The sequence below is a fragment of the Perca flavescens genome, chromosome 15 (assembly GCF_004354835.1).
Source record: "Perca flavescens isolate YP-PL-M2 chromosome 15, PFLA_1.0, whole genome shotgun sequence".
NCBI lineage: Eukaryota > Metazoa > Chordata > Actinopteri > Perciformes > Percidae > Perca > Perca flavescens.
Window position 1 is genome coordinate 6,188,473 of NC_041345.1, and position 69,717 is coordinate 6,258,189.

General features: G+C 40.8%; 7 protein-coding genes across 12 annotated transcripts in view; 2 read left to right on the top strand and 5 right to left on the bottom strand.

Moving 5' to 3' along the window:
• Window positions 1-8,510: 8,510 nt before the first annotated feature.
• Window positions 8,511-16,636, bottom strand: drg2 (developmentally regulated GTP binding protein 2). 3 transcript variants are annotated; one of them, XM_028600158.1, is made up of 14 exons: window positions 16,549-16,636; window positions 16,134-16,227; window positions 15,118-15,278; window positions 14,799-14,888; window positions 14,659-14,719; window positions 13,407-13,497; window positions 13,048-13,120; window positions 12,655-12,745; window positions 11,226-11,323; window positions 10,885-10,961; window positions 10,678-10,766; window positions 10,518-10,576; window positions 10,319-10,372; window positions 8,511-8,884 (listed from the first exon to the last, which is right to left on the bottom strand). In XM_028600158.1, exons 2-14 carry the CDS (start codon window positions 16,195-16,197, stop codon window positions 8,798-8,800), a joined length of 1,095 nt encoding a protein of 364 aa, XP_028455959.1. In that variant the 5' UTR covers window positions 16,198-16,227; window positions 16,549-16,636; the 3' UTR covers window positions 8,511-8,797. The 3 variants fall into 3 exon arrangements, with proteins under 3 accessions (XP_028455959.1, XP_028455957.1, XP_028455956.1); XM_028600156.1 differs by lacking the exon at window positions 16,549-16,636 and adding an exon at window positions 16,426-16,528 and having other exon boundaries at window positions 16,134-16,224; XM_028600155.1 differs by lacking the exon at window positions 16,549-16,636 and adding an exon at window positions 16,426-16,528.
• gfer (growth factor, augmenter of liver regeneration (ERV1 homolog, S. cerevisiae)) lies at window positions 16,525-18,182 on the top strand. Its single transcript, XM_028600159.1, has 3 exons — window positions 16,525-16,946; window positions 17,417-17,628; window positions 17,797-18,182. Exons 1-3 carry the CDS (start codon window positions 16,734-16,736, stop codon window positions 17,957-17,959), a joined length of 588 nt encoding a protein of 195 aa, XP_028455960.1. The 5' UTR covers window positions 16,525-16,733; the 3' UTR covers window positions 17,960-18,182.
• Window positions 18,183-22,054: 3,872 nt separating this feature from the next.
• On the top strand, window positions 22,055-32,887 carry syngr3a (synaptogyrin 3a). Its single transcript, XM_028598485.1, has 4 exons — window positions 22,055-22,256; window positions 24,841-25,075; window positions 25,583-25,728; window positions 29,293-32,887. Exons 1-4 carry the CDS (start codon window positions 22,155-22,157, stop codon window positions 29,500-29,502), a joined length of 693 nt encoding a protein of 230 aa, XP_028454286.1. The 5' UTR covers window positions 22,055-22,154; the 3' UTR covers window positions 29,503-32,887.
• A 1,407-nt stretch (window positions 32,888-34,294) lies between these two features.
• Window positions 34,295-44,437, bottom strand: znf598 (zinc finger protein 598). Its single transcript, XM_028599126.1, has 12 exons — window positions 43,987-44,437; window positions 42,088-42,200; window positions 41,472-41,601; window positions 40,724-40,935; window positions 40,390-40,607; window positions 40,189-40,282; window positions 38,677-39,116; window positions 38,396-38,474; window positions 37,416-38,299; window positions 36,558-36,723; window positions 36,265-36,412; window positions 34,295-35,977 (listed from the first exon to the last, which is right to left on the bottom strand). The coding sequence occupies exons 1-12, from the start codon at window positions 44,158-44,160 to the stop codon at window positions 35,603-35,605; spliced, it is 3,033 nt and encodes a 1,010-aa protein (XP_028454927.1). The 5' UTR covers window positions 44,161-44,437; the 3' UTR covers window positions 34,295-35,602.
• A 1,793-nt stretch (window positions 44,438-46,230) lies between these two features.
• Window positions 46,231-52,713, bottom strand: slc25a17 (solute carrier family 25 member 17). The gene is made up of 9 exons (XM_028599112.1): window positions 52,442-52,713; window positions 51,948-52,008; window positions 51,805-51,871; window positions 51,212-51,363; window positions 50,693-50,809; window positions 50,376-50,524; window positions 48,981-49,076; window positions 48,669-48,754; window positions 46,231-46,572 (listed from the first exon to the last, which is right to left on the bottom strand). The coding sequence occupies exons 1-9, from the start codon at window positions 52,496-52,498 to the stop codon at window positions 46,419-46,421; spliced, it is 939 nt and encodes a 312-aa protein (XP_028454913.1). The 5' UTR covers window positions 52,499-52,713; the 3' UTR covers window positions 46,231-46,418.
• A 537-nt stretch (window positions 52,714-53,250) lies between these two features.
• Window positions 53,251-60,589, bottom strand: rpusd1 (RNA pseudouridine synthase domain containing 1). Of its 4 annotated transcripts, none has more exons than XM_028599516.1 (6): window positions 60,435-60,589; window positions 56,223-56,446; window positions 56,007-56,130; window positions 55,765-55,867; window positions 55,413-55,514; window positions 53,251-54,906 (listed from the first exon to the last, which is right to left on the bottom strand). In XM_028599516.1, the coding sequence occupies exons 2-6, from the start codon at window positions 56,411-56,413 to the stop codon at window positions 54,494-54,496; spliced, it is 933 nt and encodes a 310-aa protein (XP_028455317.1). In that variant the 5' UTR covers window positions 56,414-56,446; window positions 60,435-60,589; the 3' UTR covers window positions 53,251-54,493. The 4 variants fall into 4 exon arrangements, with proteins under 4 accessions (XP_028455317.1, XP_028455320.1, XP_028455319.1 ...); XM_028599519.1 differs by having other exon boundaries at window positions 56,223-56,420; window positions 60,434-60,589; XM_028599518.1 differs by lacking the exon at window positions 60,435-60,589 and adding an exon at window positions 59,747-60,079.
• A 7,872-nt stretch (window positions 60,590-68,461) lies between these two features.
• Window positions 68,462-69,717, bottom strand: part of arhgdig (Rho GDP dissociation inhibitor (GDI) gamma) — a 24,211-nt gene continuing 22,955 nt past the window's right edge. Inside the window, exons 5-6 of the mRNA XM_028600373.1 lie at window positions 69,001-69,064; window positions 68,462-68,804 (exon numbers count right to left, since the gene is read on the bottom strand). Of these exons, the coding sequence (XP_028456174.1) occupies window positions 68,605-68,804; window positions 69,001-69,064 (264 nt within the window). The 3' untranslated portion in view covers window positions 68,462-68,604. The remainder of the gene's footprint in view (window positions 68,805-69,000; window positions 69,065-69,717) is intronic.

The window sequence follows — 69,717 nt, forward strand, 5'->3', positions numbered from 1 at the left end:
TGGATGGATGCACTGCTAATAGTAGACCTGAAAATGAGATGCTGACTTTGACCCTAATGTATTTGTTACAAGTGAATTGTAATGCCAGTGCTTAGTGGCAGTATCAAACACAGATACAAGAAATAAATCTTTATTAAAACTTTACATGGGCTGTTCCTTCAATTTCTAGATCAATACACTCGCAGACTACTTGTAAAAGGAGGGCAATTTTAGCATTTAGCAGACGCTGCGATGCAGGAATCACAAGTACTACAGGAATTACAAGTACTACACAAACAGAAGTTTAATGTGCGTCTGGAGGGAGCTTTTCAAGGTAAAAAAAAAAAACAGCTTAAAACGCCAAAGAAAGACAATATGGAGTTGCATTATGGGAAATGTAGGGTCCAGCATTTCCGGAGCGTGGCTTACCCTAGGGACTGAAAGTCTTAATATTTCGGCCTCTGAGGCTTTGATTTTGATCATTCTTTTTTAAAATCTGTTTCTTGAGAGTCCACCAACTTTATGGAAGTGCAAAACTAAATCACTGTAATACCTTGTAATACTTCTTATTGCAAGCTGTATTTTGACGTGAAATCTTTGTCAACAGCAGCAACAAGACTTATCATTTCTCTGAGTTTCGTCAGCGCAACTGTGATGTGTAGTTTAGCTATTTAGCAACTTTTCCTTTATGAGCTTTTACAGTTTGAAAGTGTGACCAAAATCATTAACAATTTTAAACCTACAATTTCAAGGCCAATTAATACATGTTTAATACCAAAACACAGTGCCAAAGACTTAACTCTTCCCAGTTTCAGCAGACTTTCATGCAGTGGTAAATACCATTTGCAAATAAAGTAAACAGATTATTCTTTGTTGTTAATTTGTAAAAAAAAAGAGTGATAACACCATTTTATCTGACAACAACATGAACTAACTCCCAGTTCTACTCCTTTTTTATTTCTTCAGAGGGCCGCTGGGCTGCTAGTATAAACCCACCTGAGCTACAACAAGCCCATCAAACAGAGACGGCAAATTCTAAAAATGCAATTTATGAGCTGCCATACCCTCTCATGGCAGTACACGTTATTTTTATAATAGTGTTTGGGTTTGGTTTAGCTTACCTCATCTGTTTGTTTGAGTGACAGTTGAGATTTAGAGCTCTTATATCCACCAAAACGTCTGACGAACTCACTCGCTGTCTACCCTACTGGCTTCTGTCTGCACTGTCTCCTGCTCCTCTTTTGGATCCTCTGTTGATGTTCTATAGCCCTCTGCACACACACACCTTTCCCAAAATAACACAGCCCATCTGGACACACAATGGGCCATCGATGGTAAACATACCCTATATTGCTTCATTGAGGCCTCAGTGATTAGCTGTACCTTTACAGTAAGATGTACAATAGTGAGTACAGAAAGGATTTGGTGCAGGTAAAAGATTACTCTTTACATACAGTGGGGGAAATAAGTATTTGACCCCTTGCTGATTTTGCAGGTTTGCCCACTTACAAAGAATGCAAAAATCTACAATTTTAATCATATGTACATTCTAACAGTGAAAGACAGAATCCCAAAGAAAATTCCAGAAAATCACATCATATGAATTTATTAAAATTGATAACCATCTGATGAGGAAAAACAAGTATTTGACCCCCTGGACAAACAGCAAGTATTCTGGCTCCTACAAGCCAGTTAGTCTTTCTTTAAGACACAGCCCCAATCCGAACCAATTATCTACATCAAATACACCTGCCTCACCTCGTTACCTGTATAAAAGACACCTGTCAACACCCAAACAACCAGCATCCAACATCACCAGCATGGGCAAGACCAAAGAGCTTTCTACGGACATTAGGGACAAGATTGTTGATCTGCACAAGGCTGGGATGGGCTACAAGAGAATCGGAAAGCAACTTGGAGAGAAAAGATCAACTGTCGGTGCAGTTATCAGGAAATGGAAGAAGCACCACACCACCGCCAACCTCCCTCGGTCTGGGCCTCCACACAAGATCTTGCCTCGTGGGGTGTCCCTGATCATGCGAACGGTGAGGAATCATCCCAAAACCACAAGGGGGGAACTGATGAATCAACTGAAGGCAGCTGGGACCACAGTTACAAAAGAAACGGTTGGTAACACACTACGCCGTCATGGATTGAAATCCTGCAGCGCACGCAAGGTCCCCCTGCTCAAGAAGAAACATGTACAGGCCCGCATGAAGTTCGACATTCACCACCTGGACGACTCAGAAGAGGCTTGGAAGAAGGTGATGTGGTGAGATGAGACCAAAATAGAACTTTTTGGCCTCAACTCAACTCGTCGTGTTTGGAGGGCAAAGAACACAGAGTACAACCCAAAGAACACCATCCCCACCGTCAAGCATGGTGGTGGCAACATCATGCTTTGGGGGGTGCTTTTCAGCCAAGGGGACGGGACAACTCCATCGTATTGAGGGGAGGATGGACGGGGCCATGTATCGTGGAATTCTGGACCAACATCTCCTTCCCTCAGTGAGAGAGCTGAAGATGGGTCAAGGATGGGTGTTTCAGCACAACAACGACCCTAAGCACACTGCCAAAGCAACAAAAGAGTGGCTGAAGAAGAAGCACATCAAGGTTCTGGAGTGGCCTAGCCAGTCTCCAGACCTGAATCCGATTGATAATCTTTGGAGGGAGCTTAAAATTCGAGTTGCCAGGCGACAACCTCGGAACCTGAATGATTTGGAGGCTGTCTGCAGGGAGGAGTGGGCCAACATCCCTGCCGAAATGTGCACAAACCTTGTCACCAACTATAAAAACCGTTTGACATCTGTGCTGGCCAATAATGGCTTTTCTACAAAATATTAACATGCTGTTTGTCCAGGGGGTCAAATACTTGTTTTTCCTCATCAGATGGTTATCAATTTTAATAAATTCATATGATGTGATTTTCTGGAATTTTCTTTGGGATTCTGTCTTTCACTGTTAGAATGTACATATGATTAAAATTGTAGATTTTTGCATTCTTTGTAAGTGGGCAAACCTGCAAAATCAGCAAGGGGTCAAATACTTATTTCCCCCACTGTAAATCCATGCATCAGTAGTGCAACAATTAGGTTTCTTAGTAAACATGCTACAACAGTACACATGGTGTCCTCCCGCGCAAGTGCTTAAGTAAACAATTGTGCGAGCCATTGTGCGTTAATGTAAGGATCACACACACACACACACACGCACACGCACACAAACACACACACAGACACACACACACACACACAGACACACACACACACACACACACACGGATTAGTGTTTCTCTGTATAGCTTCTTTATGTACATCAATGAGCTAATTTATCCCCTGGACAAACATCAGTGCACAAGATGTACAGAAAACAACCTGACCATTTGTTAAAGGCCTTAGAAGAGTTTAGCTTAACATAAAGGCAAATGTAGTACACTGCAGTCTGTTAGCTTACCCCTTTTGTAAATACATATGCTCAGTCCACACACGCGAAAACTAGACTATTTATCCATTTGTTCTGCCTATTTGATTATAGACTGTATTGTAAGCTTCATAAAGGTCTGAAGTGAGTCTTTTAAAATACTGAATGAATTCTTAGTTTGGTGTGCAGAGAAGTAAACCTTAATCATGAAGCAGTAAAACTCTACTCTTGTAGGTAGGCCGAATAAAGAAAGGTTCAGCATACGTACAGTAGTGTAAGCTGAAATCTGCTCTTTGTCTTATGAAACATGTTTTTTATGGACAGGGGAACACAACCCAGCAAACCAGTCCCTGTTAAAGCTATAGTGTGTAGTTTCTGCCACCCCCATGAGGAATTCCAAGTAATGACAACAAAACTGTCAGCGCGTCCACATGATGCAAGCCTTCCGTGACCGCAAATCATAGTGTGTCCTTCCTTGGATATTATTTCCATAGAGTAGCACGTAACCAGTAGTGGTCCACACTAAGAATTTGGCCCATAGCTAGGCTTCCTTGTATAATCAGAGGGATACAAAATGTTACTGTCAAATCAATTTAACTCTTACATTTTGGCCAATTTTAGTTTAACAGTATCTCATAAAGTTAATATTCACCCCTGAGTGAGTCTACAATTAGTTGAAGGTCAGACATTTCCCTCTGATAGTTTTTCAGTGTTCAAATAGACCTCTCACTGTGATAACCTGATTGGACTCTATGTGTAATGAGCCAGCTGAAGCAGAAGAGGGCAGAAGAGACAAAGTAATCAGGGTCCTGATACACGTCTCAAATGCTGGTGTGTTTTGTCTACGGTTGGTATCTTTTCTATTCTATCAGCCAGAAAATGTAGAATTATATGTATTAATTTAACAAAAAAGGTGTTTTTGTAATGATCACATAGAATACTGGGATCCAACAGTAAATCTCCTAGACCTGCATAGCAATTTTCCAGGGTAGTTTTCTTTAGACTAAAACAGCATACAGCATTTGATCAGATATTTGTTTTCTAGCTTTGGGATTGCTGCTGAAAATTTTTATATATTTAATATTTAATAAGACATATGTGTCAATATATGGCGGTGCATTCTATGAAAGCACTAAAGACAAACAACGGCAGATTGGGACTGTCTATATCAGGGTTTCTGCACGTTTCACCAAGTCAAATTTAACACTTTTTAAGACCTTTTTAAGACCATTGTGAATGAAATTTAAGACCTTTATCACAACATCAACTAAGCCCTAAATTCAGTTTTTTCAAGCCGCTAAACTTGCACTTCCCCATAGCTGAAGAATAAAATGTCTGTGGTACAATCTGCAAGAGACTTGCACCAATAACACAAAAGCTGATTGGCTGCAATATAAGTAGCATGTTGGTCTCATTTGTAGTCATTATACAGCAAAATTATATTTGGACTAGCGAAAGAAAGAACTACAACACCACAGAATAAAAAAAGGAGAGCATTAGAGGTAGTGTTGCATGGATGTAGGACAATTAATTCCTGTTTAAAATTATTTAAGACCTAGAACACAATACTATATTTCGGTTTGAGTCATTTAACCATGTTGTTCTGCATCCATCAAGTCTTAATTTACCACCTAACAGTCACTATGCTACACCAGGGAAAGCTCACATGACAGTGATAAGACCATTTAAAAAAAATACAAACTAATTTTCATTTATTCAGATAACTATGATAAAACAGAGAAAAATATGAAATCATCACATTTGAGAGGCTAAAACAGTGGGATATTTGTAAAAAATACAAACTAATTTTCATATATTCAGATAACTATGATAAAACAGAGAAAAATATGAAATCATCACATTTGAGAGGCTAAAACAGTGGGATATTTGACTTAAAAATGACTCAGACAAGGCTAGTTGATTATCTGTTGATTGAATTAATCGAATAATCACTGCAGCTCTATGGCAAAAAAAACAAAAAAACATTTGGGTTGGGTTAATTTTACACATGGGAAAACACCCAGGTTACAATGTATCTGTTTAAAAGGAGCTAAATGGTGAGTGGCAAGTCTGCAAAGTACTTTTTCTCTTTAAGACTAAACTCACTTTTAGAAATTCAGCTTACAGCTTTAAATAACATGACAGCATACAAACTCTATGAAAACAAGGCGGGTAAAAACACTCTAATTAAACTCCCGGTTCTTGCTTATGGGCACTGGCAACACATGCGAATGTGTTAGTGTGTCGTATTCACACACACACACACACACACACACACACACACACACACACACACACTCTTAGCCATGCCATATGGAGCCAAGCAGCATCAAGTGTCATGCCTGCTCCACACAATACACACACATTGGTCCAATGGGTGTGTATTGTGTGTATTGTGTACCTTTGTTTTTTTTCTCTTCCTCCTCAGTATTATCCCTCCATCATTCCTCTCCTCTTTAGGTTATTCCAAAGCAGAATCTCTCCATCCACGATTCACTCTGACGAGACATATTTAAGGCATCGTTAAAGGTCAGCGGTGTAAACTCACAGCCACTCTCTCTCTCTCTCTTTCTTTCGTAAAGCCTCCCACTCAGTCCCCTCTCCTAGCCCAAAGAGATGCTTGTGAATATTTAATGGTGCTATTGTGTTTGTGCGTGTGCAAATGAATGAGGAGCATTGGCTGGGAGTCCATACTTTCTGGTCAGCCTGCCTTGGAGCATTGGGAAGCAGGACACAAACAGCTGGGCAGTAGGAATGGAGGCAGTGGGGAGGGGTTGGAGGTGGCTGACCCTCACCTGCTGTACAGCTGAGTAGTGATACAGGTTGCAGGATGCTCATCTGAGGGACTCCAAACCACATGGTCTTACAGTGAGGCCAAGCAGTGCATTTAATGTTTTTTTTTGGGTTACACTTTAAATTAGAGTGACATGACACTGTCATGAACGTGTCATAAACAAGTCATAAAAGTTTATGACACAACGCTTCTTTTAGTAAGTGTCATTTGGTTTTTGTCATAACAAGTTAGGGTTAGGGTTTAGGGCTGGGCGATATGGAAAATCAAATACCTCGATATTGATACCACAACGATATTGTAGTGTTGACTATTGATGCTTTCACAAAATATTAACGCAATGAAATTTTGATAAATAATCATAAGTAATGTGGATATAATGACACATAAAGTGGAAAAAGGCAGTCTGGTATGTTCAGAAAATGACATCACTTTACTGTAATTCAGCCTTTAAAACCAGGAAAAGACAACTTATGCCATATTACGATATATAGTCTCATATCACGATATCGGTATACCGATATATTGCCCAGCTCTATTAGGGCCGTTACAGAGTCAACGCATCGGTACGCATACGCCGCCATTATGCGTCAATGCGTAGCCAAATGTGTAGTCCAAGTTTTTGATACACAACGCGCCGATGAGCACAATACTACGCGTTGTCGGTGGGGGCGACACTGCACGTATTGTACATTACACAAAAATATTGAATCAACTTAGCTGAGGAAATTCATCAAACATAGGACTACTGAGTCACATTTTTTGGTATGTATCAACGTGGTGTGTGTAGTCTATGCTGTGTGCCCTCCTCAAGAGGCTGAAGTAGCCTACAGCAGGAGAGAGACCCACATGTATTTATATATTTTTAAAACCTGCTAAACCATGTTTAAGCGACCTTTTATCAATGATTCGGTCAGTGCTACCCAATCGTAGCACACTGCTGGTGGGGAAACACGCCAGCATCTGATAAACAGAAGTCAGCCAGCCAGCTGCTCCCTGACTAGTGCTGCTCTTTGGGAGGGTCTGGCTCATGTCTGGCGCTGCTTCTGCCGACCGAACACCGGCGTGGAGGCTCTGCCGACCGAACCCCGCGGAGAACTCTGCTCCCCCCTGTTGTGTGGGCGGTGTATTGCATTTCACGCATCGCCCGTGACGCTTGTGTCTACTTGCGTCCGCTAGGGTTCATGTATCATGGCAGTGTCATGTCACTCTTGTGTAGATACCTTCCAGTAAAGTGTTAGTTTTTGATATACTTTCCAGGTAACGTTATATTTTTAGAAAATTTATTTTCATATTGGGGAGTTCTGCAGCCTTAATTAAAGTCGCCCTCCACTCAAAAAATGTGTTTTGCTTGGATGTTTGTCCTGAATGTACGGACTGGCGGATGTGCAGTTTGGTACTTAAAGGGCTGTTGTCACATTTATCTGCCAAAGTTGGAATAGTTTCTCTGCAGCTGCCCTCAGCCCTACAGAGCTTTAACCGTTAGCATCTTTTTTAGTTTTAAAACCCACAACTTTACTGTTCTGCTTCAGTCTCAGCGCTCTCATAGCATTGCATCAAGTTCTGAAAAACCAACCTGTAGCTAAGCTAGCTAGCTGCCTAGTAACCATCGACAGTATATAAGAACAAGTTAGCTAGCTAGCTAGTAACAAACTGCCAACAGCTTTAAGTTAGCAACTTCACGTTAGCTAGCTGTTAAACATAGTGGAGTTAGCCAAAGAGCTTAAAAAGAGTCAGATATTCCCCTCAGAAGTGAGTGGAGACAAAAACAGAACTCAAAGAAAAGAGAATATTGGACTTACATTCTCCAGGGGGGCCAGAAACACGACTCCATATGAATAATGTTGCTCCTTAGCTGCCAGATGTCAATTCATGTCAGTTCCCGCTGCCCCCAAGTGACCAAAAAATGTGTTTTTGCAGATTTACACATTTGAAATTTTCAGATTTACATTTTCCAATTTCTAATCTAAAATAAAAATGAACTACAATACAAATACAGTCATATTATGAAAATAAGAATGATGAAATAACATTTCATAAGGAATTGAAAGCGTTAGATTTTTTTTTTATTTCACATATTCTTTAATTTATATACTGTATACGTATTCATATCACTTTTTACTTCATGATTACTTATTTATTATGAACAGTTTGAGGTCCATATGTCTAAGGCAAAAAGCAGCTTCCTGCAAAGGATTAAAAAAAAATGTCCAGGAATTAGAGGTGAGCATGTGACTGAAGGCAATCCAGGTGAGATACAGTTCAAATATACCAATAACACATAAAGATGAAACTTAAAAAATAAAAACAAAGGGACTGATTAAACATTTTATGGACTTTATTCTTTTCCTCTCCGTTTTCTCTCTCAATCAATGTATCTTCTTATAATCAAAAAGGTAAAATATACCATTTCCTGTCCACAGCCAACTCAAGTCTGCTCTGTCTCTTCAATGCATTGTTAATTTTAATATACAAAATAAGAATGGCGGCTCATTTTTCAATGCTGTATATCTACTGTACAGTGGGTCTTTTTTTCCATTTTAACTCCTCCGAGAAAAGTGGGACTCCTCCTGCTCCGTCGCTCCTCTGTCCGATCAGGACCGTGTTTTACTTCTTAACGATCTGGATGACATCCTCGTGCTCCATGATGTGCGTTAGGCCGACCCTCTGAGGGCTGTACTTGGTACTGGTTCCCTGGAAGACCAACATGCGACACAGTTCAGTCCTTTTTCTTTTTGATTGTTTGGGTTTCAAATGTCATGAATCAGTACTAGGATTGGGCATCGAGACCCGATTCCTACTTGGAATCGTTTCAAAAATTACGATTCCAGTGGAATAATTTATTTATTGGAATCGTTTGGAGGATTTGGTTTCAAATCTGATCATGGGTTCCAAATTTGACATGCGCAAGTTTTGGTTTCCGTAGCGTCCAGGCACTTGTTGTGTTGCAGCCATGGAGCACAGTAAGCAGCGCTATAGCGTGGCTTTATGTTACGTTGAAAAAGCCCGGTAAAACTGCAAGCCACCATTGAATCAAAATAAAACGTTCCTCTTATTTGTGAAATAAGCATGTGACCCATTTCAACTCCACCCCTCAAAGAATCGGAATAGAGAATCAATAAGAACCGGAATCGAAAGGAAGAATCACAATTGGAATCAGAATAGTTAAAATCCAAACGATGCCCAACCCTACGCACTACACAGTGAACTTGAGATCTTCTGCATCCGCTCCACTCTGCTTCTCATGTGTCATGGCACAGTAAACACAGCTGTAGCTCAAAGGGTGATTTTAATCTAGGAAGGTCAATTGAGTGGCCACTGAATATGGTGCTTAATATTGTCAGTGGCTTTTCCTCGCACACACCTAATCCAAAGATTCTTTGAGCTGCAGTTGTTTTTACTGCAGTGAATGATGCGTGTGAGTATGGACATCCAATGATGCCGCAGTACAATAACATTGTTTACAGTCGGTGTGTGCATACACTGTGTCCCAGTACTATATATAATATCAACTATATTTCCAACTGTGAATGAGTCCATACATTTCTGTTTCACAACCCATTCTGGGATTAAAGCAACATCAACACCACACTAAAAAAAATATTGCAATGTTAATTTGTATGCTATAACAGAAGTACAGTTGTTTTAGTAATTTTTGTAGTGTGGCTGGAATTACCATGTGGTATAACTAAGCAAAGACGTTCAGTGGTGAATTCTGGCAATGTCCCAATTCGCTGAACTTTCAATGTAAAAAAAAGGTACTAACTTTGTGTTAAGAACCCTTTGAAACCTTTTATCTGATAGGCATATTTTACAGCAATAATTATGACCCATGAACTACTGGGGTGTTTTTTTCAAAATAAAAGCACATTCTTTTTTCTTTAATTCTGAAAAAAAACATACTGTATTGTGACCACAAAACTGCATGAGCTTTGTGTTCCAGTACACCTATAGTAGAAGGGCCACCATTAAAAAGGTACAACCTATCCATGACAACTACAAACAAAGTCTTTGTTTGTGTTACTCAATAGGCGAACATGAGGAAGTTCGTTCAGACAGCTCATGGGACTAAAGTCAAATTACTTTGTTTTTAAAGTTTCTAAAAGGTCACTGCCTCTGAAAACTTACCCAAACCAGGGCATATTTGAACTGGCCGGCTAAGGTTCTGTGGATTCGATGGCACTGTGGGGGATAAAGCAAAATAAGCATATTTACAAATAAATCACATACGATTAAAGCAGGTCTGCTTACTCTAGTGTTATTATTCAGGTACCAATGTTCCAAAAAAAAAAATGTATATGTGTGAATTCCTGTGTGTTTTACTTACCACGTGTTCTACAGATGCTCCTCGTCTCATAATGATTGCATCATTAAAGTCTGGGCGCTCTGATGGAAAAAGAAGAAATTAACACACATTTAATTTATTAGGTATTCATGTGCTTGTGACAGTCTGAGTGAATGAAGAAAAAAAAAAAAAAAGTGTGTACCTCCTCTTTTCTTAGTGTAAATGCAAATCAGAGCTAGGTATTCCCATAAGCTCTCCAGAAGGTAATCCAGGTTCAACTTCATCCCACAACTGAAATATAAATGTAGACAGAAAAGCAGGAAGCTGTTTAACTCCCACATACAAAAAGAGTAAGATGGCAGCATCCAACCGAGACTGTTATTCGCACAAACGCATAGAGATATCTGACCTGATGACAACACTGTTAGGTCTGTGAGCCAGGCGGTTCACCTCCTCGATGGAGATTTGATCCACCTTATTGTACACCTGCGAATACCACAAATATTATGAGGAGAACAAAGAGACCCCAAACATATGTACCCAAGCTAAAATAAAATTTAAAAAACAGACAATGGGAGATTTGCCAAAACATCAGAACTTAAAATATAGTGATTATTCTGTTTTCACTTCGCAAATGAGTTTCTATGGGTTAAAATATTTCAGAAAAACATCCTCGGACTTGGCTTCCCAGCCTTTAACATTTTTGAGGTACGAGCTTTTGACCCAACCCAGCTGATGAGACTGACATACATAAAGGCAAGGCATGTAAACTCTGTTCCCGACGATGACATCGATGAACTCATCTGGTGTGCTGTCCTCCCTGAAGAGGACTTCTGCATTAAAGATTTCTGAGGAGAAGGGGTTAAAGAAATGCACCAAATACTAATGGGACTTATAACAAGTCCATAGAAATGACAAGAGGACTGAAAAGCACTAAGGTGAAAAGGGGAAGAGGAAGAGACATTAGAGATGCACCAATTACAACTTTCTAGGCCGATTCCAATTTTTTCATTGAGTTAGGCCTTCCGATACCGATTACATTTTTTCTAACCACTTTACAGCACATACAAATATTTATTTTCCATGTTTTCTTTAATAGAAAATTTTACATAGAACCTTTTTTGAATAGATAATCGATCGCTATAAAATAGAACTACATAAATTACTCCTGGTGTGGGAAATTGTGAAAATGTAAACAGAAGAAGAATGTAAAGTGCAATGTTATGGAAGAACCATTTCCTTCTTTTCACATCCAATATCCAACTACATTTTTTTTTTATACATTTAGCAAACTAAACTTCTGTATGTATGAAAACAGGGAAAATGGGTAATGGCAATAAAATAATATATAAATAACAAATAAAAATAAAATAAATATAGCCTTGCAGTATAAATATATTTCTCAAAACACACACACAGGCCTGTTTGAACATCAACAGTAACGTTACCCAAAAACAGCGTGTAGTTCCTTTTATAGCAAGTTTGCTCTATGTGTCATTGTGCATAAATATACAAACACTACCGTTGCTGTCAACAGGCTTATCTGCTAACGTTAGCTACCGACGGTTACCTCGGAACAATCCAGAAAATAGACGGTACCCTAGTGTGCCATTACCTGAAACAGATAATTTAACGTCAACGCTCATTTTACACACAGTTTAGGAACAAACTAAACGCTGGGGGAAGATTAATACTTTTTTAATGTTGGTTTTGAGCGGTATGCATCCCCACTAACCTGGAAAGCGTTTTAAACAGTAACGTTAATACAGCGTCTCTCTTCTTTTTTTGTTGTTGTTCAGCCTCAGAGGGGAGACAGAGCGGCCGACTGTTAGCCTGAGATCAGTAGAGCAGACGACTCAGCAGAGCCATGTATAATCACGAGTTTATGACATTTCATAAACAGCTGATTGAGCGACAGTGCGCCGCTGCTACATGCATATAGCGGAAACCCTGCGTGTGCACGTGTGATGCTGATGTTGCGCAATGTAAATCATGCGGCGCCCGAGTGCATTTGATCGGCATATTGTCAGACTGACCTGCAGGTCGCCGGTCACGGCCGATTACGTGACAATCGGCCAATTCCGGTCACCCGCCGGTCAATCGGTGCATCTCTACATCAAATCATATCATCTTTTTTTCTGTATGCTGCCACTTCTGATGCTGGCAGAGTTAAGGATACTGTATTCGTGAAGGATGAGCTGAACAAGCTTCTCTGAGCAGTGGGTGAGAGGAACTGTGGAGTTGTAGGATAGGCCGCCACCTTTCTTGGGCTACAGAGAGAGATAAATCACACATTTTTACAAAGTTTAGTATTATAATTCCAGCATTCATTTCTGAAGCTGACAAGCTACTGTGGATGTTGTTGTTTTTTGCTCTGCTAGCAGCAAAGTCCATTAATGCCAGAACATGGTACTTTTACAGCTATTTGAAATTGACATATACACAGTGTCCTTTATCTACTGCAACCATCAGTCAATTTTTTTCCTCGACACATATTTTATTTGCAACGATGTTTCAACAACTTAGTTGTTGACATTCATGGCCGAGGATGATGATAGAAAATGTACTGTACCTTGAAATAAATATTTGGTTTCGAGCAGTTGAGTCTGATGCCCACCGTCTCCAACTCTTTCTCTAGAAGTTCTCTAGAAAGATTAAAAAAAAGAAATTAAAGGCAAGAATTAGTTGATAAAATTACTTATATGCCTCTCAAACTCACTCTAACAGAGTGGCACACACACACACACACGCGCACACACACACACACACACACACACACACACACACACACACACACACACACACACACACACACACACACACACACACACACACACACACACACACACACACACACACACACACACACACACACACACACACACACACACACACACACACACACACACACACACACACACACACACACACCTCTGAACATCTCCTTTGGTGGCATCCAACATCATGATGACGACGTCAGCTGTCCTGGCAACAGCAATGACTTGCCGACCTCTACCCTTGCCTATAAAAAGTCAAAGAGTTACTCCGATGTTTCACCAGGTGTGTCTGGGCTGCGTTCCGGCTGCGCCGTGGTTTTGTTCCATCCTCCGCGCCTCCTGCGCCCATGCCACGGAGCGCCCTGCCTGCCTAGTCTACAGTGTATCCACGACGTTCCACTTCCGGGATTGCTCGGTTGCCGCCGGAAATACCGCCGGATTTCACTCTTTTCGGTCGGATGTCCGTTACCTTCCTCTTTCTTTGTGTTGTAATTCTAAACTCCGGTGGATTTGTGAGGACTATGGTTAACTGCTCCTCAGATCTCTGCAGGGTAAATCCAGACAGCTAGCTAGACTACCTGTCCAGTCTGAGTTTTCTGTCGCACGACTAAAACTACTTTTAAACGTATACATTTTCCACCAAAACAAGTTCCTTCCCGAGGCTATTTTGCAGCGGCCCCGCAGCTCTGTCCGGTGCTTAGCGCCGCCCAAGGCAATTGGGACTGGTTTAAAATAATGCCAATAAACCAGAGCCCGTTTTAATGCTGTGTGGACTAGCCAGACCCTCCTCCGCAGCGCTGTGGAGAAAGGTCTGGCAAAGCGAGACTATGCCTGCCTGACTCGCAAATGTTATGGTCTCTCCAAGTACTTTACAGAACAGTCAAATGTTTATGCCTTTGGTTTTCTGGCGTTGTCCTGATAAAAAGGATTTGTGATCACTACTGTACTATGTTTTTCCACCTCCAAGATGAACTTCTCACCGTCCATGGTGTTGTAGATGAGACATATACGATATAGGGGGGGTGTAGCGTGAAAATAGACCTAGTGCGTATCTTTAGCGGAGCGGCAAGCAGCTTCACGCACACTTCGGGGACGCCGTGGAATATGGTGGAATATCAAGCACTTGGACGGCCGCGATTGCTCGCCGTGCCTCCAGAACGCAGCGCAGACACGCCCGGTGGAAAACAGGGGTCAGTGTATAACAATCACTAACACTCTTCTTCTCATTACTCTTGAGTGCCAGCATCTAAATTATGAAATTAAAGAAGCATTACTCTGAAATCCATCACGATCATTCATTAATAATTAACTCCATAATAATAAAATAGATATACAACAGACATCCAACGTCTGCTCAATTTGGCTTTTTAGCAAACAAAATACTAAACCACGAAGCCTATGCATACCTTGGGCAGCACCCTCAATGATTCCTGGCAGATCCAGCAACTGGATGTTGGCCCCTTTGTACTGAAGAGCAACAAATAACAGTGTGAATGGCACATTGTTACACAAGGTTTAAGATGTGTAGCGGCGTGAATGTGTGTACCTCTATGACACCAGGTATGCAGGTGAGAGTGGTGAACTCATAGGAAGCAGCTTCACTGGCTGTTGATGTCATCAAACTAAGGAAGGTGGACTGCAGGACACAACAGAGGATTCAGTTACACGAGCACACGCTGAATCTTTGGATTATGTTTCACTCGTCTTTCTCGTGCCTTTAAACGTGACAACAATGTTGGCTTGGTTCTAGTACTCTTATTTGTGACCTGGTGGTTTATGGTGGTGAAACTAAAAAGAACATTTTGTTTTGACTATCCGGATACAGACCAGAAAACACAACCCATTTACCCGCCACGTTGACGTACCTTACCCACGGAGGGGAAACCGATGAGAGCAACACGAGCATCCCCTGATTTCATGACATCAAAGCCCTCGCCTTTGGCCCCCGCTGACTTGGTGGGCTCCAGGAGCTGAGCTCTGTATTTGGCTAGCTTGGCCTTGAGCAAACCCAGATGGTACTCAGTGGCTGTAGAAATTAATTAGAAAAAGGCAATTGTGACACAAGATGTATTAAAGGTCCCATGGCATGAAAATGTCACTTTATGAGGTTTTTTAACATTAATATGAGTTCCCCCAGCCTGCCTATGGTCCCCCAGTGTAAACCGAGCCCTGGGTATCCTGCTCTGCCTTTGAGAAAATGAAAGCTCAGATGGGCCGATCTGAAATCTTCTCCTTATGAGGTCATAAGGAGCAAGGTTACCTCCCCTTTCTCTGCTTTGCCTGCCCAGAGAATTTGGTCCACCCATGAGAGAGAGACATCATGGCTTTCAAAAGGAGAAAAGTGGCAGTTGGTCAAGGCCACCCCCCACCCTCCACCTTGCTCATTGTGGGACTGGCTCTAGTGGCTGTAATTCTGCACCAAGGCTGAATTTCGGGAAAGAGACTTCAGATCCAGTATTAGGGGACCACTAAGGCCTATATAAAAGAGACTTCAGATACAGTATTAGGGGACCACTAAGGTCTATATAAAAGCATCCAAAGAGCACCATGTCATGGGACCTTCAATAGTAGCCCTGACTCCACATTAATGTATAAAGGCTGCTATAACCCTGTAATAGCAGCACAACCACCTCATTGGAGTTTAGTTTGATTCATTTGAACGTATTCACCATTACTCGGAGATAACGTGTTTTGGGGGCATTGCTATTTTTACTTGTGGTGATAACTGTAATCAAGCGTACGGTGTCAATTCTCCTTGAATTTCTGTGAGGTTAATGAGTAACACAACACTGGCAGCTGACAGAGATAGAGGAAAGAGAGACGGCTAACAAGTTCGTCCGTGGTGGAGCTAACACTTAGCCCAGCGACTGCACTCTCTCACCTTTGTTTTTCTGTGTCCGGGCGATTTCTCTCTCTATTTCCGCGATTTTCTCCAAGATCCCCATGGTTGCGGTCCAGGTGTGCTACAGCTACTGCTGTCAATGAGAGAAAAATAACGGAAAACAGAAACGTGTCACTCCACAGTTGTTAGCTTTGTTAGCTAACACCCGGCTAACCGGCTAACCAGTGGGACTTAAACACAGCGAATCAACACATAGGGCTTTAAATTAGTATCCGCATGAAAAACATGTAACGTTAAATGTTTAAAATGTTGTAATAGGTTATCCATTTACACTTTGACAGAGGAAACACTGCGCGGCATGCACAGATGACTGACACCACCAACCGGAACTCGTTCCGTGCCCATAAAAAGTCCGGAAGAAACAAGGAAACTCAGTGTAACGCAAATAGTTTACCCATGTTTCTGTTATTATCGCTCACGTCAATCGGGAACTGTGGAGCCAGACCATTACAATGTCCGCACGATAGAGTCAAATATTATAAAAAAAAAAGTCAGATGTAGCTGCATTTTAACAGCCGGACATCCCTGATGGTGTGTGGATAGGTCAGTCAGAGTTATTGGGTAATATAGAAAGCGAACATGGCTGCGCCCACAGGACCGAGAGGATCATCTGCCGACGACCCGACCGGGTTTGAAGGTTTTCCGTTTGCAGTGGCCGCGAAACCACCGGAGGACAGCTCCGGTAAAGAGCAGGAGCAGACCGGGGGGGTGAAAAAGAAGCCATGCAGAGCTTGTACGGACTTTAAATCATGGATGAAGATCCAGAAGAAACAGACGACAGCTGCTGTACAGGTGACGTGAAGTCAAGGCGGGATTTTTTTGGAGGATCTGTAGAAATATTACTTTCACAGTAGTACAGTTTGGCTTGACTTTACCAGAAGAGAGCTTGGATTGTTTTAAAATATCAATGTGCTGAAGTGTTGTTCTCCGCCGATGTTTAGCAGAAAGTTTGTTACGTCATGACGCAATGTCCCATATGCTTATGAAATTAGGGTTTCATCCTGTAATGCCAGAGGCCCCTGGGAGCAACTGTGCAAAAGAAAGGTGTCCCCAGGCATTTAATGTCAATTATAAAGTTGTTTGGTCCTGATCTCCAAGAAACAAATAGCCATTTATGTAGGACATATATGAGGAATGCGTATGACCACAAATCAACATGAACCACATTATGCAGTTGGCTGCCTTGCTTGTTGCCTTTTTAAAATGCCAGCTTATTGACTCCGCTGTGTGTATGTGTGTGTGTGTCTGTATGATTCTGTCAGGAGACCCAAGCTGCTGAGGTGGAGCCACAAGACCCCCAGTGTCCATTGGACAGGGGAGAGTTGGGGCGTAACACCTGGTCCTTCCTGCACACTATGGCAGCGTATTACCCTGATCAACCATCTTCTACCCAGCAGCAAGAGATGGGGCAGTTCATCAACCTTTTCTCCAAATTCTTCCCATGTGATGAATGTGCAGAAGACCTTAGGGGCAGGTCAGACCTTTTTTTAGATTTAATATGCAGGCTGAAAGTCACATATCAGGTCTTGTAGCATCTTATTTGCTTGCTTGTTGTTTCAGCACAAGCAAACCGATCTTCCATTTTTAAGATGTGATTAGACAGACACAGGCCATTTCTAAAAGTACCATTTCCTCTCCGCAGATTGAAAACCAATCAGCCGGACACCAGGAGTCGCCATGCTCTTTCTCAGTGGTTCTGTCATATTCACAATGACATCAACGTCCGGCTGGGCAAGCCTGAGTTCGACTGCTCCCGTGTGGATGAGAGGTGGAAAGATGGATGGAAAGATGGTTCCTGTGACTGAGTGATGGAGGATGCGAGGACTGAGCTGAGACCTGAGAGGAGAAATTCTTTGTTTGAGTTCAAAACTTTTGAGTGGGAACACCACAAAATGGAGCTCACATCTCTATTGGGGAGAAACTTTACGTGAAGAGAGCTAGGCCATGTGGTGCATTTCAAATTCTTCTTCTGTGGTCAGTTGATATAACTGATGTTAAAAAAATTAAAGATACAAAACTCATTGTAAATGCTTCACTGAACCTCTTGTTAATTCCGGTTATTGGAAAGTTTTGTGTGAAATAGAAAACATATTTTTGACCAATGTAGCCCTGATTTGTCTGTTAAAGCAGGGCTACAGTAGAAGCAGTAAGTTAGGGATATATATATATATATATATATATATATATATATATATATATATATATATATATATATATATATATATATATATATATATATATATATATATATATATATATATGTGTATATGTAATGATGATTACAGAATGTTTTTTTCACTGTAATAAAATGTGTTAATTTATTGCATTAATTTAGTGCTGTAATAGGTAATTATGTCATTTTCTATTTACAATTATGATTGATCATTTGTCATTAAATTAAGTAAATAAATATTGTGTTAATTAAAGCTTCTCAAAAGTTCTAATTTACTTATTTTTTACTTGTTTCTCTAATTTATGTCACTGTAAATTGCTTTTTGGCTGTTGGTTGGACACAATAAGCTCTTTATAAGACTCACTTTGGGCTCTGGAAATATGTCATTTTGATGTTTCATATAATACAAATCCAAAAAAAGTAGATAATACATTAGCAGAGTAATGGATAATTAAAACACCTAGTTGCCGCACCATTGGAACGCTTTCCTCCTCTAGTCAAGGGCCTTTGATATCAGCACCTCAGCTATGTGACATGATCAGTCTGTCTGTTATTAATAGACACTAGTTATGAATTTATTTAAGGAACCAGTAGAGGACACACATACACACTCAAACAAGTCTAATGCTCAGCTGCTGCTGTTTTTTTTTACTGTTATGTTATTGTTATCATGATCCTATAAAGGGTTTTTGCCACATACACACACAACCAGTATTCATCCTTAAATGACTTGTTTTTCAGTACTACGTGTGTTTAATAACTGTTGAGATATTCACTTTTGAAGTAGATGTCACTGACCTCTAGTGGTGTAAGCCATGTATGGATGCATGATATTGTATATCCCTTGTGTTGTCCTTCGGGTCCCGGGACCCGTTCAGTTTATTTGACGTTTTGGCATTGGCCTGGTGTTGAGCTTCGGTTCCCCCCCGGTGACCCTTGCGTGTTTGTGATGTAATTTCACGTGAACTGGCATGGGGTGCCAGACACCCATGCTGCGATCGAACGCATTTGGACAGGCTAATACAAAATGTAAATAAACTAACCAAGTCCCCATGACACGAAGGACAATACAAGGGTTATAACATATAACAGCCATTTTCACAACAGAATTCATGTAATGTTAGTACTAATGGTGAAAATTATACCACTGGGTTCCCACAATGCCAAGACCACTTTATTACTACCAACCGATGCTCATAATGTCATGTTGAGATGGTTTGGTGTTGAGCCAAAAGGTCATTTTTGAGGCAGTAATTGGCGAATATCCCATGATAAGCAACTTGTGACTATACTTTGTTGTGGTATTTGGCACAAGTACATCATCATGAGACTTTTATCCATGCCAGATATTTCATTAGCAACTATTGTGGCTAATGAACGATTGAGGATTATTCACCAAGTACATTGATTTGATATTGTTTGTTGCCGACAGTCCTTGTGGCTCATGTGCATCATATTTAGATGGAGTGCAATTCTTTATTTAACTTCTGTAAACATCTCCAGGGCTGTATCTGGTCATGTTAACTGTTTTTTTTTCTTTCTGGAAATGTTGGGATTTTAGAAATCTGAGCGGAGTTTACATTCCACATTTTAAATGATCATGTTGTACTACAGCTGTGACTTCTTGTCATTGCCGGATCAGCCGACAGGGGAGCCCTGGGCAAAATATGAGCTGTTGGCCCCTGTTGATGCTTGGTTTGTGTTAATTTGGTTTAACACACTTTTATTTCAATGCACGCGCCATGTATAGTTGACAAAATGAGACCGTCCTCCCGTGAAAAACGGCCACTTAAGTCGTTTGTCCAAGCAGCAATTACGACTCATATTTACAGTAAGTGTATAATGGTGGCGCCCTCTAGTGACTGTATGAAAACAGCGCTATATTCTGCATAAGCAGCTAGGTTGTGGGGGGTGGATAGGTCAAACAGGAGACCGGGATATGTGTCCAATGTAAAATTTAAAGTAAAAAGTGCTTTGTTGTTTTTACTTTACAGAACAAACGGAGCTACGTCAAGTTCCGCATCACGTGCATAATCGTGATAATAATAAACTGCGATCGCTTCACACCGTTAACGTGTTTAAAACTGCGTTTAAAACTGCGACCGTTATGGTTTAGACAAAGAGGTAACCTCTTTAATTTAGATGAGGATTGAAAACACTCCTGTGGGTGGTATTTCCTGCCGCCGCCAGGGGCGCTAATTTATGAAACGCTCCCGTTGGTGGTATTAAGGTAGGAATTAACTGTTAGAAGTTAGTTATAGTTATAGTTATCGACCTATATCGCTGTATAGTTTAGAAGACTTGTTGCAACAGATGGCCCTCTTGGATAAGTCAATTGAATTTACAGTATCTCACAAAAGTGAGTACACCCCTCACATTTTAGTAAATATTTCATTATATCTTTTAATGGGACAACACTGAAGAAATTACACTTTGCTACAATGTAAAGTATTAAGTTTATAGCTTGTATAACAGTGTAAATGTGCAGTCCCCTCAAAATAAATCAACACACAGCCATTAATGTCTAAACCGTTGGCAACGAAAGTCAGTACACCCCTATGTTAAATTCCCATAGAGGCAGGCAGATTTTTATTTTGAAAGGCCAGTTATTTCATGGATCCAGGACACTATGCATCCTGATAAAGTTCCCTTGGCCTTTGGAATTAAAATAGCCCCACATCATCACATACTCTTCACCATACCTAGAGATTGGCATGGGGTACTTTCCATAAAATCGTCTCTCAATGCAAATCAAACCAGCTATTAGGCTAACTGACATAAAACCATGCCAACTGAACTTATGTATCCTGATAAAGAGATGATAGAGAGATGATTTTATGGAATATACCCCATGCCAATCTCTAGGTACGTGAAGGGCATGTGATGATGTGGGGCTATTTTAATTCCAAAGGCCAGGGGAACTTTATCAGGATGCATAGTACCCTGGATCCATGAAATAACTGGCCTTATTAAATAAAAATCTGGCTGCCTCTATGGGAATTTAACATAGGGGTGTACTCACTTTTGTTGCCAGCAGTTTAGACATTAATGGCTGTGTTGAGTTATTTTGAGGGGACAGCACATTTACACTGTTATAAAAGCTGTACACTTAATACTTTACATTGTAGCAAAGTGTCATTTCTTCAGTGTTGTCCCATTAAAAGATATAATGAAATATTTACTAAAATGTGAGGGGTGTACTCACTTTTGTGAGATACTGTATATAGCCCAAAATCACAAATTTACCACAAAAGGCAACTTGCATAATGCATAATGGGAAATGGTTTGTATACTAAAATTCAGGATATCTTGGCTTCTGCTGATTTGATTTTGACCATTTTTTTTATGTGTGTGTTTTATGAATTATGGAAGCCTAACACTAAATCCCTTTAAGGCCCCATCCATAGACATGGCCCTAAATGATTGTAGCCTACCAGAAAAGCGATTTGTATTGTGGTACTCAACAGTGAGTGGCCATAGGCTATACTTTGTTGTATTTCTAACGCCTATCATTATAATAGCTTATGATATTTCTTTATTGGCATGATAATATAACATTTTGCTGAAATGGTTTATCTCACCGCACAGTCTATAGCGCGTTCACAACTGCCATGCACGCGTTCCACTCGCGGCGTCCTCCTCTGTGCCCGCGCGTCTTGTGCATGCGCGCTGGACCCGTCCATACAGCAGAGAGCAGCAGCGCATCCATCCTGCCGTGGAGCCGGGAGCGTGGAGCCGCGAGAAGCGCACAGAGAAAGAGAGAGAGAGAGAGAGAGAGAGAGAGAGAGAGAGAGAGAGAGAGAGAGAGAGAGAGAGAGCGACAGAAGATGGACGGAGTGGGATCGTTCGGAGCTGGCCGGGCCGGGTCCACTATCGACCCGATTGCCTTCGCCAAACAGCCGCAGACCATCCTCAGAGTGCTGTCCTGGGTGAGAACGGGTTTTCCCGGCACTGCTGTTATAGTGTGTGTGTGTTTGTGTGTGTGGATGTGGGGGCTGACTGTTGTTGCTGCGCGAGACCCGTGACGTGTTCTCACTGCAAATATAGACCCCAGAAATCCAGCGATAATTGATAAGCAAGGTGTGTAAATGGAAACCGCGGAATGAATGTTTATATCGGAGTATATCTTCAAAGAATTGTACAGGGTGTAACCAAGGCCTGGTGGCTGCCTGACACCCTGACCATGAAAACTGATTTTACTACAGATTTTTTTTTTCTCTTGGGTAGAAACCGACCTATCCTCACCTATAATCATTTAAAAAAATGTAAAAAAATAAATCTTCTGGCAGTGCTTTAGAAATAGCCTACAGATGTGCAGCAGACCTGACCGGATTGTGTAGAAAATGAGAAAGATCCATACAGGCTGTATCCTTTTGATTCCTCAGCCTCCTGCTTCCTGTTATTAATGGCAACTATTATTGTTATTTTATCTCAAATACAACCGTATTATTTACTATAGGCCTACACCGCCTTCTTCGTTTAATATCGCCAATCATATTTTCAGCTAATGATATTGCTGATTTACCCTAAACGGTCGTCGTCCGTCATCCCACCTGTGATTGGTCCGTTATCATCATTACGCACGCAGGGCCACGGAGAAGGTTCTCTTTCAGTGCGGGGATCTCAGAAACACACCGAGAGCGTGAGATGTGTGCAAAAAAAAAAAACTCATCCTTAAAGCAACCCTGGTGTCTATATGGATGTAATTATTGTACACATATTAAATATACAGTATATGATTTGGATTCCTCTAGTAGGAGGAGGATAGAGGGCCTACTACATGATTTACTACTGTCCTCTGGACACGCCGTGAGCCTATTAGGAAGGACAAATCCATGCTTAGCCCGTACATCAATAATTGTTTAACTAATTGGGCCAATGCTTTAAAGTGTAATGAATTAATTGTGTTGCTTGTTGGTGTATTTTCCCCCTCATGCCACATCACATATATTCATGTGGAGCTATCAGTGGTGGCAGATGAAGTATAAGTCGCCTACCAATACATAATCCTACTCAAGTAAAAATATACAAAAGTATTATCAGCAAAATTAACTTACAGTATCCAAAGTATATGTACTTTTTAAGCAGAAAAATGGCCCCTGTTACCTGAAGTGTATGACATTATAAGATTGTTAATACTGATGCAAGTGTTGTAGCTGAACAAGATGGATATATATATATATATATATATATATATATATATATATATATATATATATATATATATATATATATATATATATTTTAACTACTTTATATAGGCCTATTTAGGCTGTTTAATCCAGATGTTCCCCACCTCGGGTTCACAAGTATAAAAGTAATCCTACTCAAGTACAATTATCTTAAAATTGTGCCTAAGTACATTACTATTTTAAGTTAACTTAGAGACTTTTAATCACTGGTTACAAAGATGCTGCTGCTCTCTCCAGCTTTAAATACTGTAAATCCTACAGCTGCCTGCGAAAAGTCGACTAATTAAGTAACAAAGAACTCAAAAGTGTAAAGCGGATGAGACAAGATAAAGGGAGTAGCCTAGGCTAAAAAGTAAATTACATGAGGGATTAATGAGATATCATAATGCCAATAATATTCAATTTGCCTAGAATTTCCCTTTAACTTTTTAAAAAATGTTGCACGCGTGCACACACACACACACACACTTTTTTTTAAAATCATGCAAAGAAATGAAAGTTTCTCTTTCCATTTGGGGGTGTAGTGCTGTGATACATGAGCAGCTTTATCATGCTGATTCACTAAAAGCACCCGAGTGTGTGTCTCCTCAGATTATATCCACAACATGTGATCAGTTTACAATGTACATTGTCTGTCCCTCCACCATCACATGACCCACACCCCCAAGTGTGAGTGCATTTCTGCATGTGTGTGTCACATGGCCCTATTCTGCCACCCAGTGTTAGTCAGCTGATCGGTGTTGGTGTAACAGGCCTTGGAAGAAATACCGATCTACAGATAAGACCTGTTGTTCAGAAAAATTGGATCAACGAACAGGGGTGAAACAAGTTTTATAGCACGAGCTACAGCAACCTTTATCACACTTCCTGCTTTGGTATACACACACACACACCGCCTCAGGACGATGTGATTCTTGAGGGGAAGTGAAGCGTCCACCTCTTCGGTCAGTCAGAGAGAAAGGGGGGAAATTAGGTTAATGCCTTTTGGTCTGAGCAGCACGCTCAAAGAGACGCCGTGGAGGAGTGCTGCCACAATCCTGTTTCTAGTGAGCCTGGGACAAGGGAGACAGCGTGAGAGAGAGATATGTTGATTGTTTAGGCCAGAGGTGCCCAAATTCTTTCCTATGAAGGGCCAAAATGTATCTGGATGGAAGGCCACGGGCCAAAAATAAATGAGCATGAGCATGTCAAATCCATTGCGGGCCAAAACAAAGAGAGCCCCCAAATTGGGCAGCCTTGGTTTAGGCAATAATCTGTACGTTACTCCACCTCCTCTTTCCTCCTCTACTCTCTCCTCTTCCTCTTGCGTCCCTGTCCACAGATATTTTCCCTGGTGGTCTTCGCCTCCATTGTGAACGAGGGTTATGTCAACATGGGCAGCGAGCGTCTCCACTGCGTCTTCAATAAGAACGCAGACGCGTGCAACTACGGCGTGTTCGTGGGCCTGGTGGGCTTGATGGCGTGCTCCTTCTTCTTCCTGCTCGACTACAAGTTCTCCTCCATCAGCTCCGTGAAAGACAGGAAGAAGGCTATAATGCTTGAGATCGGCTTCTCGGGTGAGGAGGCGATTGTGTTAGTGTGTCGTATTTACACACACACACACACACACACACATAAACACACACACAAGCAAACATATAGAGTTGACATAAATATGTTTTCCCATAACTTCCAGAGAGTCAGGAAGTGCAAGACATTTGCATTTTGGGCATTTCATAGTTAGCCTGCGATTTAAGGACTGATAAAGGCTGGGTTTCCCCAAAATGCCCCAAAAAAAAAGAAGAAAAAAAGTAGCCCGACTGGGCTTGCTTCTTTGTTTCAGATGACTGCTCTTTTGCACCGCAAGACATCAAGAGAAATGAAACCTGTTAACTTACATGAAAGGTAATAGAGAAATGAGAGTGTTTTTCACTTCTAAAGGGAACAAAGAACTGCTTCAGCGGGCCCCGGATTTTAAAAAGCAGCACCTGCAGGTTATGGTGTTTCATGTTTAAAGTTAACATGGAAATTACCTTTTTTTTTCTGTTCTAACAAAGTGTTATCATTCCACTGGTTTCTGGCAGGCTTCTGGGCCTTCCTGTACTTTGTAAGTTTCTGCTTCCTGGCCAATCAGTGGTCTCGAACCACGGCTGATGAGCTGCCACTCAACCAGGGGGCAGATGCAGCCCGGGCTGCAATCGCCTTCTCTTTCTTCTCCATAATCACCTGGGTAAGAGGCATACAGAGCAGCACACACACACACACACACACACGCAGCAATGGAAACAAATGCAACACAAGGTTTTCTAGTGACACAAAACCATTTTAAAACAACTAACTACCTACCTATTTCTGTATAGTGTTTTTTTTTTTTTTTTTTACATATTAAGGTCTGGAAAGGCTCATTAGGCATTTGGATGGGTTAGGGGTATTCCTCATAAGTGCAGATCAGCCTTTAACCAACCAATAGATAATTGACACTGAAACATTAAAGGGACAGTTCACCCTAGACTGTTGTGCAATTTATCAATCTAGATTGTTATGGTGTGAGTCACCCAGTGCTTTTTCGGGGTTTGGTGTTTTAAGCCCCCAATGGCAGTAGGATTAAGGTTTGAGGTTAGGGTTAGGTGCCTTGAAGTCGACAGTCGCAGCATTGCCTGGAAGGCACTAGGATTAGGCAATGGTTAGGATTAGGGTAAGGGTTAAAGGTGCCGTAGGTAGGATTGTGAAGATCCAGGACTTAGCCAAAGAATTTGAACATTGACAACTTCTCAGTCCCTCCCCCCTTTCTGCTAAAGCCCGAAACGGTGTCCTAAGCCCCTCCCCCCACAAGGGGAGAATGAATGCGTGTGCATAAGCAGTGATTGACATGCAGTTAGACCCCCCCGGCCCTGATTGGTGCATCTGAACAGGGAGCGGTGGATTTTTGCAAATCGCACTACAGGCTGTAGGTGGTGCCAGAGGAGCTGGATTTTTTTTTAACCCTAACCCTTTTTTTTTTTAATTACCTGCTTCATGTAGTTCTACTGGAACATAGGGACAGTTTCAGCAAATATGACAGAAAGTTAGTTTTATAAGTCTTACCTACTGCACCTTTAAGGTTAGGGTTAGGTGCCTTGAAGTCAACGGTCGCAGCGCCTGAAGTTGACCTCAGGGGCTTAAAACACCATCAAGCTGTTTTTTGTGCTCAAAGCAGCAAAAAATACTTAAAAAAACTCAACAGTAATGTCTTTTTCCAGAAATCATAACCAGGTTAATCAAGATCATCCACAGACCAAGCTGGGTGTAAGCACTTTCATGTAGGAACTATTTTCTTTCAATCAAACCACACCCGCCCACCGTATAACCGCGTTGAAGGAAGTGTGCATGTACTCATGGACGAGGGAGCTCAGGTGAGTTAGCTAACGCTGCAGCTCGGCCGTGGAGATCGCCGTTAACGTTTACATCTCACGCTATCACAAGCACAAGCCTCTCATCCATGAGCAGGCTTCCTTCTGCTAGGCGACATGATTGGCGGGTGTAGTTCTGTAGAAAGAAAATGTTCCTACATGAAGCTGCCCACAAAGAGGCCTGTGGATAATATCGGGTAACCAGGTCATGATTTCTGAAAAGAGACATTGCCGTTTACTTTTTTCAAATGTATTTTTTTTTTTGCCAATTTGAGCACCACAAGCCGAGTGCTGTATAATTCCATTACATTGGAGAGATGGCCAACATCTCTACGGCCGATATCTCCAACACTGGGCAACTCGCACCAAGACAATTTAGATTGATAAATAGCACTTCAGGAAAGAGGAAAAACATTTTATTTATTTTTTAAACTGTCCCCCAAACATGAACCTTTCCAGAACCTTACAAAATAGATGTTTTACCCATTGATCTTAGGTTTGTCCTTCAGGATTGCAGAATACACACACAACTGTTGAATATATGTACAATCTCACCTAAATCATGGGCAGATTATGAGACAATGGGCTCCTAGGCACAGATGCAGGAAAGGCCCCCCCTACCCTAATAACAAATAAAAACCCCACCTTCATTATATTTAGATATTTTTCAGCCACATCTGGCAGGTCAACCATGACTTAAAACTGCACCTGACCGTCACGCTGGAGACTGTGTTCCTCCTTTCTAAAGCTCCTCTCCTCAGATACTTTATTACACTAAATACTGCACACTAAATTTATAATATATTCTAAAATATGTCAATATCTTTAAATTGTACCGCGGTAGATTAACATGATCAGGACATGCACACTTTTGACTGAGCAATATGACTTTTCAAAGAGAAAAATCGAAAGTTAACACTTCAAACTGAGGCTCTGGATTAGAGGCACCCTGACCAGTTGGGCCACAGTGGGCCTGTGACTGGGAGGCCCTTTTGATAATCCATCCATGGCCTAAACTATGAACAGTAATCCATTTCTGACTCAAATTTAAGGTGACAAACTGGCCATGCATCTACTGATTCGTGCTTAATATTTTCATGCTGAACCTACTTTTAGTAGTTAACAAGGTTTGTGCCGTTTAGCGGCTTCTTCATCATTGTCTAAACATTTACACTTAGTTTTTTTTAAAGGAATAGTTCTGCATTTTAGGAAATACCCTTAGTCTCTTTCTGAGAGAGCATTTGATCAGAAGATTGATACCACTTTCATAACTGTCCCTTTAAATATAAAGCTATAGCCAGCAGCAGGTTAGCTTAGCATAGCACAAAGACTGAAACAGGAAGAAACAGCTAGCCTGGCTCTGTCAAAACGTAACAAAATCTGCCTTTCAGCACCTCTGAAGCTAAAAAATGAACGCTTTATATCTTGTTAGTTAAACCGAAAAGTGGAAAAACAACAATTGGCCATTTTACGGAGTTATGGGCCGGACTATAACTTGGCTGGGACCAGTAACTTCCTGGACTCTCCACTGGTTGCCTAATGATTTGTCATCTATAGACAGAGCCAGGCAACCAGTTTCTACTTGTGTCAAGTCTTTATGCTAAGCTAAGCTAAGCTAAGCTAAGCTGTCTCTTGTATTCAAGAGACAGACATGGGAGGGGTATCAATATTCTCATCTAACTTTCCTACAGAATGCAAATGAGCCCATTTCCCAAAATGTCAAACTTTTCCTTTAAGGCATGTCAAGGTAACTTTACTTCTTTAGAGGTACTTAAAGGTGCCCTGCCATACAAAACCATTTTTACTTGCATCTTTTGAAATATGTTAGGTCCATATGTGTTTGTGTTATGTTGTGAATGCGAAAATGAACTGCTACCTCCTCTGTCAGCTCTAGCCACTGAAAAGAAATAAGCGGAGAAATTACAAAAAGCTGGTCAGTCTGACCTGCCTGAGCTCATTACTATTCATGAGCCCGCCCAGTTGGGCTGGGTAAAGGATTCTGACAGCCAGGCTCTCATTGGCTAGCTGTTAGCCAATCAGATTCAAACAGCTTAGCTTGTTGAATATTAATGAGAACTGGCAGAAATCGAGCTGAGTCTTCCTGTAGGCTTTCTATACCACGCTAGAATGGCTTGAAACCAGGTAACCAAGGCATTTTTTCACAAAAGAAATGTTACAGAGTCCATGGTAAAACTTCAGACATTACCACAAAGTAATGAAATACGTGTGGCAAGGCACCTTTAATTACATTGCTGTATATAAAACAAACTACAATACTTTAAAATCCTGCTTTTAAACATGGCTGACAACTATCTGGCTGTGAGCTACTGCAGAAGATACATAGTTGGTCTTTCTAAACTTTTTCATCTATTGCCCCCCTCTCTTCCCCCCTGCTGCCCCTGTAGGCTGGTCTAACAGTCCGTGCGGTCCAGAAGTATCTGCTTGGCACAGACATGACTCTGTTCACCACGGAGCACATGGACGGCGGCGCGCCCACCCAGCCGTACCCCTCCAACTCACCGGTTGGCGGCACCACTGAGGCCACAGAGACCTACCAGAGCCCACCATTCACCGAGAACAACGCAGCACCCACATACCAGGTTCCCATTTACTAGATAAGATAGACCTGATGGTGGAAGAATAAGGTCCCGGAGATGGGTAAGAGGAAAGTGATAGAAAATTGCTTTCTGTGATGTTACACCTACAGTTGTTTATGTGTTGATCTGGGCAGAGTTTTCAACAATTGTTTCAAGAAAAAAACAAAAAAAAGAACTGCCTCTTCTTTTTGTTCCCTCCTCTCGTTCCCTTTACCTTCCTTAACATTCCAGCTTTATCTGCTCTTTTCTCGACCTGTTTGCTAAATTCAATTCCCTGCTTTCGCAAATCCAGTGTTCCTCGGATCAGAACAGATGAGAGAAAAAGGAAACAAAAGGAGGAAATGTAAAAAGAGGAGGCCATTTTGCAGTATTTAAACACTATGTTGACAACAAAACAGATGAAGGGATCAACAAGCGAGCGACTCCACCACAAAGCAGTATCGGCAAACAAATAGTGCAGAGGGCACTCGCATACAGCACCTTCGTCTTATTCTTTCTATTCATCGAAGTGTCAAAATCCCCTTTTATGCCAGGGAATGTTTGTTTTTTAGCTACAGTACGGTCTAGTCGTTCCTCCCACTTTCCCTGCTGCATTTAAAAGTGATCATGTGTGTTGAATCTGCATGTTTCTTAACTTAGAGATCAACTAAGTGCCATACTGTACTGTGTGTCTCAGACAGTGACTTAATTTAGTAGATTTCCACATGCTGTAAAAAAAACAACAAACTTTTTGTGACTAAGTGCAATATCTCACACGTAGGTCTCTAGGTAGGTAGATACCGTCCTGTAGGTAGGTTAGTTAGCATCAGATAAGACCAGTTGAGGCACTGTCTCAAATAACATACTAGTCTTTGAATTGTACTTACAAATCTCAGGCAAATGTCCACATTATAATCGTTGATCTGACGTTGATTCCGCTTCCCTGCAAAGTTTGCAAGATACGGAAATTATATCTGAATCCGACAGATCCTGAGAGAACTTTTCATCCACAAAAAACTTGTTGACAATTTGAATAGATTTAGTATCGGTCAACAAGCTGATATGTCATCTTTTCAAGCATTTATGGTCTTCCTCGGTGTAGTGCAATCATTACTTTAAACACATTTTTAGGAGGAAAACTGTGTCACAATGCCAAATATTCCTTGAGTATTTGTGTACGAGGGTGCCCTGGGCCCCATTGTCCCATAATCCGTCCGTGGTACCAGGGAATGTATGTAGTGTGTGATTTGAGACAGTGTCCTATATTGGGTGTTGTGTGTATAAAATGGGGCGAGTAGGGAGATTTTGGGCAAGTCAGGTCTGTTTATGTTTACGTTTAGGAAGCTGCCAAACTGCCCTGTGTTCTTATTGCTGTCTTCTGATTACCACATAACTTCTATGTTGTTAATGTCTATCGGATTTTATGTAATCACAAAGCAGGGGGGCAACAGATGAGCTTTTATTTAGCCAGGGTGATTATTTGGTGCAGTCTCAGGCAAAAGATCGAAGAAGTTTGTGGGATGTTAAGGATCGCTAGCTGGCTAATTAATTGATCCTGCAACCCTGCCATTAAGGTGGAGGGGCCAGCATTTGTTGCCATTGTGACAGGGATAGGGCTGGGCGGATATGTTGGTCACTAAGGGCCCTGATGTAGATAGTAACCATACCAACCATTTTGGTGTGTAGCAGTGTCTGTGTCGTGGTTCACGTACACTCGCCATCAGCGAAATCTGTAGGTGCGCGAGCGAGAGTGTGAGAAGTGCACGTGCAAAGTGTACATGTGCACGTGCATTAGCGTGTGTGTGAGACGCGTGGGTCTGGGTGTGAAAATGTGTGAATGTGGCTAGTTAATTGAATTTTGTGGTGCAGAAAAGTTATTTTCTTGAACATGTGTTTGTCAGAGTTTTAGTGCAAAGGAGGAAATCATAAGTCTGTTACACCATTTAATCATTTCCCCAAAATAATAGTATTTCTGCTAAATATATTATTAGTGTCACTGTCACGATATATGAATTAAAAAGTATGAAAGTAAGAGTTTTTTGACAAACAGAGCCAAATATAAAACTGCATATTAGAGTGATATAATTGACCTGCTGTACGCCTTGCCTGCTATTCTAACTGATCCTGTGTAAACAGCGCCCTCTGCAGACAAGAGAAGGTACTGCAGCAGTGGCTCTCAGAGATTTAAAAGTAATCATGATAATAAATGCATGAAATTGTTGTATAGATCTCATTATATATTGGATACTATGTAATTCTTAAGTTGACGAGTTGGTTTGCAAAGTGAGATTTACCAGCCATCAGTGCAGCAGACAGGATTCCTTCATGTGTGTTATATTATTATATTAATCCCAGTCAGAATTGCGACCATACGCCCAAATGACTCTTTGTTTATTTGGTGATGTTATCTCAACCTCATGATCTTGTGGGTCACGAGTTGTGTGAACATTACTCCCCAACTATTTCCTGAAGCAATTGGTTTTTGAAATGTTTAAACGGCCATTGTTTTTGGTTGATTCTAATAAGATGTGAGTATCAGCTTGCAGAGACTCCAGACACAAAATCTTCAAATTGACCGGATGCCACTCCACGATGATGAAACTCTGACACAACATTAAAGTTATAATTCTTAAAGCATGAACAATTATGCTAAATCTGGAAAAAAACAAAAAACTGCCAGTATAGTTCTTTGAATCTTGGGTATTACTGGGCTGCTAGTGACCTGTTAACTGTGGTTAGGTGAGACTCGGGTACTGATGGTCGTTTGGGGGTACTGTCAGGTCAGGTTGTATTATTGTTCTCAGTGCTTTGGTCTCTTCTTCAGTCAGTGTGGTAGATACATATAATAAAAGCATTCTCTGTTTTGTGCTCTGGCCCATGTACGCTACTGTGGTATTGGTTGGTTGTAAAATTCAGTACGTTATTGAAGTAAATGGAACCTGTTTGTGTTGCCGTCTAGGGTATGGTTTGTCCTGTACTACTGAAAATATAAAAATATCATTATTTATTAACTAGAATGCACTGTTTGTTGGAAATACTTTGTTTGACCACTCTTAAAGGGGCCGTCAGCACTAAAATCAAAGTTTTATGTGATCATGCCGTTTTGTTAGACTGAGATTATAAAAGTAACGCGGGTGCCATCAGTTGTGTGGTTTCCAGTTTAATACATTGCATGGATGTTACAATATCTCCCCCTTTAATATTGATATTAACAAAAGTCACCCCCATCAGCAAACAAGTAAACATTGATTTTGTAGCGTGCTATACCCCTTTAACATGTTTTTGTTTTAGTCGTTTCTTCCTGTTCTGATGGTGTTCGGTGTAAAAATGCTGTGTACAGAGATGTGTGTCACTGTCTATTACCTGAATGTCTCTGGACTGCAGTCTGACCGTCACTCGAATAAAAAAGAAAACATGTTTTGGACTGCCTGTTTCTGTGCCTGACTTTAATGTGCAAAGACTTGTGTTATCTTTGAAGCAGCTATAATCAATATTTTATAACAACTTATCAAGGGAAAATGGAAAACAATGTCACAGTCGGAAAGGGGCCGCTTGTAACGATGAACCACAGGCTGTATGGTGAGTTACAATCAGTTATTGCATGTTTAATGATTTAAAAAGTTCAACAACTAGACATGGGATGGTCACTTAAAACATTAATGCATAACAGTCATTTGTGGACAGTCAACATTGTGGTATTCTGGGTACCAGAACAGTAGCCTTGTCCTACCAGACTCTGGTACATTTCATTTGTACAGAAAGTCTGGCCACTCTCCATTGACAAGTGTTAACTTCCTTGAAGGCGGGTACTCTGTTGAAGTTTAAAACTATTGGATTTGCCCAGAGCCACTCTGAATCTGCCTTAACCAATCACTAACGTTTGGTCACGATGTCAGCTTAGCATCGCTAGCATTAGCCTTAGCTAACTCCTTGACCACTAGTGAGCTGGAAAATCTAACTTTTTTAACATCGTGGCAATGGCTTTGCTCGCATCTTTCTCCGCCGCCATTACGGAGCTCACCGAAGGTTACCAAACCTCAACGTCATCGTTCTCAGCCACTCCCTCTGTTCGCTAATTGGACCGGTAATTTTTTGACCGGAGAAAACCCAAGAATATACCGCAAACCCAGACGGAGTACTGAAGGGAAATGAAAGTAGAACGGAAGTACGTAGGAGGCCGGAGTCAAGCTAGCAGTACAATACGTCTCAGGTAAAATGTGACAGACTGTGATTGGTTTTGCTTTTTCCGATATGCATTTTATACATAATACATTAGGGGTGCAAAAATAAATAAAAAACAATAGCATAGTATCGCAATATTTTCCGTGGCAATACTGTATCGATACACAGACGCCAAGTATTGATCTTTTATGATTTATGTGTTGGTCAGTCTGTCTGCTTGACAATACCATTTTGCAGCAATACAATTGAAGTGAGATGAACAGACAGAGAAATGTATCTTTTTAGATATTTTTTTTCTTTTGGTGACAATTTGAAATTGGGGAAAATTTGAAGTTGGAAAAAAGGTAATACATTGCAATATATATTGCAGAATATTGCAATATGTTTAAAATCGCAATAATATCGTATCATGACATAAGTATCGTGATATCGTATGGTGAGGCCTCTGGTGATTCCCACCCCTATAATACATGGCACAGTTGATTTACATAACTCGTAATTGATTATAAAAACACACAATTTATGTTCTGTGGCAAGTATGTCTTATTATGCAGAAATTACAGGACATCTAAAAATGTGTCACTCCATCCCCCCCCCCCCCCCAAACACACACACCCACACCTAACAAAGATACAGAAACTTACAGTGCTGACAGAAACAGCTTTATTGAAGCCAGACAGAAAATAGTTAGCTGCTGTATGATGTTCACAAACTCTATATACACACACACACACTCATTCAGACAAACACACACATACGCACAGAGGACAGACACACACCAGGTGGGCAGCGGAGCAGGCGAAGGGTCCTGAGAGAGAAGATGAACATATTGTGTACTGGATGTAACCAGTCCCCCTCTAAACATGCCCAGTGTGTCACGGCTGGAATTAGACGGAGGCAGAGTGGAGAGCGAGTAGGGGAATGACAATGCTTTTTTTGTGTTGCAAGCATTATGATTACACTAGGAATTTCTTCATTATTATTCATTATAACAAAATGTATACCTTAATAAAACCTTGGAGACAAATAGAAAGAGTTGCTGTCTCATTTTACTACTGATGCTTTAAAACTACATGGATTATTTGAACATGCAACTGCGAAAATACGCAATTCACACTTTCACTGTTTTAGTTTCCATTTCAAACCTTGTGCAACCAAGCCAGTCCATCAATCAGCTGATTAACCACATCTAATGGCGAGTGAGTGATGTGAACAGAATAATGGTAAATGGTATAAATTAAAAAACACTCAAACCGTCAACCTAAATTTGTTCCGATTTATGAAGCAGCTTTTTTTCCTGTCACTTACCCTCCTACACAACGCTAACCATCCATTCACTCAAAACACTCTACAGGCCTTCTTCTGCATGAAGCAACAAACAATTAAAAGCAATTAAACAGCTACACTTAAATAAATATGGTGCTAAATAGTTAAACTGAACATGTGTTTATTTTGTTTTTTAACCAAGCAGTCCCGCTGGCGAAATCATACATACTTTATCAACTTTGAGGTCAACAAAATACATTTTGTCATCTTCGGTCTAAGTGAAAACACAAAGCAAGGTAAAAAATGTAAATCAATACAATTTTTGTATAAGGAAGCAAAGCATTCAAGTAAGGCCTTAGCTTGTCTCTCCTCTTTCATTAAATAAATCAACAGTTGTAGTTAGACGTGGCCGGTGCCAGTGCCAGCTGGAGACGTCCTCGAGGGATGCAAGTGGAAATAAGAGCTGAGATGGGACTGTTTAAACTGTGAAACCATTCACATAAACCTATCAACATGATCCCCTTAGAAAGTAGTAACGCCATAAACCATCTTAAATTCCAATTTCTTATGAGTTATAAGCCCCGAACTCCACTGGGACGTGGTCCCCAACAAACAGGCTGCTGTTTTCCACACTGGCTGCGGCATGGGCAACTGAAAACCTGACCCGCGATGGCAAACGGAAAACGAGGGGCTAGCTGATGATACGGCTAATCGACTGCAAGGAAGGGAACTCCTCATTCTCCCCAGTGTGCAGGGTTCTGTGGGAGTTGAAGTCTTTAGGGGCCAGTACCTGTCTGCAAGTGGGGCACACCTGGCAGTCCAGCTCAGCTGCCGCGTTAGCCATTGCGGTCGGCATCTGCCAGGCGTTCTTCTTGTTCTTGTTCTTCTTTCCTCCTCCGGTGCCTGACTGCTTCTCCAGCGCCTTACAGTCTGCCTGGGCAGTCAGGAGCTCCTGCTGCTTGCCAGTGTCTGGCAAGAGCACCAGCAGCTCGTTGAAGATGCGGTTGAAGTCATCTCCGAGCAGGTCCTTACAGCTGCTGTGGTACTGGACTGCTGATATTACACTCTGGGAACAAAGCGAGCAGGTCAGGAGAAGGTTAAGGAAGCCATCAAGCTATCGACACATAACTATTTACTTGGGGCTTCAAAACTGTAGGATTATATCCGTTCTTGTATCCACATTTACCAACTAATGAGTATGTTTTCTGTATTAAAACATTACTATAATACAAAACTCATCCATTGTTATAATAATTTGTGTACACAATTCCAGGAGTAAAATTTGGGATTAATGATGGGAACATCACAAAATACTTCTCAGGATCATCATTTTGATTATAATGTGGCAAGTACCTGTCTGAACTGTGCAGAGAAGTTTTTGAACTGGTTGAACTTTGACTCATCGTTGTGGAGGTACTTTCTAATAGACTGGATTAGCTCCAGGTTCCTCTGATGGAAGTCCTCTGGCACCAGGTAACCACTGCCTGACACCTTGGGGGGCCTTGGACACAATGCAATTTTTTTTTGGTTTAAATCATGCATTCACCCACTTAGTACCTCACAAGGCCAACATGGAAATCAACAAAATATTAGTCAAAACGCACAAACCAAAAGGAGATCTTGTATAAAAAGGGAGATTATCTTACGGGTTGACTGCAGACGGAGCGGGCTCCACCACATTGCTGTTGAGGGGGATCCCAGTGAATCCCGGGGGAGGTTTAGTGGCTGAGATACCCAGGCCAGGTGGAGGTGGGGGCAAAGCTGGGGATGGGGTAGGAGCTGAGGCCTTCAGCGGGAAGGAGGACTTGAAGCCTGAGAGATTAACACAGTGTGTGAGCTACAACTGTACTACTGCAACAGGATGACCACAACAACTGACCTTAAAGGAGAACTCCAGGCAATTTTTACGGTAATCTTGATAACTATAAATAAAAGAGCCAAATTGGTGCTAGCAATACAGAGCTGCTGCAGCTAATGCCCAGAGCTCAGCTTAGCCAAAACGGCAGTTTTTGGGGTATAAGATAAAGAGTGCCTTTGTGCCTCTTAACAGACACAAAATGCAATGAAAATGTCTGTGCAACATGAACAGGGACCTTACATGACAACAAGATGCGTTTTCAACTCAGACATTGTTTAAATTCACCTACCCCGTTAGCTGCCGTCTGGGATGAGTGAGGGTGTTCAGCCAGGCTCTGTTAAGAGGCACAAAGGCACTCTTCATCTTATGCCCCCAAAACTGCAGTTTTAGCTAAGTGGGAGCTCTGGGCATTAGCTGCAGCAGCTCTGTGTTGCTAGGACCAATTTGGCTTGTTTTTTTGTTTTTTTTCTATTGACAGGTCTCGCATATTTATAGTTATCAAGATTACTGTAAAAATTGACCGGAGTTCTCCTTTAATGTGTAAGGTAAGGCATTATGTAGGATAATAAGTAAAAAAGATAAGGGGAGAAAAGAAATTGTTAAAAGACAATAGATAGAATAGTGTGGATATTATGTAGTGCTGTACCTGGTGGTGGGTTCTTGGTCATGAGAGCAGGGAACTCTTCCTCCTGATCAAGAGGGGGATCTGGCTTGGGATGGAGGGTTATTGCAACTGCCTCCTTACTAATGGGTGGTGATTTCTCAGGGTGGCCATTAGCCAATCCACTCATCAGTGGTGCTGTCGCAGCACTGGAGGGGGGTTTGCTCCAACTTTTCTCAGGGACGTTCTCCTTTTGCGCCGCCGTTTCCACCGAGTTTGCAACTACAGTTTGTGTCGTCCCAGAGATCGAAGACACTGACGTAGAGGGATCAGCCATGTTCTTCTGCGTTTTTTTCTTCTTGCTGGCTTTGGAGGTAGGAGGAGTGTTGGGGGTTGGATTTGGAGGGTTGGTGGTCACAGCGGAGGGTTTGCTCTTGCCTCCTTTAACAGTGAGCAAAGAGGAGATATCCATCATGGTGGGCACTGAGCGGAACTCTTGCTGAGTCACTCCTCCGTTGTTATCATCATCGGATGAAGGAGGAGACCGGGTAGATGCTGGTTTTCCGTTCTCGCCTACCTTCTTTTTCCTCCGTGAAGATGAAGAGTTTGAGGAGAGGAGCTGAGGGCCAGAAGATGCAGTCGAGAGAGGAGGAGGAGGAGGTCTAGAGGACAGTGGGGGTTGAGAGTTGGGTTTAGTTACAGCAGTATGGTTGGACCAAGCAGACTTGGTGCCAGCTGCGTGTTTGAGGGGCCGGATTTTGGACACGAGCGCCGGAAAATCCTCCTCCTGGAAAGAGGAATTCTTCTTAGGCTGGGCAGCGTAAGCTGGGGTCATAGGGGATGCAACAGAGACAGCCGAGAGGCTAGGGAAGTCGTCTTCCTTCAGAGCTGCATGGGCTGCTGTTTGCGTCGCATGACATGGCTTTACGCTGGAAAGAAACAGACAGCAACAACAGAAATTGAACATTTCAGCACACCATGGTGTATGATGAGGATTGCAGTTTGTACTGTGCGTAAAAAGTTACATGGCTGGAGCAGCTCTGCCTCCTAAAGCTGGGAAGTCATCTTCTTCATCGCCGAGATTAGCAGTCTTCATTGTTCTTACTGTTAAAGAGAAAGAAATACGTCAGCACAGTGAGGGTTTGGCTGGTGATGATTTCTCTGCTGCCCTTACAGCTAAATTACTGGCATCCCATGATGCAACAAGACTATTTAGGGGACAGCTGTGCAACTAAACCAAATGGTAAACGCAAAAAACAACACACCCAGAACAACAAGTATACTTTTAATATTTTTGTTTTTCCACCTGGAGGTTTGCTTATTGGTTTGATGTGTCCGGTCCTGTGTCTGGGCTCTTCTGGCTCTGTTCTCTCCGTCCTCTCCTCTCTGCAGTGTTTGGGAGCCATCCTCTCCTGCATGGCTCCTCTCTCCTGCATGGCTCCTCTCTCCTGCATGGCTCCTCTCTCCTGCATGGCTCCTCTCTCCTGCATGGCTCCTCTCTCCTGCATGGCTCCTCTCTCCTGCATGGCTCCTCTCTCCTGCATGGCTCCTCTCTCCTGCATGGCTCCTCTCTCCTGCATGGCTCCTCTCTCCTGCATGGCTCCTCTCTCCTGCATCGCTCCTCTCTCCTGCATGGCTCCTCTCTCCTGCATCGCTCCTCTCTCCTGCATCGCTCCTCTCTCCTCCTGTCTATGCTTTGCCATGGATGCCCTCATAGCCGCTGCCACCTCCCTGTCCTCTTCATCTCTGCACGGACAAACACACATTCAAATTCAAAACTCAAAAGCAAAAGGAAACCAATAGGTGACAAAATGACTAGAACTGATTGGAATTTGGCTGTAACAGCTACTAGGCTTGGGCGATTACTTCTATGTTCATATCGTCCAATCATAGTTACTTGAATTGGCACTTGGCAATGGAAAATACAGTACAAGGTTGTGGCACTCAGTTGTGACAACTGTAATGGGAAAATTACATTTAAGCACAATTCCTTATATTTTTATGTTTAATTCGTACTTTATTCTCTCACAAATGCTGAAAGAGTTTCTCATTTTCCACATGTAGATTTTGATTCTAACTTTGTGAGACATCAAGTCTGGAACATTTTGTGAGCTCTGTTTGCCTGAACCGATAAAGGTACAAGGTCACCCCAAAACTATCTCATGTTTTCCCATGCCAGTTAAGATGTAACTGGGGGGTGAAAGTCATACAGGGAGGAGGAGGTGAGATGACTCCAAGATGTCTCTTGTATTTCTCTGATTGTTTTCATGTGTATCAGATTGCCTGTCAAAATTGTAGCGTCATACTAATCTAAGTGCGTGTGTGTTGTCACTCTGAAGATGCATATAAGCCTAGTGTTCTTGTTCACTCAGTGGAGAAACTGACTCCACACTGGGCTGCGGCCTTTTGTGAAATCATGTTGTTCCTATTTGCAAATATAATATATCTTTCTTAATAAAATACAAAAACCCAACTAGGTTTTAGTCTCAGTCTGTCTTATTTGTTTCAATTTACTAAACTCTGAAATTTCCCCCCTGCTGCAAAGGAAACTTCCATAACACAACGTCATGCAGCCATTCATCAAATATTTTCCATGTTCACTCTTCAACAATGGCACTGGATGCTCGGCAGTCCAGTTGTCAGGCTCATGATAGCATTCACATATTTGTCCATTATGGAAATGTTCTGTTTGCTGTTGGTGCACAGATACAAAGGAGTCTACTCCACACACAATGTGAAGTGGCGGGTCTGATGCTTACTTGCGATACACAGTCATAAATCTCCATCCAATCACACAGCAATGATAATCTAGACTTACCGGGAGTATCTCCAGCTTTTCTGTCCCCCATGAGGCCTTCCTCTTCCTCCTCGAGTCTGACGCATCTCCTCATAGTCCTCACCTGTCACCGTACCTAAGGGGACACACACAAAGTTTATTCACAGTCACTGCCTTCAAACTACAGTTATATCAAGTCTCTCTCACACAGACACAAACACAGAGCAATAACATGCTCACAACCTTCATTTCTCCTCTGTTGTCTCGGGGCGTAGTTAAACTGCAGGTCAATGTGGCGGTTCTGACGAGCCTCTGCTCGGTTCTTGCTGTGTGCTGCAGCCTTGTGGGCCTTGTAGTCAATCTCAGAGCGGAATGCATGGGTGAACTGTTCTGTGGCACAGCGGCCCTCCTCACACAGATAGTGACTCTCTCTGAAGTGCTCGCTCAGGTATGGGTAATCACTGTTGATAGCAGGGTTAAAAAATAAAATTTAAACAACTGCCTTGACCTATAAAGCGACCTCTATAGTGACCAAATGGGGGTTATCTCTGTGTGTGTAAAACTAAGCTATACACACCTGTAGTATTCCTGGGAACCGTCTGCATCACAGAAATGGCAGAAGTAGTGGTCCCTGCGCAAGTGTTTAAGCAGCTCATCATTATCAAGGTAACGGTCATCGCAGAACTTGCAGAGCGGGTGTCCTCTGTGGCTGGTGTCGTCTGGGTCTCCATGTAATCTGTGACGTGCCAGTTCCTTACGGTTGTACCATTTACGCTCATGGGAGAAGATCTGGTGGGAGAGGTAAAGTTTAAAGAACAAATCTAGACATAACATGTCATCAAAATGTTCCAATAGTTTCTACTTTATTTACAAGTCAGAGCACCAGTGCATCAAGGACCTACATACTTTTTCTTTTTTATAAAATGGAACAAAACTATAGCTTTCCATCAATAAATACATAGTGTAGATCACATTGCAAAGAGAATTATAGATAGCTACAAAACAACTGATGCTGGGAACAATTAGATGAATCCGTATTCACTCATAATTCTGAAATATCAATATAAAAAATAACTTTTCCTTTTGTGGTGTTGTTAACCTGATGCCAAACACTTTCAGTTGTACTTAGTGTGCATTTTAAATTTTGGCAGAAATGAATTATATTTGTCATACAAACAATAGGTCAACCCACTTAGTGCACGCATTCTGATCGATATGTTAATACTGTAAGGACTGCTTGAGCTAGGGCAGTATCTCTGTGGTATTATGACTCTGACCAAAGACTGGCAAGCCCCCCTGCATCAGCTGGTTGGAGATGAGTATACCTTGAGATGCTTTGTGCAGAGCTTGCAACAGAAGAGCTCATGCCGCTTCCTCATGTGCTGCTCAAGCTCCTCAAACTTGGAGAAGACCTTCGGCTCTGAACAGCGGAGGCACTCTGGCAACAGCAGATGCCTGATAAAGAATATTCAATCAGTGTCGAGTTAGAGCAACACACACACAATCAGAAACTACAGTCATGATTAAAACCAAACAACTTGAGCTCCTGGTAACAAAGAGAAATTACTTAGGGCAATAAAGTCAATATTCGAAAAAGTTATATTGCCATGGAAACTTTCCACTGAAAAATCAAACAGGCATTAAAGAAATTGAGGCTACCAATACAGAATGAATGTAACACTGTTCATTTTTGACCATACATTTTCAATCTTGCTTTAATTATTTTACACTGACTGAACGTTTCGATTTAGTGACCATGGCTTTCAGTTTCAATTGTGTCACCAAAGACGGAGTACCGCAGACAGGCAAATGTTACCAGCATTTGACTGGTGGTTGAGTCACCACTGATTGTAGTTGCTGGCACCGTCAACTTAAAACTTAAAATGAATAACAGTCTATGGATAAGACAATCATAAATAAGAGAATAGAGCAGAGCAGTACCTATACTGGGCAAATATCTTCTCATCACAGAAATAGATATTGTGCTTCTTCTCACAGGGGAACTGCTGGTAGGGCAGAGACGAGAAGGCCTCCAGTTTTTTGACGAACACCACCTGAGAAAAACAAGACAGTCGGAACATAAAAAACTGCTGGACATCTCATGCCACACACGCACTTTGTGGGAAAGTGGAGGGATAGTAAGGCTTTAGTGCACTGTTGAAAAGAAAAGTGTATTCTGAGGTAGGGCTGGGTATTCCCAATAAATTTCCGATCTGATTCAGTTACAATACAAATTTTGCTTGGTTAAAAAAAAGATTCTCAGATAACTTATGCTGTAAATTTTACAAGCAAGGAGCAACATATTTAAAAGAATTTAATTGGAGAATTGATTATTTAACCCCAGCCCTATTCTGAGGCAGGTTTTACAATATTACTTGTAAGAGTTTGGTAAGATTGAAAATGCTGCTCCTATTATAGAGATCTATAATCTATCCCTCCACTTTCCCCACAAAGTGTGTGTCTATGCCCCAAAGATATGAAACACCCTGCCAGTGGAGCTGAGAGAGGCCTCCACACTGACCACTTAAAAAAAAAAAAAAAAAAAAAGATAAAAACCTCTCTTTTTACAAAAGTTAATAATAACTGAGCTTGTCGCTGTTCAATGTTGATCTTTTTGTGTTTGTGTGTGTGCGTATATATTTTACTCTGTATAAAGGGTTTTATTTATGTTGCTTTTGTACGAAGCACATTGTGCTATATTAACTTATATGAAATGTGCTATAGAAATAAAGTTTGATTTGATCGTATGCAGTGCATCCCAGCCAGTACAGCAGGTTGTGTGTGTGTGTGTGTGTGTGTGTGTGTGTGTGTGTGTGTGTGTATGTGTATGTATGTATGTATGTATGTATGTATGTATGTATATACCCTAGCTCTGCCAAATTAAGCAAAACATTTTGGCAATAACAACAACCAGCTGTAATAGTAGTTGACAATGAACATTTTACAATATCTATATTTGAACGTTGTTGACAGCTAGCGATATTTTGAAGGGAGCGGTAGGTAGCGAGGCCCTTTTGGTTTGACATTATCAGTTGACAGGTTGCCTGACATTTATTTAGCTAGCTACCGGTTTCTGAAAGGAACGATTTCCACAAGGAACGTGTGACCAGCAGACTGACACTAACAAACCAGCAACTAAAGGCACCGCCAGCTAAACTATTTACCGTACACAAGCTGGTTTGTTTGAGAGGTGAACATGTTCTACTAGCTAATTGCATTGACAGATCAGTGAATCACAAATCCATTGTCACATTAAATGGGCTAAACAGGATACGCCCGGGTAGACTAGCACAGTGATTTACCAATCATTTGCACGTCAAGGACACCTAAACTGATAACTCTATTTGATAAGCTGTGCTTTTAGAGGTTTTATTACAGAAAGTGTAAGAAACCCAAGACCAAAAATAGTCGTACATTCTGACACTGTGTTACTTATGGATAGGATTAACGGTATAGTGACAATAAATGATTTCCCTTTTTGCTGGGGACCCCCCGGACCTGACCCTACTTTCAGACCCCCTCTGACTAGCTACTACACTGTCAACGTTTAGCTAACTATAACTAGCTAGCTAACCCTACATTGGTCTTGCTAATGTTAGCTTACCTTAGCTAAGCTAATGACAGCGAGAAAAAAAAAGCACATTAGTCTGAACAGTTGGTAGACACAGCTGGTCGCTATTTATTATTTACCAGCAATGCTTTTGGTTTATTATAAATCCACCGAAGATGTTTTCATACAAATTCTAATTATTGTTGGTACAATAAAACTACCAGAACGATGTGGCCTAGGTAGCACCACCAGGCGCCATCCCCGAGGCACAGTAGAGGAGAAATGCGCACCTTGTCGAGCTCCTCCCGGCAGACGGCGCAGTACTTCTGGTCGCACAGCACCCTCATTTTGGTGGAGCAGCGGTAACAAACTGGGTGGTCGCATTTTCCCAAGGCGAAGATAGTGACTTCTTGGCAGCATAGGACGCAGTGCTTCTCTGTTTCTTTAGTTGTTGTTGAAGCCATGGTGGTGAAAAGGCACAGTTTAACTTTAGTACTATTTGTTATTGGGAGAGCTACAGCCGCTGGAGCGTTTATGTAATTGTGAAAGTCTGAGCTACCGCCGCGTCACGTTAGATGCTGGACCTCCGATCTGTATAGTATGAGGATGGACGATCTACCTTCCGGTACGGTGCTGCTTAGAGCTAGCGCACGTTTGGTCATTTCACAATCACTACTAGTCCACGTGTGTCCCCATATCTATGGTGTGTTCTAGGGCACCAGTCTGACCTGATGCTGTCTGATATGAGGTACTGTATTTTGGGTACTATATGTGCCTTTAGTCCTAGAAAATAAATATACAATGGTACATTTCTGGATTTTTATATTGTGTTTTTCAAATATTTCAAAGTTAGGGGAACATTTAATGCAATATAGTAGGCCTATTTAATTTAACTCGATTAATGAAATAAAAAAAAATATATAAAACGTAATTTATATTTGAAACGTCCATCCATTTAAAATTTGTGTCGCGGTCTTGGACTTTGAAAAGCATAATAGAAATTAAGCCTATGTGTTTTATTCTCGGCTTCTAATGAAATTAATTCCTGTTTGTGCATTTTTGCTTCCACAACGACATAAAGTGAGCACACATGAGAGCAGGACACAGACCCAAGTCAGCTGAACGGCTCACACATTTGCAAAACTGAAAAATAATACATTTTATTTTTGCTTTATTTCATACCTTGTTTTTGTAAACATTTTCTTTACAATGAAGCATCTTGCTTGTTCATGAGTTTAATTTTAAAGTTGCCCATTGTCATTTCAATAAACAGATTAAATCTTTTTTTTGGTCACATAATTTCATATCTTACCAGGTTTTCATGCGTTTCATTCATTTGACTCCTGCATTCAAAACATGGCCTCAGTAACAATAAACAGGTATTATCAATAAAATGTAGTCCAGTATTTTTAAGTTAAAACCGGTTTAATTGGTTTCATAAATGCTGCCACAGGACCTTTTTCTTTTCTTTCTGGCATCTATGCCATTGTAAAGAGATTCAAGATCTTAAATCCCTTAAATAAATTTCCATTGATTTGTAAGTGTTAAGAAAAATGCTGAAGAAACTTTTTTTATTTTTTTTATTGAAGTCGTGCATTCAATTTAAGTTTCCTCCAGGTTCTCTCATTGTTTCTATAACTAAAGCAGCATACTGTAAGAAATCCCTTTGGTCAACTCTATATAAATCTGTCTGTTGACCTTTTGTTCTGCGTATTCATGTTTTCATCTTATCTTCGGTCAAATGATTCTAAACTGAAGCCCCTGAATAATCCGGGTTTGCATGTTTATTTTATAATTCCCTCTCCTGAAGAAAAAGAAAACTCAACAGGTCAACAGAGAACATAAATAAAAATGAAGAATTACAAAATGATCATCAGCTTCGAAAATGCTGGATCCTACAATTCCCGTAATGCAACTCAGTAGCATTTTTCATTAGACCGTCCATGCATAAAAAATTCCCTCATCTTTTCAACTCCCTGCCCCCAGTTTATGTTAATGTTTTCGGCTAGATATTGGAAATCTTAGGACAAGCAGAGGGGCAAATTATTTTGTGTCAATGTACAAATAATAAAGACATAAAAGGAATAAAAATGAAATTTCTACTTTTAAAATCTAAATTCTCTCTGTCACTCCAGACACTGGTGAAAGGCTCTGCAGGAGCTACAGCGTTGATTTGGTTTCATTTCTGGTCTAATGAAACTCACTTTACTCCTTCCAGTAATGACTCTCTTGTTTCTGTTCAGAGCCCGGTGATGTCATGTTGGCGATAGGAGCCGTTCACTGTGCTGGTACATGGAAGATAAAACGTAAGGAAGTGATGCAGTAACTTAGTCCTATCTCTCCAAGCCGTTTTGAGGAAGAACCCAGGCAGACAGGAGAAGATTGTGCTGGTCTGTTCTAACCTGTCCTTGACCAACTGTAGATGAAGGAGCCCAGGCACCAGAGTTGGAGAGTCATCTCACATGCAGATGGACTTCTCAGCTGCAGCTCAAGGTTTTAAAGACAAACAAAGTCAGTAGAATTAGAGGGAGAGGTCTACTTAAAGCGTGTAGTGTTTTATTGGTAGAGTATTTGTAGGATAAGGTCACCATTAAAGATTCACTGTTTTTAAGAAAGCGACATTTCCTGGAAATTTAAGTCCCCATCAGGGGGTCTGTAACAGTGATCACTACAGTCAGTCAGTGCTTTAAATGTGGACAAACATCCATGGTTGTGAAGCTAGCTATCGTTTCTTGTAGTGGTTGCTGCTCAGTCCCATGACTCTGAAGGTGCAGCTGGCAATCTTCTCATAGAGAAGGAACATGAGTGCAGCAGTCAGCACCGTCTGCAGCAGCTTGGCCTCCAGGCCTTTAAAAAGACCCAACATGCCATACTTCCTATAGAAGGAAACCAGGATTAAAACAGAAAGAAACCTTTTAATTATGATCATGTCAAAGAGTAGAAGTCTTATTAACATGCAGAAGGTGTTTTGCATATATCATTCTGCATACAAAAAAAGCCAGAGAAAGAGCTGCATTATTATGGACATAATTATGAATCAAATGGTCAAAAAGACAAATGTTAAAGTGTAACTCCTGTTATTTTTTTTCAACCTGGACCCTATTTTCCTATGTTTTTGTGTCTAAGTGACTGATGGGAACAACAATCTTTGACATTGGTCCCGTATTAAGCAAGATTGCTGCAGTCGCCAGCGGCAAAATGACTTTTTATTTACATGGATTCTGGTGGATTTAGCTAACGCAATTTTGAGGATGCTTTTATGTTTAAAAAAAGGATCTTACTCTTTAACAGAAAGGTCGACCTCCTTAGAAATCCTTTCCATAATGTTGTCAGACACTTATATATAGAATATTAATCTGAGCCGGTCGGTGGCAAAACGAGCACTTTTGTGAAGGTAAATACAAGCGGGATAATTGCCCTATTAAGTTACATTGTAGCTCGTTTCGCCGCTGCCGACTGCAGCGATCTCGCTTAATACTGGACCAATTTCAAAGATTGTTGTTCCCATCAGTCACTTAGACACAAAAACATAGGAAAATAGGGTCCAGACTCCAGGTTAAAAAAAACAGGAGTTACCCTTTAAGAATGCAGCAAACAAATGACTGTCCAGTTATTTGCAAGTGATTAGGAGACCATGTGTTCAGGCATTGTTTACTCATTTGCCATGGTTTGTGGTAAAAACATAGACATACAGTACTTGCATATGATAACATGTGGTGCAGCCTTTCAAATAAAGACCCTTATAGCAAGTTGTAGGCCAGATGAATAAAGGCTGCTCTCTAGGTCTTCATGGCGTCATGGCATATTATTTTCAAGTCATGCTGACAAAACATGTTCTATGTTACGGTGTCATTAGGACTGTTTGAAATCCAGAGCTATACTCAGCTATGAACGGTAGAAAATGAATGGTTTCATTTGTTCGTTGTCATCCGAGAAATGTATTATGAAATGCAATCTATAAGATGCAATCTTATAGATAGCATTTTATAATGAATTCCTGGTAATTCAACTGTCACAAGTGCGCCAAGTCAAATGTATGCTTCATCTTTGCATTACACTGTATCTAAATAAAAGGAACTTAAATTGAGCCATAAGCATGGACAAAATTAAAACTGCAACCTTATGAAAAACTTAACATGTAATTTGCGTGCGTGCGTGCGTGCGTGGTAATGGCGCAGTGGATATGACACATTCCTTAGGTGTGGGGGTTCTGGGTTCGATTCCCACTGCGATACATCAGCCAATGTGTCCCTGAGCAAGACACTTAAAGGACAATTCTGGCACAAAATGAACCTAGGGGTTAATAACATGTGTACCGAGTCGAACACTGTCTGGGATCTGTTTTCATGCTAATCGAATGTGTCTTGGATAACAGTCATGAGCAGTCGAATCACGAACGCTGTGTTTGAGCTATGTTACTGGTTGGACGGCGTTCGTTGTTCGACTGGTCATGACTGTTATCCAAGATGGCGGCCGCATGTAAACATTAAAGCTACTGTCTTTATAATCCATCTTTGTAATAAACTGTCTGTACACTTACAAAGTTCTCAATGCTTCAGTTTGCATGTAGGGACCCTCATTATGCTACAGTTTAAGTGTGGTGCTATTTTGAGCCTTGTTAGTGGTGAAGAAATAGTGATTTACCCTCTGCCCCGAAAGCTAGCGTTAGCAGCTAACCCCCGGTTTGCGGTAGCTAGTTTCAAGCTACGGACACATTTGATTAGCATGAAAACATCCCAGAGAGCATTCGACTCGGTACACGTTATTAACCCCTAGTTTCATTTTGCATTGTCCTTTAACCCCTAGTTGCTCCAGAGGCGTGCAACCTCGGATATAGCTATACATACATACATATATATATATATATATATATATATATATATATATATAGAGCAACTGTAGGTCACTTTGGATAAAAGTGTCATCTAAATGATATGTAATGTAATTTTCGTTGCATGCACTGCATACCCACCTCACTCTGTTGACCAGTAGACACTTGATAGTCCTTAGACTGGACAGTAGTTTTGACTCGTCCGTTGACTCGTTGAACTGACCAAACTGTAGTGATTTAAAAACAAAAGCAAATATATGTGCTCTTAAAGCTCCGATGTGTAGAATGTGTATGTGTGATTATAGCCTTATCAACTATTCTGATGGATTTATATGTAGAAAAATGAGAAAACTCTGAGGAGGGTTTTAATTATACATTTACATCAACCAGGCATCTCATTTTGCATGTGTAAACAAAACCCCCAGGCTTACTTACTGTACACACAAAACCTACCCTGAGAATGGACTGTATAGTCTGCAGTGGGTAGGTAACAGTGGTGGCAACAGCTTTGGCAACAGCGCCGATGATGAAGACCTCAACAGATGACAGCTTGGGGGGAATGAAAAAAACCTGTTACATTTTTGTGCAATTTTTCATAATAGTGGTAGTCAAAAAGGTCTGAGGAGTATGCTTGTCTAGAGGATTTACAGGGTTTAAATGTCCACACTAAGTGGTGAGGTGGGTAAGTGAGTGCAAGTGCTGAAGCCACTAGGCACATAGCACTGGTCACACCTGCAGCCCATCAGTAAATCAGGGAAGGCATTAACTGAGCCAGCTCAAGTCCACGCAGGAAGAACGAGTTGGGAACAAAGGACCAAGCAGGCAACGCCGCTGTGGCTTTTCATCAAGCGCCTGGGAAGGAGACATCGGCCGGGAAAATGGACTGACCTCTCTCTCTGCTCAAAGCCCCCACAGGACAGGCTGTTTTAAGGGAAGACTACGAGAATGCCAACGGACTCCGGAACGGGAAGAATCCTAAGTTAAAGTTTGACCCACTACCCTTCGAATTATTTATTAAAAGACATTTTATGGTTAAAGCTAACTGTCTCTGAGTCTCCTATTTCTATTGTGAATCTGGTCTCCATGTCCCCTCACAGCACACATGTTCAACCTAAGTATCTGATTCGACAGTCTCTCGCCTCTGCTGAAGCCACACAAAAATCATGTGACCAGAATTACTGCATATCGAGTGTCTACTCATCCAGAAGATGGGATAACCTTGCGAAACTTCCCTCCTTCACTTTTCCATGGGTTAATTACAAGTGCATATTTACTTTATTACCATGATATGGCACTTCTGTTTACCTGTAATATTACTGTATTATTATTATTATTATAATAATAACAAATTATATTCAGGATAATCAGCGACAGTGTATTTTTGAATATTCTAATCCTTTTTAAACATTTTGGGCTTTTATAAGTAGTTTATATTTTATGTTTCATTTTCCAGTAATGTTCAAAACATGCTCTCATTCATTCATCAAAAAGAAATGTCACTGCTCTTTCATAACAACATTTGAGGGATCACTGCCAACAATATTTTTGTTATTGTGTTTGTGCAAGAAAATTGTATTGTTATTCTATATAGATTTTCTTTTATTAATTTAAAGCTGTGCTTGATGATGCACTCAAAAGAAAATGAAATGTCAATGCAAATAATTTGTTTTTAAACAACAAAAATGTAAAATCTCTTGTAAAAATGATGCAATGGATAATTAAAAAACATAGTAGTCATTTTCAACTCAAATTATCTAACTTTGTTCCTCATATATCTCTCATCTTTCTAAAGTACAGCTCTGATTTCAGCACTGATCTTTCTCCTAAATCGCTCCTCATCTCTCTCACCTCCCTGGGAACTCCTCTCCTCAGCTGCCTCTTCAGGGCTTCGTAAATCATGAACTGGATGGCGGGGTTCAGCACCAGCAGCAGGGATGTTAAGGTCCCATTCCACAGTGCTCCCACACCCTCGCGACGGATAATCTGTGCAAATGCATCTGCGAAAAACAAGAGCAAATCAACCATTAATAAAAAAAAAAAAAAACAAAAGAGAGGTCTTAACCAAAAAGCATCCAGGTATGGCACTAAATGTTACGTACTGTATGTGGTGATTAATACTGAATATTATAAGAACATATAAGCATTATCAGACGTTAACCATTTACCCAGAATGCCAGAGTAGTTGGTGGGCCGTATGTCTGCATTGCGAAACTTGGAACCCTGAAGCTTCAGCCTGGTGTTGACCACCCACAAAGGAGTGGTCAGCAGTACGTTAACAACGCCTAGAGACAAGAAGGCAGATGAAAATAAAGTCATTAAGAAATGGATGTGGACTCAAATCTGAAATTGGATGGACTTTCTTGTCCTGAGTCACTAAAACAAGGCTTTTATGATTCAATTCAATTTTATTTATAGTATCAAATCATAACAAGAGTTATCTCAAGACACTTTACAGATAGAGTAGGTCTAGACCACACTCTTTACTTTACAAAGACCCAACAGTTCCAGTAAGATCAAGCATTTAGTGCGACAGTGGCGAGGAAAAACTCCCTTTTAGGAAGAAACCTCGGACAGACCCAGGCTCTTGGTAGGCGGTGTCTGACGGTGCCGGTTGGGGGTGTGATGAACAGTGGCAATAATAGTCACAATAAAGATAAAGATAATGATGAACATGACCCTCTTACCTGCAACAATGCCTATGATTAAGTCAGTGCTTGGAGCCGACTGCTTTCCCTTCAGCCAGCTAGCCTTGAGGCCGTGGAAGCAGTAGAAATAGACAAAGTTGGAGCAACACAGGCTGCAAATGACCGGGAACCAGCCTCGGTATGGAGCTAGTCTGCAGAGCAAGCACAGGAACATGTCCTACTATTGCTTTTCTTTGCACCTTTTTCGAGTCAGCTGGAAATGTGAGAGGTGCTTGTGATGTGTGTTTGTGTTCATATATTTTTACATATCTGAACTGAGCTAGAATCAAGAATTTACTGGCGAGCAACTACATCAAATTTATTTAAGAAAAAGGGGACAATACATATTAATGAACGTTTTCACAAATGTAAATATGCCAAATTATAGCCTTTGGCTAATTTCCATCTGCAGACCCCCTGGCAGGTTGATGTTACACACAAATGAATGAATACATACAGAGACACTATATGCAGACTATATACAAAGAGACAAGGACAAGAACAGTGATCACATCATGTTAGAACAAACAATAACAACAAGAGTGGACAACAAAGGACATATAGAAATCAGGTCTAATAACATTTTTACTCACAGTCCTTCCTCTTTGACAATTTCTGCCAGAATGGCTGGAGTTGATTGGGCCTTCCTATTTTCATCCACTGAACACAAACAAAAGACAACTAGTTTTGAGTAACTACATTACATTAACAACTATATTAACTGCAAATGTCTTACCCTGTAGCCTCAGTCTGGCAGTATCAAGAGGGAAGAACACTGTCATGGCAGTCACACTTCCCTGAAACAACAACTACAATCAGTTTTCAGGGAAGAGACAAACAGTGTGCATTGCATTTTTGTTCAATATGGAAGAAATCTTACATCAAACTCCATTGAGAAATCTAATAATTTAAACTATATGTATAGCACAAAACACGCACCAACATCGAATATACTGTATTTTCTGAATTATCATAAACACAATACAATTCGTTAAATGTATTGCCATATATTGCCGAATGTCTAAACATTTCAAGATTTAAAAATCTTGTTTATTTATAGTGGTATGTCGCGCGCTATCAGGTCTAAAACATGAGAACAGGTTATACTTTCAATGGAGTTTTGTGTGGAAGATTTAAAGCGTACGAGCACTAACTATATAGCTATAGCCATTGCCTTTACACAATCACTTACATTAATAGTGAAAGTAACGTACGTTAAAGCTAACTTACCACTGCTCCTGATACAGCATGAACCAAACTCTCATACGAGAAAACCGAGAAGCTCATTTTGAACGAGGTTATTTTATGCTTCCAACCTTTCGCACGCCTAAAATAAAACCCAAAGAGCACTTTTTTAAACTCCGGTTTGTAAAATAAAACAGCTGTTCTGCCCTCACTCTGCTGCTAACTGTCTTTAACGCTACGCTTCCTTGTGGCTGACCTGCAGACGGTTTTCTACAGCGCACCGGGCATTTTGGGTATTGTAGTTCTCGCTACTCCATGGGTTTAGTTCAAATATCTTTCAGTCATTGTTATTTTAACTTTTGCAGGATCAACCCAAGCAGAAATTCAGTAACAATGTCCTAACAGAAGTTGGGTGACATAAAGCATTAACAAGTATATGTATTATTAACCCCCTGAAGCCAACAATCTCAACTGCAAACTACACATTTTATGTCATATTCCATATTTCCAGATCAATGCAGTGTAGAGACTTTACTTATTTTAATAGCAGAGAGATGCGCTGTTCAGTCTTGTTCATTATTGTATTCTGTGTGATGTCAACACATGTCTGTCAGATTCAATTACCACAATAGTTGTTTCATGGTGCTGCAACAGGACAAGGCGACATCAACTTGTAATGCAGGATTGAAGAGGCACATGTGTGCCACTGGAATAATTATGAGCTATGTGCAGCAACAGGTAGCAGGGGCTGTGTGCCTCAGGGCTTAACAACCATATTTAGGCAGTATAATTTGTACTCCAAAGGATATTCTGTCCAATTGGATGAAATAGTAATATTTAAGAGAGGGGGTTAATTATTATTCAACCATTTATTTAGCTTTTATATTAGTACTGAACAAAGTAATAGTACATTGTAGACATTTGTTGTTACATTGACATTTTTAAGGTAAACAGTTTGATTTAAAGCTGTAAAGCAATCAACAAACAACAAAAGGAACAGTAACATCCAGGATAGATTCCATATATGTTACAGGTTGCAGCCTATGTATGTAACGCACATGAACTTAGAGCATTTGGACATGGACAAAAAACATTTGCTGCTGCAGAGGGTCCGCAATCAGAGTTAAAAATATAATAACTACAATGACCTCATTAAAATGACTAAAAACGACTAGCCCTATGTTGTATATTTGTCAAGTTACTTACATTACCCAAAATGTTTCCAACAATATTCAAACCCAGAGATCTGTAATTTTAATCAAGTACACGTGCGTGTCATTTGGTCGCAGTTGCCTGTCAATAGCGTCTTATCCCCTTTGGGCATATGCATCAGCATTGTGGTTGTCTGCCAGAAGCTGTCATAAATTTACTTTTTATCCAGTTTTAAGCCACTAGGTCCGTTTTTAACCATATATTTTAACTGGATGAAGAATTTTAGTCATCGGACTATACATATATGTCAACCCTGGATCTTAAGTTATCACAGAAACAAACTGTGGCAGTTCTCCGCTGATGAGCCAAACTGCATCGGAGAAACACAGATTTTTAATTTGAAACTGCTTTATGCAGTGTTTTACCGGTTTAAATCACCGGGTCCATTTGTTTTAAAAAGAAGAATTCCTAACCGGGAGAAACTGACTGCAATGACAGTGTTGCTCCATCTTTTGTTATTTTTTGATTGATATCCCCTAGTGGCAGAAAATTACATATTCTATGTTCATCTGACCATATACAGCCCAGATGTGTGACACAGTCACCAATTTAAATTCTTAAGTGGGCAGGGGGCGATGTGTATTTACAATAAATTGAAGGCATCAACCCAACCCCTCACATGTCGACATAAACTTGAGCAAAGCACTTATTTCTCAGCTACTGCGGTGGAACTGCTCAGTGGCTCTGGTTATAGTGGGCAACTCCCAGTCGTTTGAATTGTTTGAGAAAGCAGCAGCATAATGTTTGTTACTGTGATGGAATTAAGGTACTGGCTCACTTCCATGCATGCTATTTTAAAGCATTCGCGAGTGGTCAGTGAGATGGAGCATGCATGCTCAACGTGGCCTTGCTTAGTAAACAACTTAAATAAATTAAAATAATACATCAGTCTCCAGCCCATTCACTCAGCCACTGCTGACACTGCATCCTCTGCTCCTCACTCTCCTCCTCAATCCTCTGTTCCCTGCGTCGTTTCCTCTTCTCCTCCTCCCTTCTCGCCCTCTCTCTCTTCTCCTCTTTGATCTTCCTGTCTTCCTCCACCCTGTGCTCCAGCAGCGCCTCCACAGTGGCCGTCAGTGTCCGTAATGAGCGCTGTGGGAGCCACTTGGGATCCACCGCGGGGAGAAAGGGGTCTCCAGCAGAGACGAGCAGGGGCTCAGGTTCCAGGGGAATGTGGAGGAGGTGGGCGTGCAGCATCATGCGGTAGGTTGAGTCGTCCACTCCCAAGCTGTAGGTAAAGTCCCCAACGATAGGGTGGCCTATTGCGCTGCAGTGCACCCTTAACTGGTGGGTTCGGCCTGGGGGAAAAGGGGGGTGGGGAGGGAAGCTTATCAATTTCTTTTATCAATGTCGGCAAACAATGACGTCAAAGTCATGCATCTACGCTGCTGGAAACTTGCAAGAAGGAGTCATGGCGGGGAGGAAGAAACAGTCAAAAGTGTGGCTTTATTTCATAAAGAAAGAGGACAACAGTATTGATGAATGTCTGTAAAATGATCATTTCAATTAAGGGTAGAAACACCAGCAATATGCTGAATGTCTTTCTACGCAACATGAGCTTAAATGCCAGAAATGCTATATGTTTGACACTCTAGGCACAAGTGCCACGGCTTCCCAATCGAGCAGCACTTCCATTATATATTCCAGTGTTTGACTATTCACTGGTCTTCATTTGCGATCTTTCAACTTAAAAACTTGATGAATGTTTTCCGGAAATACAAACTTTTAAGATTTTTTTCTAAATAAGGTGAAAAAAAGACGTGCAATTTCACTTATAGGAAAAGAAGTAAATGAGTTTTGTTACCAGTGAGTGGTTGCAGTAGCACCTTGGTGACAGGGTCTCCATCATACAACCCATACTCCAAAACCATCAGCTCAGTTTGGCAAGGCTTGGGGTTCTCACAACCTGATGGGACAAGCATGGGGGGGATCAGCAAGTAAAGAACTGCTAAATCATCATTTAGTTTTTAACTCTATTTATGTTGTTACTTTATATGTATGGGCAAAGTTCCAGTCCAAATTTTAAAATGAAAAACATTCACTCACACACACACACACACACACACACACACACACACACACACACACACACACACACACACACACACACACACACACACACACACACACACACACACACACACACACACACACACCTTCTGTTCCCTCAATACACATCATGTGTGTTTTTCCCTCTGAGGAGTTCTTGCCAATGGAGAAGTCCAAAGTTTGTGTCTCTTTTTCTACCAAGCCACGTACCTAAGAAGCAAAACAATTCACATACACATTATTTCCTTTTTAATTCTCAAACAAAAGAGAAAAAGACAGACCCACAGATACTGTATATGTTAATAACTCTGTCGTGTGCATGTGTGTCAACTGTGTTTGAGTTCCATACCATGGCGAGGTAGGCTTTGGTGACGGTGCGGTCCTTGAAGCAGCGGTAAGCCCGGCCGGCAGCAGCCTTATTGAGGGCGACACAAAGAGCCCCACTTGTGGAGAAATCCAACTGATGACAGAACCTGTTGAGGGGAGAGAAACGAAAATGATGAGACAATCACTCTTTATGAGCGTGATGTATGTGATGTAGTTAGGATAATAGTGCGATTCCGACCTGAATCCATAGTAGGTGCTAGGGTCTGCCAGCTGTGGGAAGCGGTGCCGAAGTTGCGCCTGCACGGTGTGCTTCTCGTACCACATCTTGCTGTCGATGCGGATGTCCCAGTGCTTGTCCACCACGATGTAGTCATCGCTCTGAAACAGCACGCGCAGACTCTCCAGGCTGGCAGACTCTGAGGTCATCATGTGCAGCGTTTAACTGACACAACTCACTCAGCCCTGCAGAGAGAAGGTGATTGTCTTGATATTTCACTGTGTAACTTGCATTAGAACTGAATCAGACAGTGGTGCAATTAGTATTAAAAAAACTCTGCTCGGAGTATACATACTACAATGTAAAAACACTATTAAAAGTAAAAAAAATATTATCAGCAAAATGCACTTGGGGGGGGGGAAACCTTAGGTTACCTCCCCTTTCTCTGCTTTGCCCGCCCAGAGAATTTGGCCCACCCATGAGAGAGAGAGAGAGAGAGAGAGATCATGGCTTTCAAATGAGCAAAGTGGCAGTTGGTCAAGGCCACACCCCCACCCTCCACCTTGCCCCTCTGTCTCCTCCTCAATAGCAACAGACACAGAAATGGCACATCCTAAGGAAAGCTCATTGTGGGACTGGCTGTAGTGGCTGTAATTCTGCACCAAGGCTGAATTTTGGGAAAGAGACTTCAGATACAGTATTAGGGGACCACTAAGGTCTATATAAAAGAGACTTCAGATACAGTATTAGGGGACCACTAAGGCCTATATAAAAGAGACTTCAGATACAGTATTAGGGGACCACTAAGGCCTATATAAAAGAGACTTCAGATACAGTATTAGGGGACCACTAAGGCTTATATAAAAGAGACTTCAGATACAGTATTAGGGGACCACTAAGGTCTATATAAAAGAGACTTCAGATACAGTATTAGGGGACCACTAAGGCCTATATAAAAGAGACTTCAGATACAGTATTAGGGGACCACTAAGGCCTATATAAAAGTATCCAAAGAGCACCATGTCATGCAGGGCTTGACATTAACTTTTTGAGGCACTTGTCCTTCGGACAAGTACATTTATGTTTCACTTGTCCATGAACAAAAGTCACTTGTCCGGGTAAAGATTCATCATTTTATAAATTCTTTTGTGTTTTGCTAATGCCAAATTTGAAGAAACCGTTGAAAGCATCCAAACACTATCAACATTAATACAATTCAGTTTAAACAGTAGAAACAAATGTGTCCCAAGAATAGATTTCCCCTTCAACAAGAAAAAAGCATCTCCAGACTCATAATACAAAATTATACTTTGCACGCCTGTGCGCAGAAGTTAATATATTGAGATTCTAAGTGAATATTTTAAAGTTTCTCATTACTTTCAGATTCCTATTCAATATTCTAAGTTACTATGTCAATATATTGAGATATTCTGAGTTACTAAGTCAATATATTGAGATACTGAACCAATATGTTGAGTTACTAAGTCAATATATTACGATACTAAGCCAATATATTGAGATTAAGTCAATATTTTATAGTTTCTCATTACTTTGATATTCTTTGTTTATATTCTGAGATACTGAGTCAATATATTGAGATACTAATTCAATATTTTGACCAGAGGTTAGTGGTGACTTGAACTTATACTATATCTAAAATAATTTTGTAGACATAACAATGGATTTTGCCACTAAATGTTGGTATCAGCGTGTTTTTTTTTCTTTCTACAATTTTTACCAAGGGATCCTTTAAAAAGGTGTAGCTACTTTACAGTTGATTATTACCTGATATTTAATCCGCTTCAAACGAGTAGCGGAGCAGCTAGTAACGTTACGAGGCAGAGAGCCAGCCGTCAAGAGTCAAATTAACTTCATGCTTCATCCGCACAAAGCACACTTCTATCGCCACGAGTGACCGCTTTATTCGGCTCGTTTTCTGTGAACGATGTGGGGACGGGGTAACGTTAAAGCGGAGTTAGCATGCTAACGTTAGCTAACTAACACCGGCTGCCTGGCTTGCTGGTTCCGCGGTGCTTTCATGCTGTATCGCTTACAGAGAAGGAGCTGAACAGTGGGCTGGGTCTAACGTCAGCGGTCCGCTCACCCGCTGCTGCTGGGTCTAACGTTAGTTAATGTATTTGTTTCAAATCGGTAAAGTAAAATCTGTAACATAAACGGAATGAGTGGCACATAATAAAGTATATAATGCTTCATCCACACAAAGCACATTGCTATCGCCACGAGTGACTTCTGTTTTCAGCTTGTTTTCTGTGAACGATGTGGCGAGGAGGTAACGTTAAGGTGGAGTTAGCAAGCTAACACCGGCTAGCTCGCCGTGCTTTCATGCTGCTTCGCTTTTGGAAAATGCGCTGAACAGCGGGCTGGGTCTAACGTTAGCGGCCCGCCGACCCGCTGCCCGGGATTGTGGGGTAAAATATATATTTGTTTCAATTCTGTAACATTGACAAAATGAGTGGCATTTTGATTTGTTTGAGTTTTAACTTGTCCAGTGGGGCAAGTAAATTTCTCTTCCACTTGTCCTACAAAAAATCCACTTGTCCCGGACAAGCGGACAAGCCTTAATGTCGAGCCCTGTCATGGGACTTTTAATGTGTAGGCAGCATTTCATGTTAGTATGTAGACATAAAGCTAAGTTGAATTACTTCATATCCTGCTGGATATGTTACTCTGTCACAATGTGTCATATTTTTTAAACTAATAATGTAAAATTTTGATATGCAGAATAAGGAGGTTTAAACAAATGTAGCTGTTAGAAGAGTAAAACCTACAATACTCCCCTCTGACATGTAGAATAGAAGTATAAAGAAACATAAAATGTAAAACACTCTAATAATGTGCAAGTCTTTAAATTGATAACGTTAGTATAGTACTTGTGTAAATGAACTTAGTTTCCACTAGTGGAATCAGGCAGTGGCTGGGATGAAGTTAAAAAAAATCAAAAGACTGGCAACAGTTTGGATAACGGACAACAAAACACTGGCAAACAAAGTTTGTGAGTTTGTAAGTGTCTTAACCACAGTGCTGCAAACCATTAACAAGGTAAAGACTGGGAGAGGAACAGGCAACGTTAGCTGGTAGTAGCCTGTCTTGTGCCTGAGGTTAGTCTAATCTAGTCTAATATAGGTGTGATTGGCATAGGACAAAAAAGCAGGAAAATATACCGTGCACCCAGTAATAGTACCGTTTTGATGGGTGATTTAGCAAATACAATTACATTTTATGTTGTTTATGTTGCAACAACTAATAAAGGCCTAACTAAAGACCAGGGGTAAAATTGCGATTTGTTCTGTGGGGGAGCTCACCTTAGGGGGGTCTGGGGGTATGCCCCCCCGGGATAACATTTTGAAAAATAAACCATCAAATGGAACTTTCTGGAGAGTTTTGTGCAAAGAAATGGAGAATGATGTGCAAAACTGCAAGGTTAAGAGCCTATACTTTCCATTGTTGTAGTATCAACTGGTATTAGGGCATTTAGCATTTACATTACTGTTAATCAGTCATCACTTGATTACACACTGTATTACCTTGTTATGATCTAAGAAGTGACCCATACAATGTGCCAAACACAATGTGCCAGATGAAGAGACAGCAGCATATGACAGTAGCAACAGCGGAGAAGATTTGGGTCTGTGGTGACCAGGTCCACCTCACACAAACTTCCTTCTCCCAATCTTTCTCTTTACTACAAGACACACAGATTTATGGCTTGTTTGTCACTTTTTGCTATGCTTTTGGCAAGTTTTTGTCAAAAAAGCTTTGAAAGCCCAAAACTTTTTCAAAATGGTCAAATTTGACCCAAGGACAACACAAGGATTAAAAGTCCATACTTGAGGATACTCAGAAACATGTAGCTATTTACTTCAAAAAAAATTATGAGCGTCTCATTTTCAGGTCGGAAAAGCCGGAATTCCGGATTTATCCGAAATAATCACACCCCTGTAATATGTCTAATAATAAGTGACTTTTTGCCATAAAGCGCAAATACCATTGACTGTTAATATTAACTAATACCCTGTAGCAACCACCACCCCAGCTACCAGTTCTTCAATTAGTCGGGAAAACAACTTTTTGGTTAGGTAGCTGCAACTTATGCACTGGCTGCAAGCACTGTTGGTTTGCTAGTAGCCACATATGTCAATGGTAGCCCATAAGATAACTAGCTATAGCATTACATGTTAGCGTCATAGTAGTGCGACTGTCTCAAAAACTTACCTCGAACACCAGCCAAGACTAATATGTGGTATTATTTTTTTTTTTTAACATACCGAATATAAGCGTACATAAATGTAAACAAAACCACTGATTGGGCAGAGGGCTGCGGAGCCGCTTCGTCTTCTTCCTCCTCCGCCTCCTCTTCTTCTTCTGCTGCTTCTTCCTCTTCTTCTTCTTTGAGGTTATTGGTGGTTTGCAAACAACGATTTAGCTAGTGCATTAGCGCCACCAACTGGTATGGAGTGTGGATCACAATATCTACTGTTTATTTACAATAATAATGAATAGGCCTAAATACACTTAGATCTTCTCAATCATATTTGTCTAAGATACTGAAAAAGTAATTGATAGCACTCATCTCTTGAGTTATTTTGTAGATTATCAGATCACACTGTAGCCTACTTATCTGTGTGAAGTGTTGGTGGTGGTTCTGTGTCCTAGTTGGTGTCTATTCCAGAAGTTGAACTATTGAGTTACAGTATTGTATAACTTTGTTGAGAAAAACATCATCAGTCAATGTTACAGATTTGTGGGGATTTGCGGGTTTTGATCTAAAAAATCATTCAGTAATCCAGTAAATCTGCTTTTTGGTAATAGACCACGAAAATAACGAAATAAACATCTCCATTCTTTGTCCTCATATGCTTAGCTCCGTCATATCACAGAAAGACGGTCCTGCTTTCTGTGGTCAGTTTGTGCTTGTAAGTTTCCTCTACTTCAGTAGTTCCCTAACAATTTACCCCATAATCACTTAGAATGACATGTTTCATACAGTATCTCACAAAAGTGAGTACACCCCTCACATTTTAGTAAATATTTCATTAACGTCTAAACCGCTGGCAACAAAAGTGAGTACACCCCTATGTTAAATTCCCATAGAGGCAAGCAGATTTTTATTTTTAAAGGCCAGTTATTTCATGGATCCAGGATACTATGCATCCTGATAAAGTACCCTTGGCCTTTGGAATTAAAATAGCCCCCCCCCCACATCATCACATACCCTTCACCATACCTAGAGATTGGCATGGTTTTATGTCAGTTAGCCTAATAGCTGGTTTGATTTGCATTGAGCGACGATCTTATGGAAAGTACCCCATGCCAATCTCTAGGTATGGTGAAGGGTATGTGATGATGTGGGGCTATTTTAATTCCAAAGGCCAAGGGAACTTTATTAGGATGCATAGTATCCTGGATTCATGAAATAACTGGCCTTTAAAAATAAAAATCTGCCTGCCTCTATGGGAATTTAACATAGTGGTGTACTCACTTATGTTGTCAGCAGTTTAGATATTAATGGCTGTGTGTTGAGTTATTTTGAGGGGACAGCACAGTTACACAAGCTGTACACTTAATACTTTACATTGTAGCAAAGTGTCATTTCTTCAGTGTTGTCCCATTAAAAGATATAATGAAATATTTACTAAAATGTGAGGGGTGTACTCACTTTTGTGAGATACTGTATATCAATGTGTTGTGGGCAGTTCTACCCTCTCAGATTGTTTCACTTGGATAAACGATTGGAATAAGGCTAACAAAGAACAATACACTATACTTTGTTTAAATGAATTATTATATATTGTCTTCTGTCATATCCCTTTAACTACACTGTGACCAATCAGGAGCCCCCAGACTGGAACTGCTTTATATGTTCTGGTTTCCTCCCTTGTCCAAGGACATGGAGGTTATGTGAAGTGGACTACCTTTTGAAATGTTGTTGCAGAAAAAGTACAGGTGTTACAACAACATTATTTTGCCTGCATTGCATTGAGATACCCCATGCAGTTGCAGGGCCCTGGTATTGTGCATGCTGACTCACCGGCATTAACTGTGAATGTGTTTATCTTGATATCCCATACAATCAAGCAGATTATTGTAATTGCATCTCCTCTCCTAGACATCTTACTAAAATTAATTTTTAATGGCCACATTACTATCCAAATGTAGGAGTCCATCATCTTGACATGGGATTGCATTTATTCTTTCTGTTTTTGTCAGTAGACACTGTTCCAGGTGTTTATTCATGGCCTCCATAATCCCTCACCTCAACCTCTCCTTAACATTTTTATCTGGGGGGGGGGGTCAACAGCTCTGATGACACACTCCATCCAGCATTGAGAACATGTGGTAATTGAGATAATGAAAATGCTGTTGGGTTTTCAGTTGCATATACTTTATATTGATGAATTATTGTCTTAAAGAAGATGTAGCAGCCTGGAAACTTAAGTTTGACCAGTAAATGATCATAACATTCTGCTATGTTTACGTCAACTCAGTTTCATGGTTCATCACTGACATCACTTCTCCAGTATGCCAAATATTTTCAGCTATTTCAGTTGCACTAGTTCTTCAAAAAAAATATTTTAATATATTTTAAAGAATTTTTAACTCAGACTTTATTAAAATGTTGAATTATGCACATGACTTATGCACAAACTGGGTCAGTCAGTGCTCACATAGTTTTTTAATTTTCACAGCTATCAATGCTGTTGTCTACAGAATCTACAGGTTCAGTCAAGGCACAAAAAAAAAAGAAGTTCAATAGAAACTTCACAAACCATTCCTGCAGCATTATCATCTTCCATGCTGTGCATCCGTATTTTCAGCATGTTCCAAATACTAATAATTTCTCCACGCTAATTCTGTCACGCTATGACCTCATAAGAGGCAATTTAACAAATTATTAGTACATTTCTGATTGTTTAGAACACACTGTGCCTTATCTGCTTTAGAAGATAAAGAATTATTATATAATTGGAATTTCATAACCTAATCTGCTCCCCACTGTGTGTGTGTGTGTGTGTGTGTGTGTGTGTGTGTGTGTGTGTGTGTGTGTGTGTGTGTGTGTGTGTGTGTGTGTGTGTGTGTGTGTGTGTGTGTGTGTGTGTGTGTGTGTGTGTGTGTGTGTGTGTGTGTGTGTGTGTGTGTTGTGTGTGTGTGCGTGTAAATGAGACAGGTTTTACTGAATAGGATTCAAAGGTGGCATTGTGTCTGTTGGGTTTCTGGTTATTGTTACGTAACGAGTGGCAGATTGGCATGTTTACCTGCATGCACTATGACAACATCTCACACACACACACACACACACACACACACACACACACACACACACACACACACACACAAGGAGATGCAGGTGGCACTACGCAGATTCAGTGGAAATCAAATACAACGATTCAGTCAGATAACAGAGAAGACAAAGAAGAGAGATGCTTCGCTGAAAGACATTCAAGACATCCATGATGATCTCTTTCAACAACAAGGATCTATTATTTTCCCTTGATCCAAAAATGGATATTCTGTTGCTCTTTTACCTATTACTGTAAATTGCAACAATTACTTGGAAATATTGCAAAATGTCAGTGTTTCATCTTTTGTTTTGGGCTTTGTGAATGATTACTGGCCTGGATGTTGTATTTCTCTGGATTTCGCTGACTCCATGTTGTCCAAGGTGACTTTCTAGGATTTACCCTTTATAATCTTTGGATCTTTTGAGGAGTTTTAAAGCTTGGTGCGAGAACTGGAACCAGACCACTAAACTTGCCTAAAATACCAGCTCACGTCTTTTCTGAAACTAGTTTCCTCTACAGGTGTGAGTACTTGCGTGTCTGGAGACAGTGTTTTCTTCCCATTTTGACGAGGAAAACAGGAGCTGAGCTAATCACTGCAAGTGTGAGTTTACAAGACAAGCTCTTCTGGCTTTTCTGTATTTTCTAACTTTTCTTTGACATTTCTCTTTCACCTTGCCACATTCAGATCTGTCTGCACACGATGGAGAATAAGTCATTCCTGCAGGCTCGCTGTAACGAGCCTATAATGACATCAGACTGGGGCCTTCCTCTGCTGCTGGCTCTGCTGCTGCTGGCGCTGCTCTATGCCTTCCTCTACTTGCCAGCTACCGCCCAGCGAGCCTTGCTGGAGCAGGCGCTCAGCAGCAACAACACAACCACTGCAGGGACCACGCCCGGCAAAGCGGACTGGCTCACAGATGAGTAGGACTGGCTCACAGATGAGTAGGACAGATGGAAACACTGACAGATAGACAAAGAGCTTTATCAATGGACATGTGACATCAGAGCGGTCAAAGTCCCTGCCCTTGGCTAGATTGTGTGGATTACCTTGCTCTCAAGTATTGTTTTGCTGTCCTGTAGGACAACTAGCAATTTAAAGCAGATTGAATTGATCTGCAAAACTAACTGATTCAGAGGGCACTTTGGATTACCTGGACTCCCAAACCCATCCTCATACGTCAAAGCATTTTCGACTACTCTTCATGAGCTGCAAGTGACTGAATGGCATCAAAGGACAAAACCTATGGGGGCTAATACTAGCAGGACTTTGCTTTTTGTTTTTTTCTCCTATCAGTTATTTTCCTTGTATCAGTTATTTTGCTGAGTGGTGAATTAATCTCTTTGTATCACCTAAACATTTCAAACTTTTCACAAACTCCCTTAATTTGAATTGAAAACTGAATGAGAATAAGTGTGTTGGGTAACTTTGATTCTATAATGATAATACCTTTAGTCTAGGGCGTAATTTCTACTGGGGACCCCCCCTCCCACACACACACACACACACACACACACACACACACACACACACACACACACACACACACACACACACACACAACACACTTTCAAATTCTTTTCAAAATTCTTTTACATAGTTTATTATTATTCTTTCTGGAAGAATTTGTCATTATGATTAACTGAAATATTTCCTGGATTTTGTATCATCATAGTCTGTAGAAATGTATGTAGAAATGCAGGTAATGGGATTCAAATCTAAAAATTTTTTTGGCAGAGGACCCCCACACCCAGTGTTTTATTTAGTTTGAAGTGTGGTGTTGTTTTCTTTACATTTGGATTTACAAAAAATTTACATTTCTTGATTGCCAGATCCCAAAAAAATGGCATGAAGCATGTTAAAAATGGTCACCAAGGACATTTATGTGTGTAACATTTTACTTAAATTTGTATAGTGTAGTTAAGTACAGCATTATGTGGTTATGTTTTAAACCAACTGAATCATGTGTTATAGTAAAATATATGTTCATAAAATATCTATTAAGTGGACTACTTCATTAAGTGTCATTTTAATTAATTAGTTAATGGAGAGCTGAAATTCCCTGTTCGATTTTCAAAGGAAAAGTTTGACATTTTAGTGAATACACTTTGCTTTCATTTGTAACATTTTGTTAGTTGAGGAGATTGATATTGTCATGTCTGGATGATAAATATGAAGCTACTGCCAGTAGCGGGTTAAGCTTAGCGTAAAGATGGAAACAGCTAGCCTAGCTCTGTCCAAAAGTAACAAAATGTAAAGCTCACTAATGAACATTTGATATCTTCCTTGTTTAATCTTATAAAACCGAAGTGTAAAAATAACAGTTCACCATTTTTATGAGGGGTTATGTGCCAGGCAATTTCTTGACTGGGAGCCAGTGCTGTAGTCAAGACCCCCTAAACCAAGACCAAGTCATTACCAAGACCAGAGTGTATCGAGACCGAGACAAGACCAAGACCAGAGCTAGGGACGTGCACAGACATTTGGAGGGGCTATTGCTCTAATCTGGAAAAAAGTCAAGTTTTTTGTTGGTTACTATTCACAGGGCATTCATCATAATCCTCATAACTTTAAACTTGACCGGTCTTAAAATAAAAACCAGAGTCCTCTTCAGCCAAGACCGAGACAAGACCGAGTAAAAATGTGGTAGATTCCAAGATGAGACGAGGCCTTCAAAAAGTGGTCTTGAGACCGGTCTTCAAGCACTAGCTACAACTTTTAATATTAAAATGAATACAAATAGTAAAATATAATTTTACAGTCAATGGCTACAACACTGCTAGGAGCAGTAACTTCCTGAAATCCTGCAGCATAATCTCTCCATAAGAGCAAAATGGCAAATTAGCTAAGCTTTAGAGATGCTGGTAGGTGGATTTTGTTTCCTTCAGAGAGAGCCATAGAAAGTATATAAACTGGACCAACAGATACCCTGGTTGCTCTGGACGGAGACCAGTGAAGGATATTAGAAGCACTTTTCCGGTGATGGCTGAGCGTTACTGCGCAGCCTCCAACTGAGCTCGAAGACGTAGATGTGACGTGAGCAACCTGTCTGAAAGTTGGAAGTCTTCTGGTAGCTGTGCCAAGAGAAATCTCAATCATTCCCAATCTTCCCAAAAAGAAAGTGAATACACGCTACTAGTGCTTTATGTGCATGTAGGACTAATATTTAAAAAAATACATCTTATTGGTTGCTTGAATTGCCTTTATTAAAAGATACAGATTTGACACCAATATTTGAGGATGCAGCACTTGTTAGTTACAGGCTGGGGAATTAAACACAGACAAATGTTTTCAGATGTCTGTGCCTTTAAAAATATCCCTGTAAATACTGTATCTGCAGTATATGGCAACCATTGACATCTGAATATTGCGTCAGTATCTCTTTTTTTAATGACATTAAATTTTACAATAAAGTCGTAAAAAAGGAAGAGAGAAACTTGCTAAACCATGCAACACCCAACAAGCCAACATTTACAGTTAGTCTTAGATCACAACGATTTCAAATGGTATTTCAATCTTCAATATGTTCAGCAACGATGACAATATCATATCCAAAGACTTAACACAATGATAATGATTTCTTATTTTTTAAGGGGAATTAATTCATCCCTTTATATACTTCTCAGACAGTACTCCATCTTTCAGCTACCATCTTCAAATGTTTTATTATTATTCAAAGCAGAATTGTATTCACATCTTGTGTCCTTAGTATATGAGAGAGGTTTTGAAAGGGCAAATTTAGTTCATTTTTACTGAATGAATAGTACATGCATCTCTTTCTAAAATATGCACGGTTCAGTTACAGTCAATAATTGGTCTGCTCTTTCGAAACGCTCCACAAAGACTCGAGAAAACTGACGCTTTGAAAGCAAACTGCAATGTTAAAATACACCTAAGTTGTAATACGTATGTAAATACGTCTAAGTTTGACAAAACACAAGTCAAAGATGCATGTTGTGCACTTTGTGAGAAGAGGTGATCCATCTGTTCATCCCAGTTTATCACTGATTTGAAAAGACAATATTTGGATAATTAGAGGGTCATCTTTTTATAGGATTCTAAAACATTCCTTTACTTCCTGTAGAATTGATGTTGAATGATGTATGCTATTACTCAATACCCTTTGACATATGGTAAAAAAATAAATGCTTTAACTAAAGAAATACATAAAGAAAATACATAAGCTAACTGACACCTACAGTTACATTTCTAACTCCAAAAAATGAGAAAGCAGATGAAATATCAATGCATCTCCAACTGCATCTTCTTATCTTTTCCTAATTTATTCTAAGACAGACAAAACAGAGACAACTGGATTTTGTCAATCCCATTATTATTATTATTATTATTATTATTATTATTATTATTTGTATGCATTATTCATACCTCTATTTGGGGGATAATCATGCTCTCATAATGTCTTGGGGATGTAAACAGGAAGTATATTGCTGCAATAGATTCAGTGAGTTATGTGGTAGACTACAACATAAGCCTGATTTTTTTTAGCTTATGGCACTGTTTAAAATATGCCGAATTAGCTGTTAGCAGTTCCTGTTTGCAGTGTACCCATGGATTGGATAACTATCACTGGATTACTTTGATAGAATAAAGCTTAAAAACATGATGATTCTCAGGCAAGTATTGCCCTTTGTGCCACAAACTGACTTCCCTTAATCGCCTGCTTTTGTAGAGGCGCCACTGCTGCTTTATGGAAGCAGGGTAGACATGTAGCTAAAAGGAAAAGGAGAATTTGTCATCCGAAAAGCTTCGTCATCTGGACAACTCTGGGTGGATGCGATATAGATGTAGAAGAATCTGGAAGAAGAATATGCAGGGATAGAAGGCAGAGAGGGGGGGGGGGTGGAGGGATTCTTTCTCGTAAAGTCCCAAACAGGACACCTGCATTTACCAGACAAGGAAGAAAAGGTAGAAGAGGAGAATAGGGATGAAGGGAAGGAGAAGTAGAGCCTCCCGTCTCAGACCCTTGCAAGTCTGCTCTCACGGGACGAGATGGAGGAGGGTGAAAGGGGGGGAAAAAGAGGGAGGTGAAGAATAGGAGTGAAAGAAGGGAAGAGTAGCATCATCTTTCTCCCTCTCTCTTTATCTATTCCTTCCAGTCCTTAGTGATGTTGAAGTTCCACTCCCATTCCAAGTAGGCGTTCTTGTCGTCGTCAATGAAGCAGGACTTGACCTGATAGTAGCCACGTGACATCAGGCCTTTGGGTGCCTCATCGGTCGGGCAAATAAACTCGTGCTCCTCTTCCTTTGGGCCGTAACTCCCCACCATGTGCATTGCCTTGTTCACTACAGGAAGATACACAATGGACACTTGGGGAATACTACAAACTAATGTAAAAAAAAAAAAATTCTATAAAGCCATTTGGGGCTCCAAAGGGATCTCTGTGAAGTCTAATAAATTGCCTCAAGTGAACAAACTATTACAAACAAATCTGGGGGTGTAGAGTTCAAAGAAAGTGAGCAGAATTTGTTCTATTCTTACCTTTTATTCCTTTTCTGGTGGTCACTTGATGGTACCGCAAGCCAGCAACAATTTCTCTGTTCACCTGCAGACACACACAGTTTCATCAAATCTCCCAATCTTGTCACAGACCTTTCTGTCAGTTACTGAGAAAACTGGCACCCCAAAGTTAGCATAAACCTAGAGTGACACAACATGAGTGTATCAGCCCGTTATGTGGTTCATTATTCAAGTTCATGTTCATGTTCAAGTTACTTTATTTGTACCCAGAGGTAGATTTTGTTCGCAGTACAGTCCTCATACACACATATGGGAAAAATGGATGCTTTTATATAGGCCTTAGTGGTCACCTAATACTGTATCTGAAGTCTCTTTTATACAGACCTTAGTGGTCCCCTAATCCTGTATCTGAAGTCTCTTTTATATAGGCCTTAGTGGTCCCCTAATACTGTATCTGAAGTCTCTTTTATACAGACCTTAGTGGTCCCCTAATCCTGTATCTGAAGTCTCTTTTATATAGGCCTTAGTGGTCCCCTAATACTGTATCTGAAGTCTCTTTTATATAGGCCTTAGTGGTCCCCTAATACTGTATCTGAAGTCTCTTTTATATAGGCCTTAGTGGTCCCCTAATACTGTATCTGAAGTCTCTTTCCTGTTATTCAGCCTTGGTGCAGAATAACAGCCACTAGAGACAGTCCCACAATGAGCTTACCTTCATGAGCTGCAAGTGACTGAATG

Excerpts from the sequence above, each read along its gene's own strand:
- rpusd1 (XM_028599516.1), bottom strand. The coding sequence starts at position 56,413 with ATGATGACCTCAGAGTCTGCCAGCCTGGAGAGTCTGCGCGTGCTGTTT. Across the intron at positions 56,131-56,222 it reads AGCACCTACTATGGATTCAG|GTTCTGTCATCAGTTGGATT; the intron begins GTCGGAATCGCA and ends TCCCCTCAACAG. Across the intron at positions 55,515-55,764 it reads GTGTATTGAGGGAACAGAAG|GTTGTGAGAACCCCAAGCCT; the intron begins GTGTGTGTGTGT and ends TTGTCCCATCAG.
- slc25a17 (XM_028599112.1), bottom strand. The coding sequence starts at position 52,498 with ATGAGCTTCTCGGTTTTCTCGTATGAGAGTTTGGTTCATGCTGTATCA. Across the intron at positions 48,755-48,980 it reads CTATACAGTCCATTCTCAGG|TTTGGTCAGTTCAACGAGTC; the intron begins GTAGGTTTTGTG and ends AAATCACTACAG. Across the intron at positions 46,573-48,668 it reads CTACTGGTCAACAGAGTGAG|GAAGTATGGCATGTTGGGTC; the intron begins GTGGGTATGCAG and ends TTCCTTCTATAG.
- znf598 (XM_028599126.1), bottom strand. The coding sequence starts at position 44,160 with ATGGCTTCAACAACAACTAAAGAAACAGAGAAGCACTGCGTCCTATGC. Across the intron at positions 40,936-41,471 it reads TCTGCACAAAGCATCTCAAG|ATCTTCTCCCATGAGCGTAA; the intron begins GTATACTCATCT and ends CTCTCCCACCAG. Across the intron at positions 40,608-40,723 it reads GGTTCCCAGGAATACTACAG|TGATTACCCATACCTGAGCG; the intron begins GTGTGTATAGCT and ends TGCTATCAACAG.
- gfer (XM_028600159.1), top strand. The coding sequence starts at position 16,734 with ATGGCTGCGCCCACAGGACCGAGAGGATCATCTGCCGACGACCCGACC. Across the intron at positions 16,947-17,416 it reads AGACGACAGCTGCTGTACAG|GAGACCCAAGCTGCTGAGGT; the intron begins GTGACGTGAAGT and ends TGATTCTGTCAG. Across the intron at positions 17,629-17,796 it reads GCAGAAGACCTTAGGGGCAG|ATTGAAAACCAATCAGCCGG; the intron begins GTCAGACCTTTT and ends TCCTCTCCGCAG.
- syngr3a (XM_028598485.1), top strand. The coding sequence starts at position 22,155 with ATGGACGGAGTGGGATCGTTCGGAGCTGGCCGGGCCGGGTCCACTATC. Across the intron at positions 22,257-24,840 it reads TCCTCAGAGTGCTGTCCTGG|ATATTTTCCCTGGTGGTCTT; the intron begins GTGAGAACGGGT and ends CCCTGTCCACAG. Across the intron at positions 25,729-29,292 it reads TCTTCTCCATAATCACCTGG|GCTGGTCTAACAGTCCGTGC; the intron begins GTAAGAGGCATA and ends CTGCCCCTGTAG.
- drg2 (XM_028600158.1), bottom strand. The coding sequence starts at position 16,197 with ATGGGGATCTTGGAGAAAATCGCGGAAATAGAGAGAGAAATCGCCCGG. Across the intron at positions 13,121-13,406 it reads ACCAAAGGAGATGTTCAGAG|AGAACTTCTAGAGAAAGAGT; the intron begins GTGTGTGTGTGT and ends TAATCTTTCTAG. Across the intron at positions 8,885-10,318 it reads TCAAATATGCCCTGGTTTGG|GGAACCAGTACCAAGTACAG; the intron begins GTAAGTTTTCAG and ends TTGGTCTTCCAG.